The 72,089-nt window shown below is 41.8% G+C and overlaps 1 protein-coding gene across 1 annotated transcript; it reads left to right on the top strand.

Annotated features, from left to right (window-relative positions):
- The first annotated feature begins 35,137 nt into the window (after window positions 1–35,137).
- NAMPT (nicotinamide phosphoribosyltransferase) lies at window positions 35,138–64,883 on the top strand. The gene is made up of 11 exons (XM_080638962.1): window positions 35,138–35,270; window positions 47,009–47,165; window positions 48,456–48,559; window positions 51,466–51,594; window positions 52,054–52,212; window positions 52,578–52,714; window positions 54,736–54,961; window positions 56,064–56,183; window positions 61,516–61,656; window positions 61,811–61,945; window positions 63,670–64,883. Exons 1-11 carry the CDS (start codon window positions 35,211–35,213, stop codon window positions 63,781–63,783), a joined length of 1,482 nt encoding a protein of 493 aa, XP_080495088.1. The 5' UTR covers window positions 35,138–35,210; the 3' UTR covers window positions 63,784–64,883.
- Window positions 64,884–72,089: the final 7,206 nt, after the last annotated feature.

The raw sequence follows: 72,089 nt of genomic DNA, 5'->3' as shown, positions 1-72,089 counted from the left end.
ACTCAGCCTTGAGCAGCTTGTTGTAAGTGATGCCGCTCTGATCAGCGGGGCTGGACTAGATGATCTCATGGGGTACCTTCAAACATCAACCATACTGTGACTCTGCGTTCCTCTGGTATCTCTTGTAGGTGCCTGCTCTGATCCTCAGCTGCTGGTCTACGGCACAGGCAGTCAAAGAGTATAGCCTGTCCCCTCTTCAATTAATCTGAACTGTCATCAGTGCCAGTGGCACCACCCACACTAATACAGATAGAATGGCTGAGAAGCTCAATGCGCAACTGCTGCTGCTGCCCCTACTCAGCGACAGGAATGCCCACAGTCCCAGAGCATTAACCCTCTGAATCACTACATCTCAAATGCTCAAAAGTATTTGAAATGTCAGAGTGTTTATCTGTTTTGGACTGACGCAAAGAGAATGGCTTAATACATTGATAGGAGGGAAAAAAAGAAAAAAGAAATAAAAGTTGTTTTTTATTCTTTTACCCAAGCTCTTTTCAGCTGCTGAGATAAGATGGAGTAAATCCAGAGGAACTGTGAGTTTTATTAGTGATAAAATCTAAGCTATTGTTAGAAACATCAGGGGGATTTAACAGGCTTAACAGAGACTCCTAAATTCCTCAGGAGTCCTGTGAATTTGGAGTCCAGATCTGTGAGAGCTAGAAAGTGCTTGGCACCTTATCAGCAGTCAGCTCTGCAGCCTTTGGAGAATGAAAATCACCTTTTTGTTCAACTTCCCTTGGTAGCTTGCCAACCTTCTTGCTGCTCACTAAGTCAACTGTCTGTAGAAAATATCCTGTCTGGTCTGAGCGACAGGATTCAAATACAGCTTAATAAGTAAGCAGCAAGTCAATGGGAATTATAACATCTCAACAGGCTCCTTGGCTGCACGATATCCTAACTAGTCATAGAGTTTTGCTTGGCGGTGCCATTACCTTGCAGGCACTGTCCTCCCCATGGAGCAGTCTGGCCTCTTTCCTTCTGTGAAGCAGTGGCAGGCAGAGACACAGGGAAGTAGTATAGAGGAAAGGACTGAGAAGAGAAAAGCCAAATAACAGGAGTAGGTCGATGAGCAGCTGCCAAACAACACTAGAAACAATAAGTTTCCTTATGAGTCTCTCAGGGCCGTTGAAGCACCCACACATTAACCTCATTGTGATCCTGAGTGTTTCTGTTTGCATGCCTGAAACTTGCTGAAGGTGCTTATCCCATAAATAAACACGAATAGACCGTGTGCAACGCTACAACTAGTACCATGTAACACAGGATAAAATGCTCTTGCACCAGCAACTAGGAAGACTGAATTATAATCAGAGTTATGACTACTCTCCCTCCTTCCCCTTCAAAAAATCCCAAATTTACATTTATCCTATTGGCATCCATGCCCATCACTGTACCATAATCAGAGCTGGGAGAGCAATGGACAAGGCACAGCCAGAGACTCCCGCGGCATATAGCACAAGGGATGGGAGAAAAAAGAAATACAAGGGCAAGGGAAGGGACGTTCCCAAGTACATCGCTTGCTCTGAAACATTAAATATTTTGCAGTTGCCTTGACCATTTGTGGAGTGCCCTCCACTAAACATTCCTCATTTGCTATCCCATTAATCATGGCAAGTGAATCAGTAAATAGCTGTGATGAATGTAAGATGTGTCATCAAACACTGATAATTTTGTTCTAAACAAAACTCTGTCTAGCTCTAGAGGAAATGCTCAAAAAAGAAAGTCTGCTTGCTCAGAGCTGTAACTAAAATGTGCACGAGAATCCAGGACTTGGCTGGCTCTCCCATGTCTAGGAATTCGGGTGATTTGTGATGCTTCGCTCTTTTAATTTCAAGTAGCAATGTGATTTTGCTGGTTCTGCAGCAAAGAGTGCATTGGTGGCGTCATTTCCCTCGGATGGCCTTTCGTCTGAAAGGCAGCTCATGTTCCCTTCAGCTTGACAAATAACACACTTCATCTACCCCTGGAGCCTGGAAAATCTGGGATGAGACTGGAACTCAATATAAAGAGAGATACCTTCGAAAGAGAGGCAGTGGTGGCAAAACCATTTCGTCTGAGTAGAAATAACCACTGGCATTTCCAGCCACAAACAGTTCTCTGATTTCAAGCTGTATTTCAATGTAAAATGGCTTTCTCTCATCTTGTCTGTACAGCACCTAGCACAACTGCATCCTGCTTTCAGTGCAGTAAAACAAACATGGAGCTTATAAATATACAATCAATCGCATGCATTCTTGCCTGAGCCACCCATGGCCTCAGCATGAATTAAATCCGGGCATGGGTCTTTGTACAACTTCAACTTTGGACATTGAAAACATGACCCATTGTGGCCAGAAGAAAACTTTCCACAACTAATCCTGCATCTCAGAGTCAGCCATGTTGGGAGTTTCTTTTTAAAAGATAAAACACACAGGTGGTCTGCCATTGCTATGGGTACATAAAAGGAGTATTACACAGATAGCAAAGGAGAAGTGGATGGATCTGGCAGATGGCATCATGTTCAGGGTTAGCCAAATCCCCTCTCAGGCACAGAAGCCCAGATGGCCAAGCAGAAACACTTTCTGCCACAAACCCTTTGCGTGTCTTTGGGATGCCTCTGTGCTGAGAGGGGAAGTTATGTTGATTCACAATCTTGCTGCAGTAAAAAAACCCTGGATGTATTTTGGCAAATATGTTCATTTTCAGTTCCCCACCCCCGGCCCCAAAACTTCCCTCGTCTGAGCGTCTATTGTTTGGGGTGCTAATCCTAGGTCCTGTACACTGTAAAAGGTGGTTACCACTGCTTTTGAAAGCTGGGTTTGCAAAAAAGGGTGACAAACCCCTCCTGGCAGGTTTCTGCCCATGCACCTATAAAATCAATAAGGTCTCTTTGGGAAGCTGGAAGAGTATTCCTGCTCCGGCAGGGGGATTGGACTAGATGATCTTTTGAGGTCCCTTCCAATCTCTAGCATACTGTGTGAGTGTGGACTGGTTGGATGCAGCCACTGAAGGAACCCAGCAAGGATGACCGAGCATCTTCTTTCAGAGCATTGTGGTGTCATGCCCACCATGCTGGCACATGCACTGGCCACAATTAGTCCAACAGTGAAATAAGGCTTGGGAGGAGTTTAGTGAGAGTCACAGACCCCAGTCTCACCAATGTATCCCCAAGCTGCCCCTCCCTGAGCATGTTGTAGATGCTCAATGCATGCAGGGGGAGTGCACAGGGAATGGAGGGAGGAAGGAAGAAAAGGAAGAAAAGTCAAAAGTAGGAGAAAGAAGTGGGACAGGAAGGTGAGGGGAGAAGCAGGGCTTGACTCAGAGATAATGAGAGGAAACGTCATATAGCTTTGATGGGGAAGAGGATGAATTAGTAATTATCTTTATTCTCCCTTCTCTTTTGCTTTTCCTGAAACTTGACATGTCCTCCATTCCATCCTGTCCTGCTCCAGACTCATTTACAGACACCCTCAACACCTGGCATAAGCCTGGTTCCTCACACAGGCTTTCCTTTTCTCCTCCTCTCATCTCTCATCTTCCCCTCCCTAGCCAGAGCCTGTGGCTGCTCCTGTTGTAGCTGTTCAGTCCCCAGCGGAAGGAGCCTGGCTGTGCAGTCACTTGAGGTGGGAGATTGCCATCATTGTACCCTCTTCTTCACACATGTCCTCTTGTGATTCTCTAAATGCCTGTAAAAACCCAACAGTTCCTGTTCAGGACAATTCCTCTTTTATCAGAAAAGCCCTCAGCTCCAGCACATCCTTCCTCTGCCTCCCTGAAAAACCTCTCCTATCATAAATCGTTTGTCCTGTGCACACATATATGCCAGGAAACAGCCCCTTAACCGTCCCTGCTGTGGTTTATGGCAGCGATGATGCTCCTAAGCCAGCTGGGCCATCAGGTGCCCACATGCTGAGTACAGGGGGCAGCCCGCCCTCTGGGACACCAGCACTCAAGCCAGAGAAGGCTTCTCCATGTGACATGTGAGGCTTTAGACTACAGCAAAGAGCAAAATGGAGCCAGAACTCAGGCCTGAGCACCACTCATGATCAGCAACCAAATCATCAGAGAGGTCATTGGCATGGGAGAGGTCTGGGCAGCCCACACCATGTCTGGCCAAGGTGAGGGCTGGCATGAGCCTGGGTCCTTGCAGGCTGTCTGGATGCAGCCATCTGTTTCAGTGATGAGAGTCTGGCTGTGTGAACGCAAGCGGAACCATGCCAGGGGGCCTCCAGGTTTTATTTCTTAGCACAAATGCAGCCTCAGAGTCAGGGAAGCCTTCAGTGTAGTCTGCAAATACTGAGAAGCAAGACACACACAACAGCCTCTGCAGTGAAGTGCAATGGATATGGTATGACATTACTTTTTGAAGATTACAAGCAACTTTATTCCAGGATTGAGTCAAGGTAGTTCAAATACTCTCCCAAAAACTCAGTGGGTGATTACTGCATCTCTAGGTTTCATATTCAGGATTTTACTACTATGGGGTAAGGACCTTCTATACCATGGAAGGGAATTATGCATCTCCATAATGCCAAGCAATGACATTGCTCACAACATCTGTCAAACTACTGCTGCTTCTTCTACCACCTCCATTTCTGCACCTCTTCCCATCTCACACACAGTCCCAGGTCAGACTGGCAGACTCTAGCAGATCATAACAGATCCTGATTGCAGACATGCCAGGATTAAATGTAGGGTTTAGGTCACCGAGACAGTAAAATGCTAAATGGGAAGTTCATTGTGTCTCTGAGAGGGTGGACTTTAAAGAGGCATCTCTCAGGACATGCAGTGAAAGCCAGCTGGATTCCTGCTGATGTGCTGAGCTCAGCACGGGAGGATTTCTTCAATTACAGGAGGCACTCAGAAACAGTGAGGCTAATCCCAATCCTGCACTTGAAATGCAACCCTGACAAGGAAAGAGGATTAATTAACTCCATTTTTCCCGTATATCAGCTGGAGGCTAGTGTTCATTCTCACCTTAACGTTGTCTGCATATGTGTAGACAGTGCAGAAAAGAATAGTACTGGACCACAGGCAGGAACATCACTCTTTGTATGACATTTGTTCTGCCATAACAAGCTTATCTTCCCCTCTCTGAGCACAGCCGGCTGTGTCTGAGCTGGGCTACAAGGCAGGGAACACCCTTCCTCCTCACATCCCCTCTCCCTTCCCAGTTGGAACTTGCGTCCGTTTCACCACTTCACCTCGGTTTGGTGGAGGAGACTGGAAAAGTGGCAAAGGCTGCTCATGGCCAGGGGCTCCATGGATGCTTAGTTCAGGCAACCAGAAGTGCATGTGGGGAAGGACAGCAGATCCCACCTGTTTCCTAGCTGATGGGAGGAGCTGTGTTAGTTTGAGGACTTCTTATCTCGGAGAGTCAAGGAACAAGTCTGGAGCTTGCTCTTGTGCAAGAATATGTATTAAAAAGAGGTGACCCATTTTGCTCTTGAAGTACCTTACTGAGCAAGTGGAGCATGAACCTCAATGGGGTGCTGAGAAACACCAAGTTGCTGTAAAGGAGAAGTAGCAAGTGTTCACTAACTTGATGGGATGAATAAAACCAGTTCTTATCCCTATCTTTGAGACTCAAGGGCCTGCTAAGTTGGGCATAACCTTTACGAGCTTTTCAAACTGTGCTTTCCCAGGGCTGCAGGAGAAGACACAGTGTTGCTCACTGGCAATACTATCAAGCAGCTATGAAACACCACCCGCATGGTGCCTCACTGCTCGCCCCAAGCCCTTTGTGGCCCTGCTGCCCACTAGGGCAGGCCGGCCCATGATGAGCTCCGTATTGCCCATGTCCACTGATCACAGGCAATGCCTCAGCACAGCACTGCCACCATCACTTCTGTGCTGCTGCAGCACAGGTTGGCCCTGCCTTCTGTTTACTGGTAAGCACAAGCAAGGGAGAGGGTACTGCTATAATTGAAATATAAGAAATTGGTTTCTTTCACACCATTTCATTGTTCCAGATCCTGATTCGGTTCCAGAAGCTTGTCACTCCTCAGCAGGGATGGCTGTGTGGCAGAAACAAAGTCTCATTGTTTGCTGTGGGTCCCAGGGCCCTTCTGGGACCCATCTCATATTGAACTGCCTCAAAAGCTTTTTCCTGCAGTAAGCATTGTGATGGTTCCATTTCTTCCTCAGGGAGTTATCCTGCATAAAAATGCTGTAGCTCTTTCCCTGACAGGTCCTTAAGATATATTATCACTATATTTCATGCAGATGCAAAGAGGCTGGCAGCATTAAATTCAGATGGAGCCGTTCGTCACCAGAGGTTAGCGAGGATGAACATAATTTAATGGCATGATGAAATTCTTGTTCTGTTTTTGCTGAAACTCCAAAGCTGTGGGTGAGAACCTTTCGGGCCTGAGATCCAGACCTTGTCACTTGTGAGTAACAGTGGGTACCACCCTGGGGGCATTGCTGTAAAGAAAGACTGATATACGATGTTAGTCTGACAAGCTGGGGGTAGCTATTGGTTTGCGAGATTTTTGCATCTATGCTATTTTATGCTGATCAGGAAAGCTCTGAGCTGAGACCAGCTGGTACTGATTTGCTTGGGGTTATTTCTGGTAAAAATTAAACAGTGCTGCACTCCATTCCCACAGACAGCTATTAAACTGGAGATGATCATTTATTCATCGGTATTTCAGTGCTGTTCAGTTGGGAGCGAAGCCACACTCAGCTGGGCACTATTCACTTACACACACAGGGAGTTAGGGTTCTTCATCCCCAGAAACCTAAACCTGAAGTGAAAGCCCCAGATGCAGAATGCGCTGACCTGGGGCTTCTATCAAATACTTCTCTCTCTTATTTCAAAACCCATTTCTCAGCAATATGGTTTCTTTTTTCCTCCCCAACTCAAGGAGACGAGATGTCCTATTACAACAATAACTGCTGACTGGATTGGCGGAGAAGGCACTCTTCGAGGCACTGCTGAGGCTGTGCAGCTCCACTGCTGGGGTTGCTGGCAGCGGCTGCTTCTGTTTTCTACATCAAATCATCTTCTGCCACGTTATCATCCAGTCTAGGCCTCTGCACCCGTTTGAGAGCTGTTTGACTTGGTAAAACATAGGCTAAACCGTCTGTGGACACTCTCTTGGAGATGTGGCCCTTGGGCAGCTTTTTTCTCCTTATTGAGGGAAAGGGAGACTGCACGAGGTAGTGTGGGTAATAGAAACATTTCTCTGAAGCAATTCTTAACAAGCCCACTACTCTTTTCAAAGTCTGTATTCGAACTATTCATTGTGGATACTATGGTCAAGCAGAGCTCAGAGAACCTCAGCAGCTCAGCATTCCATGGGGCAGGTCTGGGGCAGGCCTGGACAGTTACTGGGGATGGGATAAAACAGCATTTCAGAAAGGCAAAGTGTCTCTGGGGACCTGCAGAGTAGAAGAAACAGCCACAATGCAACCCCCTGTTACCTTTGCAAAAGAAATCAGCAGAGCATAATCACAAGAGGTTTTGTGGGGCCACCTTGCTTTCTCTGTCAGCCTTGGCTGCTTGGTGAATTTACCTATTGTCCTCCAGTCCATGACAACATGCAAATAGTGAAATCCATGGATAGCAAATATCAGGATGAAGAAAAGCTTAAAGTTAATGTAATGGTTGCTGTTATAATTTAAACGAAATTACAACTCATTATAAGGTTCCCTTGCTATGAATGTGTCGGGGCCATTGATTCCCTTAAAATGATAAATCATAGGTTTCACTATATAAAAGCTTACCTGCAACACAGATTTATTGCTTTGGACAATACTACAATTTTTTCCTGGGAAGTTTTATGAACCAGAATAAATTTGAAGTGTGTTCAATTTGAATAAATTCTTTCAATCGGCAATCCAAGAACAGAGACTTCCAAATGTTAAAACCAGGAAAACGTCTTAGATTGTCAGGAGCTGACAGACTTGAATGCTAACTCAAGCTGAAACACAAGTCTGTCCCATAGTTACTGTGGCAAAGCTGGCTGTCAGAGCTGTGCCTCTCTGCACACTCAAGTGCATTCAAAGGCATTAATCCTCTGGTGGTCCAGGAACATTGCAGCTTGTCATCTGCACATACGGGACAGTAGAGCTGGTTTGGGACAGCAGACTGCCTTGGTAGCAGATCTGAATGTCTTGCCACCTCCATGTTAGACTGATAACACAGGAGCTCTCCAGATGGGAATACTGGACAGTTCTACACATTCCCCCATGTAGCTCCTGCTGTAGCTCATCTCCTTTGTGTGTCTAAACGTGTGTGTGTTGATTAACATCTGGGGTGGAGCGTCCCTGAGGTTCTCATGCCGCTCTGCTCCTTCAGCAGTTGCAGAAGGAATCAAGTTGCACATGGATGTTTGCAGCCAGAACAAACTGCTCCTGCAGATGCAAAAATACTCATGTAGGACAGTATTTTGTACACAATTATTTAAACCAGATTTGTATGTAGCTGTCATGGACATGAAAGTCCAGAGCTGGGAAATTTATTTTGAGCTAATTTCTTGCCAGGCCACACAAGTTTCTGATCGCTGATTTGGCTGCCACAGGAAAGAACGCAAACAGCTAGACTAACACTTACGTGAAACTTCATCCTCCCTCTTTCCCGGACTCAACTTCCCTTATTTTTGCTGCAGTTACCAGTCCATCAAAACTCCCATGGCAATGGGTGGGTGACGTAGGAAGTGGAAGTGATGCATGTGATGGCTTAATGCTGCCCCGCAGACAACCTTTTCTGCTGAGCTGTACTTTGTGATTCCGGACACCCCTTGTGTAATGGCTTCCATCTCACTGCACGTCATGCAGGACAGTGGGACAGCTTGCAACTGATAACTTGTATGACCATTGCAGTGGGGACTCCAGTTGGCACAGGACAGTGAGCAACCATTCGGAGAGATCTGATTCCCCATGTGAGAGATACCTTATGGTAAGATTAAAAAAAAAGGAAAAAGTTTTTATTTTTTAAAAAAAAGGAAAAAGTTTTTATTTTAAAGAAACACTCTGTCATTGAGTGTCTATGGTGTCTATGCAACATTGGGCTGCATGAGAAATGGTTATTAAAATAACTTTCTAGTACTTCCTCTGATAGATGCACAGCTCAGCAGCTCAGTGTATCCCCAAAAGGGTGAACATGAAGCTATCTGCCTATCAACAGATGGATCACTTCAATTAGAAACTGTAGTAACCATCTTAGACCCAAAGATTATCAGAGCTGAGTTTTTTGTTTATGCTGGCAAATGAAGGTAGTCTGAAAAGCGGCTGTCTGTCCATCTCTCATAAAGCACTGTAAAGAGGAAACCTGACAGCCTGATGTTTGCCAAGTACCATTCCTACTTTAGGATGAGTCTCAGTCCTGTAATTGCCATGTGTGTCTGTGTGTGCGTGCGTGGAGTCTGCTGAGATTGCAAAATGGGAGTCAAATCCCTACCCACAGGCAGGCTGCATGTAGCTACCACCCCCTGTACACTTTAAATAGAGATCTGGGACCACTGAGGCTTACATAAAGTGTCTCAAACAATCCCTCTGTGTTGTTATAATCTGAGCTGGGAAAACAGTCTCCTCACATCATGTAAAGAGCTGTTACAGGCCTGCTCCAGCTGTGCCCACTTTGGGAGAGGATTAAGAGCAGTTTAAGCATGTGGGGGCAGCGTGTGGAGCTGCTGCATTATGGTGGACTCCATCCTTCCGCTTCTGCTGACTTGGAGCTTTCACACTTAGTTTTAATTCACACCAGTGCTGCTATATCTGAAGGTACAATGATTGCTGTAATTCAATCACTTCATTGACATAAATAATTTCTGTCAGTTTTAGCTGTACTTATCTACATTTATGGAGAACAGTATCAACTCTGGTAGCAGTTATAAAGTCCTCAAATACCCTCAGAAATAGCTGTCCATAACAAGTGCACTGTGAAGTCTAAAGATTCTTTTCATAATATGCTTTTAAGCGCAAAAATCCATGGCAGCTTCTCAGGGAATGTTGTTTGCAGCGGCCAGGCACTTGATTTTAATGCTGATCCCTAATCCTACTTTGAGTAAAGCAAAACTGGAAGTAAAATTGTACTATTACACAATTGCCAGGGCAGTCAATTCTGCTGTCAGCAGCTGCGGTGGCTAAAAATCCCCTTAATCACAGACACAGGATGTCTGAGTGATACACACCCGGTTACAAGAACAAATACCAATGAGAAAGTGAAACATTGGCAAACATTTCACGGAAAACCTGAGTTACGTGGTGTGCAAGAGGGTCTGAGTCATGGTTACAGTACACTGGCATATTAGATGTTGCAGACTGTGAAACTGTGACCATTAGTACACGTTCTGCCCTTCTCATCAGGCAGAAATAATACACACAAGTGAGTTAACCTGCCACATTAAGACAATAGTATCTCCATTGAATTCTTACGTGTAATTTACCTCAGGAATAGATACATGACTAAGTATATATTTATTTTAATATATATTTAAAAATCTGTTTAAAATATGTATTTTCTATATGGATACCTCTACTCTGGACAGTTGCAAACTTCAATCACACCACAAAGGTTTCTCAGAGGAACTCACAAATTATTGGTGCAGGGTACTTACTGTCACTCCATGTGTATCTTTCATCTGTCAGATACAGTAAATTGAGATACAGTCTGCCCAATGATGACTGCCAGTTTTCCCAAATTCCTTTAAAAATGCTCAGACTTTAACTGTTCCTTTCAGACACCAGATGAAAGCAGCATTCAGCCATTCAACAACTGAGTTTTGCTGATTATATCCTCCCAAGGCCAAGAGAATGGAGATTCCTCAAGGACATAGGAAGGTGCTGTCTGATGGCACGCTCTTAGCTGGCAGGTACTCCAGCACATAAGGAATAACTGGAATGAATCCAACTATTTTGGGGGGACTCGTATAAAGACGAATCCAATTCAGAATTCCTGTGCAAATGCTGATAGGTAAAATGACATGATTTTAAATACAGGCTGTCTTCCTTGTTCCTGTTGTACTCCCTTGGATTTTTTTCTTTAAAATTCCATTTGGCTTTGAAGTCCCTGATCATATTTTCATTGCACATAACTATATATGTAAAAACCTGGAAACTGAAGGGTTGTTTGATTTCAGTGTATGCATATGGGCTATGCTAAAGTCCATATGAGTTACTATATTTCTCCTGAAAGCCTTGGAAACAGCAAAGGGCAATGTGTTACTGCAACTTGTGAAAGGCTGCAGCTGTCTATTTAATTAGTCTGAGATTGCATTCTTCCAGAGTCAGTTGAGTTAAGAAGCTGTGAGCTGTGGACTGCTGTTGATGAAGCTGTCACACTATGGCTTCAAGGGATTTGAACCTCTGCATTCACAGAGGAAGCAAAGTATCTTCAAGGCAGCATATAAGCCATGCCCTGTTATAAAACAACACTAGTATAGGTGGAGCCCTTATCTCCACCACCTCCAATAAAGCATAATCTTAAGAGACTGAGTGTCCAACCCTATGTAGATACTTCTCTGCTTAGTACATGATGATTACAAGGACAAAAGATCTGGCTCAGATATTGCTTGTTGTCTAATTTCCCCACTACAGAGTTGTTTGTAGTTCAAAGTAGGTTTCAGGGAATGTCAGATCTCTCAGTGTTACAGAAAGCAAATGTTCAGCTAAACATACATTCCTCTCTGGGTATGTCTGTAGTATGTGTTTACTACATATTCTGGTGTGAACTACTGGGTCCAAATTTCTGCTGTCAAATTGCTGTGCCTCACTCAAAGTTAGTGGGAGATTTAGATTCTTATTTTGGTCTGGAACACTATCTAGATCAGGCATGTCTCCTGAACAGTGGCTCGAGAGCCCTTCCTTGAGCACTGCAGCCAAATGGCATGGGCGCCTCTAACGTTCACCAGAGATCTCATGCATCTGCTGCACACAATTCTTACCGAGGACTGTAATGGCATAGGACCTAGAAGTTACAATGGGTCCCTATGGAATAAATGACTTCTCCGAGGCAAAAAGTGACACTGGTGTCTCTGGAGCATAAGTGTGAGGAAAGTGTTCTTCTAATGGCAGAGAACTCATTGGCTTTGACGATTACTTCACAGAAAAAGGAAACTCTGGGGATGGAGGCTCAGAAACCATGTTCTTGAATGGTCTTAAAGTATTTATCAATCCTGTGCCCTCTCTTTGGACTGCTGGTGCTACACCACTAGGAGTGGTTGATCTGCTACCCAGTTCCAACAGGGTCAACAGGTACACTGTTAGTGGAAGTGGTGTTCCCACTGCAGACCAGGTGTGAGTCAACAGACCAGTTCTGATTCACAGTCCCTGATTGGATAGCACCACCAGTCTCCATTTATCTCTAGGTCCTGGGCAGAAGGCCTGGTCATGCCAGCATGGCAGCAGCCAGTGTCTCTCCACCTGAGACCCTTGCGGAGAGAATACGTGTATCAATTCCAGCATGGTTCTGAAAACACACACAATACAATGAATGCACTGCTCACCTCTGCTCCCTACAGTGCCCTCAAGGTCTGCATTTTCAGCATTGAAGTGACAACCTCAGAGATCTGTTCATTTGTTGCCTGTGTTGTAAGAGGATTAGGCCACTGAGTGGCAAGGCTCTTTCAACATGTTCAGCTCAGCAGCAGTCTATGCTTCAGATCGCAGAGAGAGGCGTTGGGCAAGCATAGGCAAGGGAAGGAAAGAGTCAGTTGATGCACACTATATGAAGGACACCACGGTAAACACCCTCTCTGTTGGGACTTAACAACCAACTCTTAGTGAGTGAACTGAGCACCTCTTGCTAATTCAGGTAGTTCTCTAGGAAAGTGGATGATGCCTTTGAGCACAAAGGCAAAACGCCTCCCACACTTACCGTTCACCTGCCGTACGCTATGCTGTGACCCATCCACACCAAGTAGTGGTCTGGTCCAGTATTTGTGAACTCTTTAACCAGCCATTATTGGCAGGATGTTATCTGAGGATTGAAGACTGCTGGGGAGTGACAGAATACACCTGATGAAGTCAGGCAAGAGCATCTTTGTCAAAAGTCTGGCCATCATTTTAAGAAGGGCTTTAAACCACGAAGACTGGAAACTGGAAGTTATGATCCACAGTGAGGTGAGGAAACACAGATTGGTAGTGGAAAGCAAATGATGCAAGTGTATGGGAACAAGAGAGATGTCAAGAATGATAAGACACGGCAAAAAGACACACATCTCAAATGAACATCCACAGCCTGAAAAACAAGCAGGAAGACCTAGAGCACTACACACAGAACTGCAGCATCACTGGGACAACTGAGATGTGGTGGGACAGCAGTAACGTGAGGGATGGATAGAAACTCTTCAAGAACGACAGGAGAGATCCCACTTGGGATGAATATAAGACTGTTGTCAGAGGATGAAGGAAGGCAGCTAGGATGGCTAAGGCCTCCTTAGAATTAAACCTGGCGAGAGGAGTCAAGGACAACAGAAAGAGTTTTTTCAAATACATGGCAGATAAAACCAACACCAGAGGCAATGTAGGCCCACTGGTGAACGGCATGGGTGCCCTGGAGACAGAAGATACTGAGATGGCAGAGTTATTGAATGCCTTCTTTGTCTCTGTCTACTCTGCTGGAGGCTGTCCTGAGGAGCCCCGTACCCCTGAGGACTCAGAGGAAGTCGGGAAATTGGAGGAGTTTGCCTTAGTTGATGAGCACTGGGTTAGGGAGCAATTAAACAATCTGGACATCCATAAATCCATGGGTCCAGATGGGATGCACCCACGGGTGCTGAGGGAACTGGCAGAAGTCATTGCTAGACCACTCTCCACCATCTTTGCCAAGTCTTGGGAAACGGGAGAGGTGCCTGAGGACTGGAGGAAAGCAAATGTCACTCCAGTCTTCAAAAAGGGCAAGAAGGAGGACCCGAGTAAACCACAGACCGGTCAGCCTCACCTCCATCCCTGGGAAACTGATGGAACACCTTATCCTTGGTGCCATCTTAAGGCATATCAAGGATAAGAGGGTCATTAGGGGTAGTCAACTTGGCTTCACCAAGGGGAAGTCGTGCTTGACCAACCTCATAGCCTTTTATGAAGACATAACATGGTGGATGGATAATGGCAGAGCAGTGGATGTGGTCTACCTTGACTTCAGTAAAGCATTTGACACAGTCTCCCACAGCATCCTCACAGCTAAACTAAGGAAGTGTGGTCTGGATGATCAGGTAGTGAGGTGGACTTCGAACTGGCTGAAGGAGAGAAGCCAGAGAGTTGTAGTCTATGGGGCGGAGTCTAGTTGGAGGCCTGTATCTAGTGGAGTGCCTCAAGGGTCAGTACTGGGACCAGTATTATTCAATATCTTCATCAATGACCTGAATGAGGGAATTGAGTGTACTATCAGCAAGTTTGCTGATGACACTAAGCTGGGAGGAGTGGCTGACACGCCAGAAGGCTGTGCTGCCATCCAGCGGGACCTGGACAGGCTGGAGAGTTGGGCAGGGAGAAATGTGATGAAATATAACAAGGGGAAGTATAGAGTGTTATATCTGGGTAGGAACAACCCTAGGTTCCAGTACAGGTTGGGGAATAACCTGTTAGAGAGCAGTGTAGGGGAAAGGGACTTGGGGGTCCTGGTGGATAGGAGGATGACCATGAGCCATCACTGTGCCCTTGTGGCCCAGAAGGCCAATGGCATCCTGGGGTGTATTAGAAGGGGGTTGGTCAGTAGGTCGAGAGAGGTCCTCCTTCCCCTCTACTCTGCCCTGGGGAGACCGCATCTGGAATATTGTGTCCAGTTCTGGGCCCCTCAGTTCAAGAAGGACAGGGACCTGCTGCAGAGAGTCCAGCGCAGGGCAACTAAGATGATTAAGGGAGTGGAGCATCTCCCTTATGAGGAAAGGCTGAGGGAGCTGGGTCTCTATAGTTTGGAGAAGAGGAGACTGAGGGGTGACCTCATTAGTGTATATAAATATATAAAGGGGGAGTGTCACGAGGATGGAGCCAGGTTCTTCTCAGTGGCAAACAATGATAGGACAAGGGGTAATGGGTACAAACTGGAACACAAGAGGTTCCACTTAAACTTGAGAAGAAACTTCTTCTCAGTGAGGGTGACGGAACACTGGAACAGGCTGCCCAGGGGGGTTGTGGAGTCTCCTTCTCTGGAGACATTCAAAACCCGCCTGGACACATTCCTGTGTAACCTCATCTAGGTGTTCCTGCTCCGGCAGGGGGATTGGACTAGATGGTCTTTTGAGGTCCCTTCCAATTCCTAATGTTCTGTGATTCTGTGATTCTGTGAGAGGATGAATAAGTTGTCCTCTATGTGAAAAGGCAGCTTGGATGTATGGAGCTCTCTTATGGGATAAACGACATACCAGGTGAGAGCTTGTGGGTCAGGATCAGAAGACAGTCCAATAAAGATCATATTGTGGTGACTGTTACAGATTACCTGATCAAGGTGAGAAAGTGGATGAAGCCTTCCTCTAACATGGAGGTCTTTTGATCACAGACTTGTCAATACGTTGGTGGGGGTTCAGCCTCTCCAGCATCTGCTGGAAGGGCACACAGTGAGATGTAATCAGTGCAGGAGAATTTAAGACAATGCTAGGGATAAGTTTTTTACGCAGGAAATGAATGGGCCAAACAAGGAGGACATACAGCTGGATCTGATATTCACAAAGAAGGAAGAATTAGCTATGGATTGTCAGTGGCAGCATTGGCTGTAGTGACCATGAAATAGGGTTCAAGATCCCAAGAGAAGGATGGTAAGTAGGACAGTACAAATCCTGGCCTTTAAGAGACCAAATTTGACTTTTTCAGGCAACTGACAGGTAGAATCCCATGGGAAACAGCTCTGAAGTGTAAAGTAGCTCAAGGAAAGCTGCCAAGGACTTAAGTACAGCATCCTCCAAGCAAAGTGCAATATGCAGGATGTCAAGTAGATTTACCAGGAGATTGGACAGTGTAAATAAGGAACTTGTGACTGAGCCCCAGCGCAATCAAATAGCATACAGGAGGTTGAAGCAGGGATAGGCAACAAATAAGGAATTTCAAAAGATTGCTCAGGCACACAGGGTTAGGAAAGCCAAGTTCCAGAAGAACTGAAATTTGCAAGAGCTGTGAAGGGTAAGAAGAAGAGCTTCTACCCCTCTGTTAGTAGTAAAAGGATGAACAAAGAAAATAGAGGATCATTGCTGAATGGGGTAGGCTATTTAGTAACAATGGACGCACAAAAAGCTGAGGTACATATAGTGCCTTCTTTGCCTCAGCCTTCACTTGCAAGGTCTCTTGGGCATCTGAGCTGAAAAGCAGGGTTCAAGGAGAAATATCAGCAATCAAGTCAGGGATGATTTGCTTGATTTCAATCCATCAAATCCATGGGACCAGACAGGCTCCATCCAACAATGCTGAGAGAACTGGCCCATGTTGTCATGAGGCCACTGTAATTTTGAAAGGTTGGGGAAAGGCTCCAAAGGGTGGAGAAAGGCAAATGTTACAACCATCTTCAAAAAGGGCATGGTCAGCCTCACTACAATCCCTTCAGAAGTTATGGAGCAAGGCCTCTTGGAGCACATCTTGGGCACATGGAGGAGAAGATGGTGATTTGGAACAGTCAGCATGATTTTTACAAAGTGAAAATCATAACTAATCATCTGATTGCCTTCTATGATAAAACTCCTAGATTTGGGGTGAGGAGAGAGAAGTCATTGGATAGCTCAGCTTAATGGTTAACGGTTGGTATTCTACCTGGAGGCAAGTAGTAAGTGGAATACTGCAGTGGTCTATCATTGGCCCTTCCCTGTTCATTAACTTCACCAGTCACCTGGAGGATGCACTATCACAGAGTCTGAAGGTGAGACCAAATTGACAGGGCAGGAGGGAGAACCAGACAGTATGCTCAAGGGCATAGCAGCTATTCAGAGGGATACAGGCAGCTTAAAGGAATGGACTAGCAAGAGCCTTCTGGAAATCCACAAGGACAAATGAAAAGTCGTCCAGGGAGAGGCCCCTGCAACTATACAGCTTGGGCACTGCTTTGGTGGAGAGCAGCTTTGCTGAGCAAGATCTGGAGGTCTTGGCAGACAGCAAGCTAAACATAAGCCAACGGTGTGCCCCAGCAGCAGACGCTGAAAGCCTCCTGGGGCGTATTAAGAGGAGCACTGCAAGCAGAATGAGCAAAGTGATTATCTCACTTGGCATTCCTTAGACCACGTCTGAAATACATTCAATTTGGGGCCCTCGAATACAAGAGATGTTCATCAACTGGAATAAGTTTAGCGGAGGTTCAGGATGACCAAGAGGCTGCCGCACATGCCCCACGAGGAGAGGCGGGGCTTCTATAGGCTGGAGAAGAGAAGGTTTTAAGCGATCCGTAGCAGAAGAGCAAAAGATAACAGGCATAAATTGAAATAAGAGAGCTTGTACCAGACTAGATATTGTGAAAAACTTGTTCACCATGAGAACAATGGAGCATTGGAACAGATTGCCCAGAGAAGTTGCGGAGCCTCCATCCTCTAAGGATTTCAAGAGCCAACTGGATAAAGCCCTGAGCAACACAGTAATCCCATAGACGACTCTGAGACCTTCTGAGATCCCTTCTACCCTGAATTATTCCATAAAATTCATGGAGTTCTCATTGCTGTTGGAGTTTGCCTCTGTGCCCCTTTCCCAGTGGGCCTGGTGGCAGACACACCATGGATTCTGTGTTCAGGTAGACACTGGAAGAGTACGTTCTAATGGTTTTTAGTGGAAGTTATCTTCAACGTACGCTTGTCTCATGCTGAGTTACAATTGTCTGTGCATCCTGGGGCTTGTCTATGTGAAGAGTAAAGAGATTTCTATCTTGCTTTACCAGAAAGTACCTATTTCTTTGAGCTTCCCCCCCTTCTTTTATCATGTCACTGGAATGGTTCTGCTGATGACTGCTGGACTTTTGGGAATGCCAGTGTGGCCTGGCAACAGAAGGACTTTTTCCAAGGCTAGTGGAAGATGAAGAAAAGACACTGTTGCTCAGGAAGTCCTGGAACAGGAAAAAAGGGGGCATGTGGAAGACTGTGCTGCACTGATTTTTCCCATGTAAGGAGAATAAATTTAACTGCAATAGCAGTTTGACAGTAACACCATGACACCAGGCCAGTGCCAGGAAATGAAAGTGGATGCTGTTCAGAGCAATTCTTCCTCATAGAACTGCAATCACAATGTACACAACCAACACAATTACTGCAGCATGGCCTTAACCAGAGTTATTGATGTGATATGATGGCTTCTGCACAGGAGTCCTCTCCCGCTGATGCCAAACAAGGGAAAATCCTGTTTAACAAACCCAGTACACTCTACCATCTGTAAGCTGCCTACAGCACTGAGAATGGCTGGAACAGCTTTAGAAAATGCTTGCTTCTTGTCTGTTGCACTCACGTTCGCTTCTCCCTTCTCTTTCGGTTGAAGCAACTGTACAAAGCAAAGCAGTCACCAGTGATAGGCTTCTGGGTAGCCAAGAACCATGGCATGAAGACTGAGAACTGTGGTGATAGAGAAAGGAAGCCGTTTCCTAATTCCATGGGATGGATTTGTTATAGATCATTGTTCTTGACCTTGCACGGGAATGACAAGCTAGTGTCTCAGGTTTCCTATACCATGACATGCCTCATATGAATGTCAAACTACATGTGGCATCATGATGAGCTCTTAGTCAAAGCTTTCATCCTGATCACCTTGTGAGATCATTTTTTTACAAGCCCTTGACTGTAGAGCTTCTGCCCTAAATCTTGAACCAATATGCTGCTCATAAGCATCCCTTTCCAGCACTACTGCTAAGAAGCCTTCCTGGCAGCAAAACCTGACACCATTCTTCCAGCATAGTCTTACATGAACAATGGCATTTCCAGGCCCATGTCTTTCTTCTGTAGGAGGACAAAGTCTGGGACATCTAACTTTGTTTGAGGAGAAGGAAGAAGCAAAAAGCAAAAAGTAAACCCCTAAATTTAAACTGGATACTAAATAAGAATAAGGATAGCAAAAAGAACAGAAAAAAAACCCAAACCAAAACAAACCAACCAAAGAAAAACCCTGAAGCAACACATGGAAGGAATAATAGCAAAGAACAGCAAAATGCAGTACCCATGCCAAAAGGCCCTGGCAGCAAGCTGCTCAGTGAAGGACCTCTTGAGTACAGGTTGTGGAGAAACACAAACAAAGGGGAGTGATCAGAGAATGAGGTACACATAGTCATAAAGGCACCATTAAAATGCTAACTCTTCCACATGACTATATGGAATCAAAAAATTCAAGGGCTAAACACAATTAAATGCTGTTCTGAACCCAGAGCCTGGGACAAAGTCTTTGCCCCAAAAAAAAAGCCAGAGGACATTTAAAAAGTGGTTACAAATTTGTATGCCTTCATTTCCCAATATATTAAATTAAAATATTAAGTTACCTACATGATACACTTTATAGTCTTCACTCCTTCAGTGTTCAAAGGGCTCTAAGATCTTCGGAGGGTAGACTGATACAGGAGAACAAAATATATTCTTTCTGATTAGCATCTTATTGATCAAAATTTCTCATGTATTTGGAAATTCTCCCTGAACTGACTTTTCAAACCCACATAGCAGAGTTTGAATACATATGAAAAATAACCCGGAGACCTTTGTTCCAATTAAGCTGAAGAGATGGAAAATTTATTCAGAATGCTAGATGAATATTCTTACTTTAAAAAAATCTGTAAGGCTCTGTAAGATAACAAGAACGCGAAACCCACAGAGTATAAATTCTTCTCATGTCAAATCTCTTTGGGCTTCTGATCTGGCTACAGCAGGAGACGGAAAAACGTACAATTTCAGTTCTTAGAGAGATAACCTATAAAAATATCTGTGTGAGGTATGTAAAAAGCCATTTACCAAGGAATGTATGTAATCAACATCCCATTAAAGAAAGGTATGTTTTCAAAATCCAACTGCATTGAGAGCATTAGCAAACCTTCCGAGAATTTGAACATGGCAATGTACTGATGTGGACAGTTTTCATTTCATTCTGTAATACAAGACCCTCTAATAATGGCATAAATAGTCATTGACTGATACTTGCAAAGTAAAAACGCAGTCCACTTCATAATAGAACATACCTTTCATCTTGTCCACTGGCTAGTCCATAGAAGATAAGAATCTACAACTGCTCCTCATAGTGTTTCTAATACTAAGAAACTTAGTCCTTGTGAGCGTAATCAGATTAAATGTGATAGGCTTGATATTGATACGATATGCAGTCGCACTAATGTGATATACAGTAGCTTTATTCATTATTTGAAAATCTGGTTTTATCCAGTTTCTTAAAAGAAATTTGTCAGTGGTACAGGTTTTACTTATCTTTGAAGGATTTAATTGTTGTGATTTAACCAAACTGGACATGGATCAGAAACAAGAACATGTTGAAGTGATGTGCTAATGAAGTCTTCTGCCTTGGGTGAATCAGAGTTCATATCTTAATAATCCATTTTAGTTAAACCAGAAGAGGGAAAAATTTCAGCTTAAATTTGCCTAAGTCTGTAATCACTACACCTGTTTTACAAAGCAGTGACTACTACTGACTTCAGTATGTTTCTGCCTATTTTACAACAGTGTAACAGAGAACGAAACAAGGCCCAAGTGTTTTAACTCTACTCTTCTTAGCCTTCCCTATTCACACAGCTAAGTTGTATATAATTGGTATGTAAGAAACGAGAACAGTTTATGCTCCAGCAGTGTCCTTAGAAATTGGAGCATCTGTCCTTGTATGATTGCCACTGAGTGCCAGGTAGAGCCACACAGACCTGAGCTGTAGAAGATTAAAGCACTTCAATCATGCTGCTTCTATGTTAAGTGCTAGGTGTTGCTCAGAAAATATTAAGTCCATGTTTTCCCTGGGCACTTATAATCAAGAGTATTAAATCTATGCAGGAATTCACTATGATTTTCTAGATAGTTGAAGAACAGAAATTTCACAGAAGATAAAATAAAACATAGTATTTTATACATTAATAAATCACAGTAGTATTTGCAGAATTATTCACAGGAGTACTGGAAGTTCCTGGCTTTTTATGATGAATTTACAGACTTTAAAATCTTCCTCAAAAGGAATACCGATATATCGATATGGAGAAAGATTTCAGTATGTGTTACTTACACAGTCCCACCATCACGAGCTCACTTCCCGAACCAGAACTGCTCTGAATTACTTTCACCTGTTCACAGTCAGAGGAAATAGCGACTACAGCAATTGTTCAGAGGTATTTGCATTGCTCGTAGCGGCCTTCAAGGGGGATACCTGCAGTTGCAGTCTTTCAACTGGCTTACTTGACAAAGAGAGTCATCAAGAGTCAGATATCTTCATGAAGAGGTTACTGCCTGTCATAGCAAAAGATGAACAGCTGGTTCACATAGTGCATTTTAGACACCTTCCTTCACTGTTGGCGTAACATTCAAGGCATTCCATAATCTCTGGTTGTGACAATGGAGACAACCATTTCCTGGGTTCCCAATGGCTTGCGTTATCTGAGCAACAGCGCTGCATACATAATGCAGCAATTGGGCAATTTTCTGATTTAACAGGTAGGGAAGACTGAGTAGCTAGAACAAACACATCTCATGAATACATATAGGCTTTAAAGAGTTTCTTATTAAAAAGAGAAGTTCAAATAAAACCTTATCTTGCTTATTTCAACACTTTTATTAGGCTAGATCAGGCTTCCAGGAAACCCCAAAGGTATGGATAACCCAGGCAAAGCTAATAAATTTAGTGCTTTGATGGACAATGAGGAGCTCAGAAACCCTGAAACCATTGGTTCCAAAGCTTCCAGGTTCATTCACTCTTCCCAGGACTTCCAGTCTCCCAGTTCCGTTCATCCTTCCTGAGCTCCAAGCAGAGCACCTAAGCTGTGCACTGCAGTTGAGGCAGGTGTCTTGAAGCCGAACTCTCTGCCTCAGTTTCAACATTTTTGAAGACTGTTTATAATAAAATATTTGTATTTATCTTAAAATATTTATCAATAAATCTTTCCACATCAAATATGACATTTCCACGTTTTTTTCTAACATAATTTTCATCGCACACACAAGCTTCCCACAAGGGAGGTATTTCTCTTTTCAATCAGTTCTGCTCCCAGTTATTTCGTGTATTTATCATTATGATATGCTGGTAAGACAGAAAAGTACAACCCTCCTCATGTTACAGGGAAGGAACAGGCAGCAGACTTACTAACTGGTAAAGAGGACTTGAAACAAGACACACCATCACAAGTTTGCAGATAAGCAAGGGAGGTCTAGGTGGTAAGCATGTGAGACAAAGTGATGGGAGCAGGAGAGCCCTTGGGAAGGATTAAATAGGTGTAAAGGGGCCACCCCAAATGCCCATACATAAACACGGGCAGCCAGAGACATGGGATCAGCTAGAGTTCTGCATCCGGATACACTATGGCATCACCGAAATCACTGAGACATTAAGAGATGGACAGATGGATGGACGGATGGATGGATGGATGGACAGACAGATGGACGGATGGATGGATGGATGAGACAGAGGCTCACAGAGGAAATATTAAAACATTGCTCAGGCACTGAGGGATGATGCCAGGAAACCCAAAGCTCAGGTAGAGTTTAAACTTGCAAAGGGCACTGGGGACAAGAAGAGCTTCTACTACTACATTAGCATTAAAAGAATAAATAAATGTGGGCCTGATGCTGAATGGAGTTGGTGATTTAGTGACAGTGGTCATAGATAAGGTTGAGGTACCCAATGCTTCCTTTGCCTCAGTCTTCACCAGCAAGGTCTCCTGTGCTGTTGTGCCTAGAGAGGGGAGAAAAGGAAACTATCTTCCCCTCAGGAGAGTATCAAGGCAAGAATTTCTTGAAAAAACTTGACTCATCTAATGTGATCAGATCACACATGTCCTAATGTCCTATGAGGTGAGGTTGAGCTTATTCAGCCTGGAAAGGGTTTCAGGGGCACCTAATAGCAACTTTTCAGTGCCTACAAGGAGGTTGAAACATGGAAGGTTCCAGCTGAACACGAAGCACGGAGTGTGTGCGTGCTTGTGTGTGTGTATCACTAGGAGGATAATTAAGCATTGGAACAAACTGCCCAGAGACACTGGAGAACTTCTGTCCTTGGAAATTTACAGGATGTGACACATCTTGTGTCACACTGAACAATGCACTGAACAATGTGTTCTGAATTCCTTGTTGACCTGCTTTGAGCAGTAGGCCAGACTAGAACTCTTCCAAGATCTCTTCCAACCTGAATAACTCTATCAGTTGTTACAGACCGTTTGACCTTCCTGAGATGCAAAAACAAACGGTGGGAAAAGAAATGGACTCAGTATTTGCCAAGACTTTAGCTCATCTCTTCCCCTTCCTGACACATCTCCTTTCTCATGAGCTCAAAATAGCACAGTTTTCAGAGACTACAAATACACCATTGCATCCAGGAATTCCCTCTAATTCCCAGGTCTGGATCTGGAACCCTACCACCTCCTGAATGCATCTGGAGCTCTTGTATCACCTTTATGAGACTCCATAGCCATCCTGACTGACCTAACCCTGCCTTGCGCATCATACTAAGGCACGTCTTGGAAAACTGATATGCTGGAAGAGATGATAAACCGGAGAACCAGCAGCGAGAACACTGCTGTATCACAGTGTGATTCAACACATAAATTAGGACACAACTCCTCTGCTGGTTTCCTGATCTAGTGAAACTTGTGAGAACCCCCACCTGAGGGGGGGGGCAAGATTCCTCCAACACTGTCTGCATAACCAAGGATGACTGACCGTTTCTTATATATTGTCACTGTTGTCTACTGGACTGTTCATTTTCAGTCTTCTGGATTTTCAGTCTTTTCATTTCACCCCCCCCACAATATTTCCCATAGGGAGGAAAAGTATCTTTAGTAGTATTATATTATTATTATTATATAGATATAAAATATATATAATATATATAATATATAATATTATATAAAATAATATATATTATATATTATATTATATTATTATATTATATATTAATTATATTATTATTATATTATAATATTTAGTATAAAAGAATCTTTAGTATTTCAGCACCAAATAGTACATTGCTTCTTGAACTACACACTCAGACACTCCCGCCTCAAACTGCCAGTGCTGCGTTTCCATTCTCTCTGTAAAAGAGACCTTTGGGATTAACAAATATTGCACGACATTTATGAGTTAATTTTTATTTAAATCTTAAAAGTCTTCTTGATTTGAATCTTCTAATTGGAACTCAGTAATTATCAAATGGCAGATCTTTATGAAGTATAAGTTAAGTGACTGGATAATACATAAACACTAATAAATATACAGTGACACAGAAATAAGTCCTCTTAACAGTAATATGGATTAATTTCCACTTCTATGGCCAGTTTATATAAGAGAAAAACATTACTATATAAACCATAGAAGGATGTATCTGCAGAGAAAAAAATACATCAGATACCTTCTGCTTCCCCAGCAAAAAGAAAGAAATTCCTGCCAGAAGCAGCAAAATGGGTGTTTTAGATAGAAAGACAAAGTGAATGAGAAAATGAAAATGTAAGGAAGGGACTGGTTCAATACAGTAAAACAAATAAAGGCCATGGAAAGCTTTACCAAAGATTGTCACAAGCCAATTATTCACTTTATTGGGTTCACTGGACCACAAACTTCCCAAAATATTTGTGGAATGATTATTTGTTGCTACCTGATAAGCTAAATGCCAGGGTTTTTTCTTCTTTTTTGCTAAAGATTACTTCATTTTCACATTTCTAAAGTAATATTGCTGGAGATCTGATTATTGCTTCATCCCAACCTCGGTGTTGTTTTGACATAAAAACACCTCTAAAAACCAGCAATCTAAAATCTCACACCTGCTTCCTCTAACTTTGGGATCTCAGGATCAAATTTACAGAGAGGCAAATGTAAAAGACACCTTGCTAATGATCCCAGAGGAAGGACTAGCTACAAACAAGTGTGGATTTCAGGGGTATGTTTTAATTATTTGGTTCATTTCTTGAGAGTACTGGGGAAGAAATGAGACGACAAGCACAAACTGAATTCAGGGAGCTCGGCAAACCAGGAGAAGAGAAGCTGGCAAGCACAGACTGCGTGCAGGGGGCCACGCTGTAATTCAGTTCAGTGCAACTTACCAGACTGCCAAACTCTCCAAATGTCACCAAAGTGAAAGAGTAAAGCCAGACCTACAGGTATCTGTTAAGTAGGTGCAATCCAAATCAAATAGCTCAAACTAGGATCCCACATCAGTTCTGGATGCAGCACAAGCTGTTACATAGTATGTCTGCCATCTCTCTTCTTACTAGGCTCAGTCAGCCTTTCCACTCTTGTAGCACCTCATAATTTGAAGTAATGTGCTTTTTTAATCTATGCATCAGTCTGATCTGTATTGAAATTGATGCATGAAGTTCATCCCTGCCTCCTCTTCTCCTGTCACAGTAGGCTCCGATTTCCAGGTTTTATTTCATGTTTAATTACAAAGCACTAAATTAAAATTAAGACAAAGGTGAGTAGAATTTAATAGAGACAAAAAAAAACCAAACCCTAAATATATCATTCATAGAAAACTCTGTATAAAATAGTAGGAGCCTATTCATTTAGCCCAAAAACCTTCTTGATGCCTATCAGCTTGCTCTGCTCATGCCCACAGCATGACTGCTTAGGTGTCCACCTCTCTTCAGCCTGTCAGCATCTGCAGCTATCATCCCTCTGCTTACATCCCTAGAGCATTTCTAGGCCATGCTTCGTGCACACTAATGGGATTAACCTCTTTGCAAATGCAGCTGCAATCTTTCTCCCTGTGGAGAGTGAGGGCAGGAAACTGCCCATGCCTTTAAACAGCAGCACTGCAGAAAGCGGCTGTGCGGATGCTCCCAGCCTGTGCCCTTCACCCTGACCCCCCAGCTACAGGCAAGTCCAGGCTGTGTGCCAGCCTACCGAGGGTGATGTACTGCTGGAAGAATCAAAGATGGATTGGGTCTGACAGACAGCAGAAGAAACCTACATCTCATCTATGCTGTAAGGATTGTGGGGCACAGCTCCAGGAGGGTGTCTGGTGCTCCAGTGACTCTGCGTTCCACATGAATCGGTCCACAGAGATCTCGGGAAGCCTGGTGCACAGTGCAAACACTGTGTAAGACCAGTTGTTTTAAAAACAAAACACTTCAGAGACCATTTCTGTTTGAGACATCGAAAGGATCACCAGCTCTGCAAATGAGGGCGCACACACTGCTTCATCATTAGATATTAGGAAAATATTTTCTTCCCTATGAGGGTGGTGAGGCCCTTGCACAGGTTGCCCAGAGAGGCTGTGGCTGCCCCATCCCTGGCAGTGTTCGAGACCAGGCTGGACAGGGCTTTGAGCAACCTGCTCTAGTGGAAAGTGTTCCTGCCCGTGGCAAGGGGTTAGAATTAGATGATCTTTAAGGTCCCTTCCAACCCAAACCATTCTGTGATTCTATGATCTCTTCTGCAATTATTTACCAAAAGTGCTGATTTTAATCCTGCTCAAATCAACTGCTAACATCCTAAATTCTAGCACCTGACACAGTTTTTGCTGGTTATGGGCTTAGGCTGATACTCTAAACTCTTTTCCCTTTATTGTTACTGTAAGAAGCAACAAAATACAGACCTAAATATAAATTTCCATGAGGATTTCCCTGGTTTCTCTGCACAGGAGAAGCCCGAGCTGTGGCACAGTCCAGCAGTAGTTTGCATGAACCAGCACTGAGTGAGCAGAAATGATCCTGCATCTGTATGCCTGGTTTTCTCACCTACAGCTAGGATGACTTAGCAGAACAGCCCTGCATCCTTATGGAGTATCACAGGTCCAGCCACAGTTACAAACACCCTTGCTGACTGACTGAAAGGGTCTTAATTTGTCTCCTAATCAAACTATAATCTGTTATGAACTGTTATAAAAATGGACAAACCTTGGTGCTCTGTCCTGATCCCCTTATAATCTAAATATTTGCACTCCTCAGGAGCAGCAGGAGCAAGGTATTTGCCTGATAAACCTCCCAGGTCCCTTTTAGAAAGGGTGCAAGGAGAAAAACAAATCACAAATCTGTTATGCGACGGATTTTGTAACCTTGTGATATTTTTTTGCCAGAAAACTGTCTGTTCAGTACAGCCTGCCCTCCATAATTCTTGCAGAGGACATAAATAAATTATTCCCTTTTTTTTCTCTCTTTAAAGAAACAGCATACAAGATCCTGAGCGTACTAAAGTCAGTGGCAGCTCAGGGTGCTCGCTGGAGAAGCAGTGCATGTTAGGGGATCAAGCCTAAGTAGAAAGTGTCTGAGTATGTTAACATGACTGCAGAGAAAAGACAGTTCAAGGCTGAAGTTCATGTGAGGAGACTGGTTGATGTCACAAACTGTGAAACTGCATCTCCTCTAACTGATGGGTTGTAGCAAAATGCTGAATGCCTGTCCTCTACGGCTCTTCACGAATGTGTTCTCTTGTTCTGCTTCACGTGTTCTCCTGCAAAACCAGCATAAATAGTACAGAAACTGGGCAATCACTAAATCTGTAGTCTTTCGTGTTATCTACACAGCGAAAACAGAAATTCTGGGCAATCAGTGTTTTTAGGGGGCTCCAGGTTTTTTTCTTCCTGGGTATGTAGAAATCAAATTAAGAGAAATTGAACCCTCAGCTTGCTAGAATAAACAAGGAGACCTGGATCATTAGAAAGTCAGCTTCTGTCTTTCCAAACTGGACAACTGTCATTTGGTCCTCAGACACAACTGTGGCACTGAGGTTGAACTTTTCATGTTCTGCTAACTCAGCTGTGTAGCCGCTGCTGTCAATCTTGTATTTCTACCTAGACACACAACTGTACATCTGTCTCTCACATTAATACATACTGTGTTTGTATACAATGTATGTATATGTATACACAATGTATGTAATGTATGTATGTATGTGTACGTATACACAACAAAAATCCATCAGTTTAGCTTCAGGTCTCATCTCTCCACCATACAAAGCTCAATCGTGTCCCACAGACACTGCTGTTGCTGTTGTTACTGTGTTAGTGCAGAGGCCCTGGTTTGAATCAGTCCTCACCATGTCAGGTGATAAACAAACACAGAGCTAGAAATAGTCACAGCTCCAGAGGACTCACTATTTATTGTTTTACTCTGGAGCAGTAAAAACTGCTTAAATTACAAATGTTATTCTAGACAAATGGTAGTACAATCTTCACACCATGTCATAACATCGCAAATTCCCCCAGCCAAACACTGCTGAAGAAGCTATTTAGAAGTACTTCTGAATCCTGAAACATATTTATTCAAAATATTTCATTCCTCTTCCTGTAAAAGCCAAATGCATTCATTATGACGAACTCTATTTGCCCAAGCTGAGCCTCAGGGCACTGTAATGAAGTAGAGGAAATTTGATTTGAGAAGCAAAGAAAATACTTTGTGCTTACTTGATTTAAAAGAAAAATAAACCCAGCTGTTTGGGTGCTTGGAAAATCTGATGTGTGGGCAAAGCACAGGTGATCCAGTCTAATATTCGTGTCAGTTCCCTTCTTGCACTGCATCCCACACCCCATCACCATCACTTAACTGGCTGTAGAGGGTTATTTCAGTTGTACATGAATTGTGTCATGGACACATTCTGTATAGCCCAGAGGTTATTAACACAAAGTTTATTGGCTCAGGTGCCACGCTGCATAAACAAAGTTAAACAGCTTTCAGTGTTGGTTCGGATTTGGAAGCAGTTTAGCCACTTTTACATGATCTGGAACATGAAGAATAAGCTCTACTGATCCAAGCCAGCTCCATAGACTGTATATATGGACCACGGTACAAACCCAGGAAAACTCAGAAGTGCAACATCAGCACCTCCAACTTCATGGAGCCATGCTGGATTCAGCAAGCTCTTCATCAGGAAGGTCTTTCTTAATCTAATCTGGTGACACAGAGATGCACTCAAATGTCCAAGTGCAACACTTACTTGCCATACAGCTCACAAGGAATCCTAAGCGCACTGGAAAAAAGCAGAGCAGATCCACCTGAGTGGCTCTTTGAGAAGGAAGCCTCAGGACTCAGCCAACGCTGGTAAACTGTGCTGGATCCACAGTGATTATGCAGAATCAGCCAGGCACCTCTGGAACACAAGAAGCCTCAGAGCGCCCTGTGGCACTCTCCCACCTGCGTGACAGCATTTCAAGTTATCTCAGCTTCACATTACTCTGAACAATGAAGCAACTGAACTGCTGTTGTTGTTGAAGAAAATACGAAAACCTCAGTACTGTTTATGCAATGAACATCAAGAAATAAAAATTCACGTGCTGTGATACAAAATCATGATCATAATCTGAAATTCACCTCTTCCAAAAACCAAGGCAAGAAGTCTCACAGCATGTCTGGAAAGCTAGCAATCCAGCTCTCAGAAGAAACACATGCATTGCCTTCTAAAGATAAGACCAAATGGCAAGACACAGTTCTTCAGAAGGTATAAAGAAAAACTGACTTGCTGTGACTCACACTCAGGAGCACGAAGTCTGACAAACATTTGAAGGTTAGCTGCGCTGAGGTGTGAATCTTGCTGACCCAGGTCCTGCAGTCACACAAACACCTCTTGGTAGCTGAAGTTCAGAGAAGAGATGCTATGCCATGGACTGAAAAGGAACTTCAGTAGACAGACCATCAAGCAGCAGTATTTCAACAGAATATTAGGGGGGGTTATAACTATATACACATGCACAGGCAAAAGATCTATATATCAAATTACATATAATCTAATGTGACCACTCACCAGAAGAATGCCATCTCCTGTAAACCAGATCTTGCACTGGATTTAACCTTGTCCTACATACTGCATAGATAAAGCAATTCCTCTTATTTTTAATACATATTCTAGTCAGTTATTTATGCAATCTGCATAGCACGTAATTTTTAAAGAGAGGCCTTTGGATCAACTGGAAGGCAGAAATACTAGGCTTGCTTCATTCACTGAATATGATTTAAAATGATGTGTCAGGATTTTTTTATTGACTTCTATTCAAAATGATCTACCTCTTCATGATTCCCTGTGATTGAGATACTGTTTAACAGGACTATTGGTGGATACTGTTTAGCAATGAGAATTAAATTCTCAAGCCAACTAAAATCTACTTAGACATTCTTAACCAATTATGCACTGATTAACTCTGGAGCCCCAGCCAGGTATCCAAGGTGACAGAACACTACAAGAGCACAGAGGAAACACTGCTGAGATGCTGAAGAATGAAGTAGGCTGGGATGCTTTAGGAATGATGAAAGGAGATAAAGGAGACTTAGTCTTGAAAAACATCTACAGGCTCCACTCTGTTTTCCTCATAGCTCTACAGCAAAGAATTGTAGGCACTGAGGTGGAGAGTGACAGATGTCTGACAAACTCCAGCAATGACAGCCTGGCTGTCAGGCACCAAGGGACTTGTTGCCAACCATTATAAGCTTAAACACCACTATAAGTACTAGTTGCACCAAACCTAAGGCCCAAAGGAGCACAGCTAAAATTCTGCTCTTGTGCCAACATATCTGAACAAAAAAATATTAAGACAATATTAGGAGGTAATGTTGATATTTAATCTGTCAATATACCTTGGAATTATCACACAAATAAAGGGAGCACAGGGGATTGGTTCGGCTCAGAATTAACGACCAAAAGAACTAGGAACAGTTTAGAAGGGAAAAACTCATACTCTGTGAATAACCATGGTGTGTGCAGATATTTCAGTCACATAGATCTTCTGTGCAACTGTGATGGGACTTTCACAGCTAGATGAAAGAAATACCAAGTTTTGCAACAGTGATCAAAGAAGGGATATAATGTAATATCCATCTTCATTTGTCCCTGTATACTTCCCAAGACATCAACCCGAGGACGTATTTGCAGGATAGTTTTCCTTCAAATACAGCAGCAGACTACATTATAGGCTTTATATACATAAAATGCTGACTGGAAACTTCTGCTACAAAGAATATCATTTATTATCAGAAAGCCCTGGGGAACAAAGCACGTCCCTTGATTAATATGTATTTCTTAGAGCTACCATTAGAGCTTTGTTAAAAATAACTAAATTAGTATCTCTAAAAACCTCTCAAATGCCAAACGTTAGAAGGTAATGATTGAAGAACTCTGACTCTATCAGGAAGCTAAATGGTATCAGAAACAATTTAGCTGAACTTGCATTTAAATGGAAGAACATGATTTCTTGGTGTGATTCCACCTGAAAGAGAAGTTAAGCCTCACATACATGACAAATGCTGATTTCAATAAGCCAGATGAACAGTTCAAAGACAGTTTCATAGTAATAAACGGCAAATACAGCACAGAAATTGAGTATTGAAGTTCCTAGGATAATTTCTCTTCTGCCGTTGTAACTATACTCCTACTATCTACTGATTGCTGCAAGAGTTGTATTTAATTTTTTCAAACTTATAATATGATCCCTTTACCAGAAACCTGTGATTTAATATAGTTCTGTTTAGCATAATACCATTTTCTTCTAACACTCTGAAGTGTCCTAACTTCACAATATTTCATTGCAGATACAGCTTTAGATGTGTTCATGTGAGCTAAATTAAACCATTATTCTAGCTCTGGCACGTTGTAAGATACAACAAAGAGCCAGCAGGAGGAGGAGGAAGATGCTGACAAAAAATACCTGTCTAAGCAAATCATTACTAATTATTCTATTGAAGACCTGAAGATCAATCAGCACAATTCAGTAGCAAGAAACGTCTTTTTTTTAATTGAAAAGAAAAAAAACCCTGTAGTATTTCTCTGCCATTTCTAATATCTTGCAACAGTTAAGATAAAAGATTGATCTGATCAAATTCACTTATCTTTTTCTTTTTACTAATCTACTTTACATTAAAATAGACTTTCCAAGCTAAAATTGAGAATTGTCTTTTGCGGCAGAGAAATTTTGCCATGAAAAATGCACAGATAAAGGACGTGGCAAAGAGGGAAAATTCCCATATAAATGACATCACAGAAGAAAGTCTGGGGGCAAAACAAGGGAGATATGTATATAGAGATAGTTTCAAATTACCCTATCATCTTCTTGTCACTTTGATGGGACACTCCACAAAAGGAATCAACGAGGAGGCAAGTGCAGATAACTTCAGGAAAAAAACATTCTATATTTAATGAAAATCATAGAATCATAGAATAGTTAGGGTTGGAAAAGACCTTAAGATCATCTAGTTCCAACCCCCCTGCCATGGGCAGGGACACCCCACACTAAACCATGTCACCCAAGGCTCTGTCCAACCTGGCCTTGAACACCGCCAGGGATGGAGCATTCACAACTTCCCTGGGCAACCCATTCCAGTGCCTCACCACCCTAACAGTAAAGAACTTCCTCCTTATATCCTATCTAAACTTCCCCTGTTTCAGTTTGAACCCGTTACCCCTTGTCCTGTCACTACAGTCCCTGAAGAAGAGTCCATCCCCAGCATCCTTATAGGACCCCTTCCAATACTGGAGGGCTGCTATGAGGTCTCCACGCAGCTTTCTCTTCTCCAGGCTGAACAGCCCCAACTTTCTCAGCCTATCTTCATACAGGAGGTGCTCCAGTCCCCTGATCATCCTCGTAGCCCTCCTCTGGACTTGTTCAAACAGTTCAACGTCCCCAGAGCAGCTTGCCAGCCTAGCAAATAAACAGCACTTTCAGTTTACCTAATGGAAGAGAGTAGACTGGTTTGGCTATGCAACAACAAACAAGACAAAGAGATAAGAAGGGGAAGAGCTACTGAGAGCTCCAAGAAAGCAAATGGAAATTTCAACCCTTTTTTTTCCTGTGTTGGGGTAGCAAGGAGATAACTTCGTGTCCATGGGACTGAACAAGTGGAAAAATTAAGGCAAGGAGATGGTTAGTTGCAATTTCATGGTGGGTTATAGCAATAATAGCAACTGCCCTTCCTGCTACTGAGTTTTATTGCATAGACAATCTGGCAGGGGGAAGCATACAGTAAACTCCTAATATACACATTCCTTTAACATTTCCAACTGCTTCAGTGACTTTTTCCTATCTATGGGAACCCTTTCCCTCCTGAGAAAACTAATGAAAGTGGTTCCATACAGCTTGCTTATTGTTAGCAGCTGTCACTGTTTACCTTCCTTTTTTCTTTTCCAAACAGTGAGTAAATAGTCATAATTAAACAAAAGACCTGGTGCATAAAGCAGGAGAATGCTGAAGTCAACAGGGACACAAAAAAGTAATCAAAAAAATGTGGCTCACAGTGCAATTATGGAACCACCAGGACTGATGTAGAGCAAGGTCCAAAATATCTGGATCCCATTCCTGATCTTATTATTTGTAATTCTCTTAGATATTAATATTTTTACGAAAATCTGGTGAAACTCCATCTTTTCTAAATCATCTTAATAAACAGTTATTAGTTACTCAGTTTGGGGGGTTTATATCACCAAATATCAACCTAAGTGTTAATTCACTAATGGTTTTACAGAAAAAGCTAATTAAGCGGCTTTTCTAATGCATTACTGGTCAGTAGTATTGCTGGTATTTAATGTTAGTTCGCCATACATCTGATTAGTAGTAAGCAAGAAAACCATCTCCCTATCATGGACAAGCCAATGATTGTGCCAGACACAATGTTTGCTACCTGTTCCAAAAGCCATGTTTTATTGTCACAGAACAATTCAAATAGCTAAATATGATCCAAAAAACTCAGGTGTTTACAGAGATTAGAAGACCAAATACAGTTATAAAATAATGCTTTTCTAAGGCACGGTTATATTCTGATCAACACGGGCAAGAAAGTATCTTTCTATTGAAATTTATCATATTCTCCCACTGAAGCAACTAGTACCAAGTGTGCTGGAGGTAGAAATGGAGATTTTGATACTCTAGAAGGCCAGGGAGTCCTCCACCCGCAATTCCAGCACCCTGGTAACAGGAGACCTGACAGGGACAGCAGCTGTTGTCATTCTCCATAGAACCGCAGCTTTTTCAAGCATGCACACATGCCTTCTGCCTTCATAAAACAACAGAATGGCTCGGGTTGAAAGTGACCTTAAAGCTCATCCAGGTATAACCCCTTTGCCATGGGCAGGGACACCTTCCCCTAGTGCAGGTTGCTCAAAGCCCCCTTGAACCTGGCCTTGAACACTGCCAGGGCTGGGACAACTTTTTGCAAGTTCTCCACCTTCTTACTCCATCTCTTTCACGAAGCTCATGTGCTCATCTCCTTCCCTCGTCATCACACCGGCCAAAGAGCCCTGACCCGAGCACAGCTACTGCACGCCCCACGGCTGCCGCAGCTGTCCATTCCGGCACAAGCGCAGTGGCAGGCACCCTGTCAGCGGTGTCTGTATCACTCCTGAGGGGCTCGCCCCCGAGCACCCTCATTCTTAGGGCTCCCTCACCGGAGAGAGGCCTTTTCACCCCACGGGCACACGAGGCCAGGCTGCATTCCGGACAGCCAGCCGTCCCCTCTCACCCAGCCCTGCCTTCAGAAGCTGTTCGCCTCAGTGCAGCTGAGGGCACCGTCCCGTCACCGGCGGGCACAGGGCCCTGGGCTTCCCGCACTCGGCAGGCGCGGGAAGGCGGACGGGGAGCCGGCCCTCCCTTACGGGCACCGCGTTCCCGGCAGAGCAGCTGACCCCGGTCACGACACCCGAGGTCCGTCCAGCCAGAGTCAGCCCCCACCTCTTCCCGTAATCGCGGCCCGGAGACGGTTGCCGCAGACAACCGATACCACTACCCCACACATGCGCAGACCACTCACGGTCCCGCGCCAAGCAGCCCACCCCCCTCCCACCCCGCGCGCTCTGCCGAGCACGTCGCAGAAGCGCCTGCCAATAGAGAGAGAGCGCGCACCGGCCGCGCAGTGACGTCACAGCGGCGAACCCGGCCCTCCAGCCCTGCGCCCGGAATCCAATGAAAGGGAACGTGCATCGGGAGGCTCTTCCCCGCCTTCCGTGACGTCAGAGCCACCGCCTCCCTCCCCTGCACCGACCAGGCCGCGGGGCCAATCAGAGCCCGCCTGCTACCCTAGTCCCGCCCCGCCAGCGCAGTGACCTCACGGTATCTCCTCCGGCGGCGGAGACGTGCAGCCAATCCGCGGCGAGGGAGGCTGCGCGAGGTCCCCGCCCCCTGGCCGTAATCCCCTCCCGTCCCCGTCCCCTTTTCTCCTCTCTCCCCCCCGCACCGAGCGCCTGGCGGCGGCGGGCAGCGGCGCAGCCCAGTCGTGTCCGTGCGGGCGGCGGCGCCTCCGCGGGTTCGGCGACATGGAGTGCGCTGCGGCGGGGACCGAGTTCAACATCCTTCTCGCCACCGACTCCTACAAGGTGGGCGCGGGCACGGGCACGGCGGCGGGCAGGAGCGAGTCACCTCTGCGGGCGCTCTGGTGCCGCCGCACCGGACCTGCCGGGCCTGGCGACGGGTGCTCCACACGCAGGGCACCGAGCCGGGCCCGCCCCGCCGCTACCGGCTCGTTCCATCTGCCCACCTGGCCGGAGCTGGGAGCCCTGCAGCCCTCGAGGTGTGAGAGGGGGTGCCTGGCCTCGGGGCGGCGCGGGGGGCGCGGAGGCCTGGCCGGAGGCTGACCCGGCGGCCCCTCGCCGCGGAGCGTGCGGCCGATGCCACTTCCCCGCCCGGGTGCCTGGGGCCGCGCTACCGGGGGGTGCTGGCGGCGGCCGGGCGAGAAAAGAAAGTGAAAGCAGGCGGGGCCGGTGCGGAGCGGGGCGGGCAGGGCGCGAGGGGCGGCCATGGCGGGGGGCGGGGTGCCCGCCCCGCCGAGCATCACTTGGCGGCCGCCGCGCTGCCCTCCCGCCCTCGCCGGGGCCCGGGGTGGGTGCACGTGTTGCCGCGGTGGGACGGTAAAGGCGAGTGGAGCTGTTACTCTTCTGTGTCTTGTTTCTCCCGCTCTGCCCGCTCGGGGGGTGGGACGCTGTGCGGGCTGCCCACTGCCCGCGGTCCTGTGTCGCGTTGTGATGCAGAATGCTCCGAGCAACCGGCTGACTTAAAGCGTGTATTTCCTAATCGTCTGCTTAGTTTGTGGTCATTGCAGTGTCACACTTGCGAGGCAAGGTTTTAGTTCAGAGTAGGGAATTGCACTTCACAATCCTCCCTGCTTTCCATGGGGTGATTTGAAAACAGTGGTGCTTGATAGCAAAGGCCGAGTGCAGGCGCGCTGTCCGTGTTCCGATCCGGTGATTTCTGACCCAGGAGCTCTTGATGTGCCTCACAACACGAGTATGGCCAGGCCCAAGTCCTCCTCCTATGCAGCGTTGCGTTAGTGTATATATAGACACTGGGCAGAGCCAGTGGGTGACTCCAGAAGTCTGGTTGTACGGATGTGCCCTGTGTCTCCTAGGCTAGAAGACTTTTTCCTTTAGGAGCTGCATTGCCATGTCAAAGAGGTTGTTGGTGCCCTAAACGAAGCTACAGTGACAGTCCTGATTATCATTATAAAGCATTTATTATGTTACAGGTCTTTAAAGATTTGATCACTCGGATGGATGCTGGAGAGGGATTCTTCATCAGGGACTGTAGTGATAGAACAGGAAGTGATGGGTTCAAATTTAAACGGGAGATTTAGGTTAGATACTAGGAAGTTGTTCTTTACTGTGAGAGTGGTGAGGCACTGGGACAGGCTGCCCAAGGAAGTTGTGAATGCTCCATCCCTGAAGTGTTCGATGCCAGGTTGCACAGGGCCTTGAGCAACCTGGTGCAGTACCTGGACCATGGCAAGGGGGTGGAACTAGATGATCTTAAGATTTTATTCCAACCCAAACCATTCTATGAATCTATGGATTGCTGGGAGGAGGGTACTTCTAGATAGAAGAGTTGAAAAAGCAAATACACTGTTACAGCCAGGTCTTGTTACTGGCTAATGACTGAAGTACAAGCTTCAGTTTGTACTCCCATTGCTGACTTGTGGTGTTGTACCTTTCCCAGCTCCTTTGTCATATTATTATGATTATTATGTGATGCTACATAAAGGTGCTCTTTTTGTAAAGAAGTTAGTAGCATTTATTATTGCTGTTAGTGGGAAGGTGTGTTGGAAGACACTGATAAATCTTAGAGCAGCTCAGTCAGAGCATCGTAATGCTGCTGTTGAGGGCTCCCAAAACTGCTTTCATTAAGGGCTTAAGTGATCATTATCAAACTTACTCAAATATGGAATATCCACTTCCATGTCTGAGACTAATCACATTAAATACTGTAGGCCTGCATTTAAATGATATCTGTTTAAATCTAATTTGCGTACTACTTCTTCTAAATGCACTGGATCTGCTCTAGGATTACTGATGGTGAGGAGCACTGGAGTGGCAGATGACCAGTTTGCTTCTGGTTTGCTTTGCTCTTTCATGGGAAAGATGATTTAGTAACACTGCAGGAGTGGTAGAAATCTTAAAGAGGTCATGTAAAGGCCTCAGGTAGGGTTGGGTTTTTTGCAGTGTAAAACTGAATTTGGATGAGGTTTTCTGTGGCAGCTAGGAGCATTTTGTGTTATACTGAAAACAGTTGGAATTATCTACTCTGCTTCGTCAGGACTATTCAAATTGTCTCTTCCTATAAGCTTTTTTCCCAAGTCTTAGGAACTCCAGCTTCTTTGAACAATGCTTAAACAAGTAGCTTCTTTTATCTTGTTAGGTAGCATGAGCAAACATCACTTATCTTCTCCCTGGATGATACTGTCATTTCCTAATCAATGAAACCCCCTTAGCGAGAGCACTTTCACTAACAATTGCTCTGAAATATCTGGTAGTTGCAGCATCAAGCTTTTCACAGGAATTACCAAACACTCTTACTAGCAGTTAAACGTGAGAATTGATCTTGTGTCGTTTTGTTTCTTTAGATGCTTCTGCACTATCCATAATTGTAGCAGCATCTGCTTGTGTGCAGTGCTGTCCACAAATACCATTTCAGACTCTGTGAAAAACCTGTGTCAGTTCAGAAGCTTACTTGGTGATCCTATTGCAGTAGACACCGATCCATATAAACTAATGTTGGTGACAAAAGTCGTGTGGAAATAAACAGCTCGGGGTAGGGGAATATGAATGTGCGGACTGCTGTAACCAGTACAATCCTAGCTCCTCGCTTAGGCAGCTGTCTGTGGGTAAAAAGTTGTGATATCTTGGGGTCGTATCTGTCACAATTTGTTAGTTAGAGCATTAGCTCCAGCGTCCCATTTTTTTTGCTACAGTTGGAAATTTGAGGCACAGAGAAAATTGGTTAATGGCTCAGTGCCCATAAAAATTCAGAAACAAGGTAATTTGGTAGGCAGGGATTTGTCTGTAGACAGTTAATCCAGCCTCCCCTCCCTCTAAACTATTTTCCTGTCTGTGTGTGTCACAGGACGTTTCCTCTGAAGTCATAGAAGATTATCAAATACTCAGTTTCAAAATCTTAAAAGCTGTTCTTGGAAAAACAACTGAGTATCATGCTAATTTCTAGTATACTTGATATTTATATATAGAAACACTTGTTACGCTCTGGCTGCATTACTGAGCTTCTGTTACTTACTCAGTTGTACAAGTGCTCCAGGATTTTGAGGCCAGGCATCTAATGGTGCAGTTTATCTCCAACTTCCATGACAAGATAAAATGTTTTTACATCAGTTACAGGTTTTTTTTCTTCTTTTTCATTTTGTTGCATATTCTTAAGCATCTCCAAATCCCCCAACAGTATAATTCCTCTTGTGTGCTGGGTAATTATATCCCATCCCCTCAGAGTCTCAGCATGGGCATATGGTAGAGTGTGTGTGCATCTTGCTGATAAATAACAGTAGTCTTTTTAATTCTTTGAATCCTAAGACTTTTGGGAGATTCATCAATGTAATGTTATCTAGGAAACTTAATTGTGTGAATGTCCACTATAGCAATGACGCTTTAATAGTAAGAGTTTTCTGCTAGTGACTCAGTATTACCGAAAATTACTTGAAGTCAAAATCCTTGTTTCTAAAGAGCTGCAAGAGGGGGTCTCAGCAGGCTCATTGAAGCTCACTGTTCATGCTGCATGATGTTTTACTTTTCTGTCTGTACCAAGCAGTCCCCGCAATCTTGCTCCTCTGTGACAGCAAAGGTTCTGTTCACTCATTGTACTTCCCAAGCAAAAGGGTCCATGCCCTTCAGTTCCTCGTTAGTCTGGTGTTGGTGACCCACCAGCTCTCCGTTTTCTTTCTTTCTGATTCCCAATGCTCTGTTTATCCCATATTTATTTATTTCTGCCCAAGCAGGGTATATGCAAGTCTGAAACTCTGTTGAAAGGATCAGTATAGCAGAGCTGTGTAGTTCAGTTGCAAGATACCCGTGACTGGAGTATACCAGTCCTGGGTTGGATGGACCATGAACTGCATGTGAGTAAAGGCTATCAAAACGAGGACTGAACCTTGTTCTCTAAAGCAGTAATAGCTTATTTTGCTTTTACCAATGAAATGTATTATTGTGCTTGGAATGTTTTGTAATTAAGCTGGTAGCTGTAATAAGCTGCCATGCAATTACCCCTAGGAGGAGCTGACTTGCTATCTAGACTATAAATGAGATCTCTTTCAGAATTCAGTTCTTTCTGGACCCTTCAAGGAAGCCTAAAAGATACGTTTTAACTCTGTATGCCTTGCATGTTGAATTTTAAGTATTTGTCACTTTGAATTACTTCTTTTACTACGCACGCATGGAGGAGAGCACTTACTTCTGAAGCACTTCTCGTGAGTGTGTGATTCCAGGATCTGACAGCCTCTATATTCTTTATTTAGAAGGCTAGAGGTATGCAAGGGAGACTCATCTATAATCTTAACTTACTTGTTTTGACTAGTATTTAATGACTACAAACTATTCTTTGCAGCAGCCCATATATATATTATTTTTTAATTAAAACGTTGTGGTGGTGTGTGAATGTGATCTCTTGCCTCCTGTAATTCTGTCAACGGAAAAGCATCTGGCTCGATGCTCCTCATAAGAAGCAATCTTCGCTCTATCTAGATTCTCTATCTTCCACGTTTTGATTTGCAGTCGCATGGTCCTGTTACAAACCCCGAGTCATCGTTGCTCTAAAGGAACACTGCAACTGTACTGCCAATTTTTAAATTAATGGAAAGTAACCCCTTCCAGAATCATTGCAGCTTTTGTTGTTGAAAAGGTAAATGTTTTACTTTTTTCATGAAGGAACAGGACGTGAAGTAGTACAGCTGACTACTCACTAATGTGTAAACAGTAAACAATAAGGCATTTTGTCACTTTTTTTGATAATCTTGGATGCAAAACTGTGCTGGTTTGGGCTGAGGTAGAGTTAATTTTCTCCACAGTAGCTAGTATGGGGCTATGGTCTGGATTTATGCTGGAAACAGTGCTGATAACACAGGGATGTTTTAGCTAATGCTGAGCAGTGCTTACACAGAGCCAAGGCCTTTTCTGCTCCTCACAGCACCCCACCAGCGAGCAGGCTGGGGGTGCACAAGGAGCTGGGAGGGGACACAGCCAGAGCAGCTGACCCCAACTGACACCAGGGATATCCCACACCATATGGAGTCATGCTCAGCATGTAAAGGTGGGGAAGAAGAAGGAAGGGGGAACATATGTAGTGATGGTGTTTGTCTTCCCAATTAACCATTGCACATGATGGAGTCCTGCTGTCCTGGAGATGGCTGAACACCTTGCCTGCCCATGGGAAGTGGTGACTGAATTCCTGGTTTTGCTTTGCTTGTGCAGCTTTCTCTTTACCTGTTAAACTGCCTTTACCTCAACCCACGAGTTTTCTCACTTTTACACTTCTGTCTACCCCATCCCACTGGGTGAGAGGCTGCATGGGGCTGAGCTGCTGGCTGGGCTTAAACCCTGGCAAGAACACACAGAAATCTTTAGTGGTAAAAAAATCCATTGTAAAGCATTACCTTTTGTATTTTCTCTGAGCAATTTAGAATACATTCCATTCTAACGCTTACACCTGACCCTGGGTTTTTAAATGAATGTGGATGTGGTCACTTAAAGCATCTCTGTTGATAATGTGCAGCTTCCATAGGAATTCAGTTGCTTGTGTGCTCTCTCCATAGGTTTCTTATTACTGACTGTTCTCTTACCTTTTTTTTTTTTTTCATTTGCTCACCTCTATTCCTCTTATTTTTCAATCCACGTAAGAGATGATGAATGAATTAGAATACAGAGGTATTAAAAGTAGTAAAAGATCAACCTTCAGGCATAACCTGCATTAGTTTATCCCTCTCATCTCATGAGAGCAGATACCTCCCAATATTCTCACTTTAGTTCTTAAACATTATCTTAATTGCATTTGCTTCACTTATGCATGTTTAATAAGGGGTTTGAAGTCTCTCTAAGGCTACTTTCCTATGGCAATTTGAAGGTCTCATAATCAAATAGAATCATAGAATAGTTAGGGTTGGAAATGACTCTTAAGATCATCAAGTTCTGACCCCCCTTCCATGGGCAGGGACGCCTCACCCTAGACCGTATCTCCTAAGGATCTGTCCAACCTGGCCTTGAACACCGCCAGGGATGCAGCATTTACCACTTCTTTGTGCAGCCTGTTCCAGTGCCTCACCACCCCTACAGTAAAGAACTTTCTTATATCTAACCTGAACTTCCCCTATCACTGAACTTTCCTATCACTACAGTCCTTGGTGAAGAGTAAGAGTACTGATTCTCAGCTTTGGGTTATTTTTACTTTTCCATTTTTTACTCGCTTGAAGTGTCTTGCACTTTACCTGCTGCTGTTGATGTTCCTTTTGTTGAGTTACTGAAGACTGATTCTTCTGAATTTTCCTCTTTTGTTCAAAGAAGCTTATCATTTTTAACCACCCCAATTTTTTGTTTGGTTTTAATTTCCACTTTTGTTTGTGATGTGCATTCCCTGTGTGATTGCTTTGAAAGTTACAAAAGCATCCTTGTTAAATATGACTGCTATTCACAGTTGTGGGGGTTTGTTGGTTATTGGTTTTTTTTCCTGAAAGGGGTCAGTGCTACCTAATTACTGTTAGTTATGTGTGTGTAATGAGGTATATCTAATAAAGCATTTCCTTTGTTCCTAAGTACTAGTTCATAGAATCATAGAATCGTTGAGGCTGGAAAGATCATCATAGAATCATAGAATAGTTAGGGTTGGAAAGGACCTTAAGATCATCTAGTTCCAACCCCCCTGCCATGGGCAGGGACACCTCACACTAAACCATGTCACCCAAGGCTCTGTCCAACCTGGCCTTGAACACCGCCAGGGATGGAGCATTCACAGCTTCCCTGGGCAACCCATTCCAGTGCCTCACCACCCTCTCAGTAAAGAACTTCCTCCTTAGATCCAATATAAACTTCCCCTGTTTCAGTTTGAACCCATTACCCCTTGTCCTGTCACTACAGTCCCTAATGAAGAGTCCATCCCCAGCATCCTTGTAGGCCCCCTTCAGATACTGGAAGGCTGCTGTGAGGTCTCCACGCAGCCTTCTCTTCTCCAGGCTGAACAGCCCCAACTTTCTCAGCCTGTCTTCATACGGGAGGTGCTCCAGTCCCCTGATCATCCTCGTGGCCCTCCTCTGGACTTGTTCCAACAGCTCCATGTCCTTTTTATGTTGAGGACACCAGAACTGCACACAATACTCCAAGTGAGGTCTCACGAGAGCAGAGGAGAGGGGCAGGATCACCTCTTTCGACCTGCTGGTCACGCTCCTTTTGATGCAGCCCAGGATACGGTTGGCTTTCTGGGCTGCGAGCGCACACTGAAGCCGGCTCATGTTCATTTTCTCATCGACCAACACCCCCAAGTCCTTCTCCGCAGGGCTGCTCTGAATCTCTTCTCTGCCCAACCTGTAGCTGTGCCTGGGATTGCTCCCACCCAGGTGTAGGACCTTGCAAGCCCAACTGTTGCCTCAGGACTGCCAAGTCCACCACTAAACCATCTCTTTTGTCCACCACCTAAATTATTGTTGCAAACAATGTTGTTTTCAATATGGGTTATTTGCAACCTTTGCTTTTAACCGCTCCATTGGCTAAACTTTGTAAAGGTTTTGGTAAAGCAACCATTCAAATCACAGCCTCTTTTGACAGTGTTTTCCAATAACATGTAATACCATGACTGGTGGCAATTCAGAGGTGCTTCATCAAAGTCTCCCTGGTGTAAATGCCAGAAGCACCACTGCAGTAGAATCGTCTTAACTTTGCAAGTTGTACAAGGGAGTGAGGATCCTCAGGCCTGAACACCTTTTGCCCCAGCCAAGTGCCCCAGCCTCTAGCTTCCAGGAACAGGCTTCTGGCTCATCTTCTACCTGTCCCTCCAGTTCTTCATGTTTGCAGCTGTACAGTGCCATGGGTTTGTTAGCTGGGTTGTTCTGTACACATTTTGCACTATAGACTTCTCAAAATGACTCTAGAATGTTTGAATACCCTCTTAGTTGAACTGGTATCATCTTATCTCTTGTACAGTTATGGTGCAGGAAAGATCCTACTGGCTAGATATTTGGCGTTTTGTTTTCCTCACTGTAGACAGGGCTTAGAAGCATCTTTCTGTTGCTTCATGTCCGCAGTCATCTGACCTAGGTGAGCACTAGGAGTATACCAACAACAGGGGAATTTGGCCATGCCTGACTTCTCATGTCAGACTGTTTCTCATGTTTTCAAACAGTTGAATTTTATAGATTTAAATGACTTTTTAAAGTCATTGCACTGCAATCTGTTGTCCAGAAAAGCCTGCAGACTATAAGATTATCAGCTTTTATGCCAAAGGTCTTATTACTTAGCATATAAAAATGTAGCTTTCATCTCAGCCATCCCTGTTTTGTGATGAAACCTGTTAATTTCCTTCTCTTATAATTTAACTCTAAATGTTTGGAGTGGGGTTTTTGGATGGCTGATCTAAATGCAGTTTGCACCTTATGGTTTTTCTCAAATGGCTGAATTGATTTAGTTAAGTAGATGTAGTCTTTGTGGAGGTAATCCTTCTCCTGAATATACCTTTATTTGGATTAAATTCAATAAGGAGCTATCACAACTGGAATAAAAGTGTTCTGTTTCAGTCATAGTACATAACCTTGTAGGTGGTTGTTCAAAGGTTGTCATACTTTTTGCAGACAAAGCCTAAACCACAGCCTTTGAACTAAATATCAAAAGGCCTTTGAAGATATTTTGGGGGTTTTGTTTTCTCATAAGGGTCTCTTCATCGCAGTAGGGGCTTTTGTTTGTGGGTCTTCCATTGGGTTGGTTTGTTTGTTTGTTTTCTGTAGAGACTGCTTTCCTATCGACTTTATAGGCACTCCTACTTATCAAGAGCACGTCCGTACAAGTCCTGTTTCTGTCATCCCCTACCTGAAAGCCTAGATTTATCAATACTGTCTCGATCTGTAAGTCACATAAAATACATTTCAAAATTGTGTTGCCACTGGTTTGTTCTTTCCACTTTTCTTTAGAATACAGAAAGATGCAAAACTTTGTCTGACAGCAAGGAAAACTTAGGCATTTTTTTGAGCATAGTTCTCATTGCCCAAGTGCCTTGTGGTGGTGTGCTGTTCTGGGGTTCTTTGATTGTTTTTTTTGTTTTCAGTGACATTCTTTGTGTCTCTTGTGAGCTGTTCCCACTCCCTAGAGCATCGTCTTTTGGGAATTTCGTTACGTGCCAAACCTCCTGAGCATCACTGTGGTGAATGGGTATTACTTCCCCATGTCTTAGTAGTCCAGAAATGCCAGCTAACAGTTAGAGCAGCCTTGATGTTTCATGGGCAGATGCGCCTGCTAGGAGAGAGCTTGGAAGCAAAGCAGATGGCCAGGCAAGTGAAAGGGGATGTAGGTCTTCTGGTTACCTTCTCACGTACCTACACCACATGACTGGAGCACGCAGTGCTTGAAAAGCGTGGTACTTCAAGTTTTGATCATGTCTTTAAATACTGAGTAGTTTGTGGGAAGCCTTGCAGACACCCAAAGAGTATTTCAGCTTTACAGGTAAAGCTAAGAGCATTGTGGAATATAAAAAGAAGCACAAATTGTTTAAAATTACAGATGTAAAGTCTGCTTAGATGTAAACATCTTAATTGCCATGAATGTGCATTTTTCACTGTTTAAATAGATTCTAATATGTGAAGAATATAATTGAATCATACGCATATAACTTGTAAAATTAGTTCATTATCTCTTTCAAGGGCTTGAAGCAATTTAATTGATCAAATGACATTTCATTTTATTGTTTTTCATTATTATTTGTGCTTGATGTTGTCATGCACAAAATTTTTCTTTATGTTTCAATCCCTAGAAATAACTTTTCTGGACACTATCTAGAATATATTTTCAGGTTAAGATCTAATCTAAAGTCAAAAGAATTAGCTAAACCTGTGATTGAATGTTTGAAGAACTTGAGTGGTGTTTTTTTTAGGTTGAAACTGACAGCAAGGTGGTCTGGAGGACCTGTTTCCCAGGTATGCTACATAAAGGAAAAATCAGGCATTCCAGCCTGGTTTCAGACCTCCAGTTCTGACTTGCAGCTAGAGCACGGTGTTTTGTGATCATGTTTCAAAGCAGAGCTAGAATGGGAACCTGTCTTTAAAAACCTGTATTTAAATGCTGTAGGAAAAGGTGCCACCAGCTCAAATGTGTGCACAGTATAAGTACACCTTAATCTAATTTGGATCAGTACCCATTGGACAGAGAGAAGCATTTAGCTGGAGAAATGTCTTTGAGCTGCAGAAGTCAAACTTTCTTTTAGAGATGATAGTCTAAGATAATGCATATGTTCATTATAATATAGGTGTTGGCTTCAGCAACGTGCCCAAAGTTAGTAAGTTGGATAATTAAACTTTTTGAAAGAAACCCTAGTAGGCAGTGACACACAGATGTGTTTTCTTTGTTTTGCTTGAACTATTGAGGTGGGAACAGCAGCGTTACATTGGTTTGCTGTATAGCTTGACACAAGGAATTTGGGTACTGGTTTGGGGTATTGTTCCTGGGATGTCTGCTATGTACACTTCAAGCTGGTGGGCTCCGTGTTGAGTGTTTACTCTGAAATCATGTAAGATGTAGCATCCCGGTAGGATGAAAAATGGAAATAAGCAGAGTTCCCAGGTGGTACTCTCAAATCCTGATAAGCACCAGTGAAAGTCCAGTCCCAGTCCTAAAAAGGAACATGATTTTTCACACTGCTGCTATAACTTCCTGAAGTTGCAACGGTGCAAACAAAATGTGGTTTCTTCTCCCTGTGCCTTACTGTGAATGAACCTTCTAATGTTTTGTTACATGTTCTTTTTCTGGGAGTCCATGTAATGATAGTTTTTGTAAGGGCATTGTGTGTGTGGTCCTGTTCCTATTAGAAAGACATGTAAAGCTGTATTCTTGACTGCTCCACAGTAAGGGGGGTGAAGGGAATTTGGGTGGGGGTGTGTTTTGTTTGAGTTTTATTGGTGTTTTTTCCCTTTAAACATGATGATATCCTCAAGAGAGTTTACTGTGAGCTGGCAGTGTGATTTACTGCTTTGGAAGCTTTGTGTAGAACTAGGAAAGGATATGTTATAATTTGTGGAGTGAGACGTTTATTAATAACTAGAACTAAATCTAAAAGCCAGGGTTTGCCTTTGGGTCTAACAGTGCTACTCTTAAGCATTCTGCTTTTGAATGGCAGTGAAATTGGAACAGAACAGGTTTGTGCTCCATTAAGTGCCTGCGTTGCAGTGCTTAGCCTGAAGTAAAAGCAGAAAACTTGCAATGACAATGGGTTTTCTTTGATTGGTATGGAAAACCTCATATAAATAAAGACAATGGAAGGATCAGTGCTCAGTGCTGCTCCTAAAATCCTAGCCAGTGTCTTTTCCGGTTAATCAAAGCCAAGTTATCAGGGGAGTGGAAGAGCTGACCGTGAAGATTACTCTAGGGGGAAAGGTTTGACAGAAGCAAAGCATAAGGTAGGGAAATCAGTCTTTGGAACTGAAAATTGAAGGCAGCTAAAAAAGGGGGAAATCCTCTAAATACTGTGTACAATGTGCATGGATAAATAGTAACAGTCCAGAAGAGCTGGGAATTACTCTTAAGCTTTAAGGTACAAATATAATTTCTCTTGTGCTTTGTAGTGATGTTTTGAGCTCTTACTGAAGTTTTTCTTAATATAGGTTACACACTACAAGCAATATCCACCTAATACAAGCAAAGTATATTCCTACTTTGAATGTCGTGAGAAGAAGACTGAAAATTCCAAGTTGAGGAAAGTGAAATATGAAGAAACTGTGTTTTATGGTTTGCAATACATTCTGAATAAATACTTAAAAGGTAACTGTGTCAAATTCCAGTAAAACTTTACATGTAAATAAATACCTGAATTTTTCCTCAAGCCTGGAGGCTTATAGATGAAGCAATTCCAGATTATCTTGGTACAGTGTAGGTAGTGACATGTGTAAGATCTGATTTATGACTGTGAGAATTATATGTCCACCCTCATAAAATGGTATTGACTTCTTAATTTAGACACCTCTTAACTAGGTTTGTTTATGCCAGTGGTTTATTAAAAACGGAGAGGTGTTCATATCCATCCGACCGTCAGTGGGCTAAGGTGAAATGAATGGAAGTAGAGCAAGACTGTGCATAGAATCACATGGAGATAGAAATATTCAAGGAAAAATACATTTTGTATTTTAAACATAAATTTCAGTCTGTATTTGCAGGTTCATTTACTGTGTAACTAATAATGGGTTTAATTTCCCTTAAATTTTGATTGCCCCTCTGCTTAGATCATTGAATACGGCAGGTACGTTTCAAAGTGTTTTCAATATTGACAGTTTTAAGAGTAACATCTGAAAATTCCTTGGGGCCATTTAAGATTTTGTCTGCTTTTTTTGCATTATGTGCAAATATCACCTGTTCTGACCTAAATACAAGTTGCCTTCTGCCAAGCTTCAGAAGGAAAACTTTAGTCATATGGTTTAATATCATTGTCTTGATCCAGAATCTATAAACAACTCTGCCAGTTCCACCAAAGATTGGAATCCCATTGAAATCGAAACACTCAGTAATCTTGGTTTGTTTCTCTAAGGATTATTTTCTGATGTATGCAGTAGATGATTGGTCCTATAGTAGTAGCGATGCTCATTCAAATCGTGTGGTTAATCTGGCGGTTCCTGTTGCAAGGTGGTTACCACCAAAGACTGGTTCTAAGGCCTCCCATGGGTGTTCTCCCTGGAGCAGCGTAGCTTAACCCTTGTATTAGTCTGGTTATGTCTTGTTGCATGTGCCAGCTTGCACAGTCATCACATTCCTCTTGGAAAAACACTGCTACTGAAACTCATGGCAGGTGTTTAACCATCATAAAAAAGTAATAGCCTCAAATTGTTCCTGAGTCACCTGCAAGCCACGAGTGTACTTTATCCTGTTGGTTTCTTGAGCATCCTGATCTATATAATAAAGTAAAATGTGGTTTTAACATAGTAAACTGCATTTGATGTGTTTTTCATGTCTTTGTTTGAGGCAAAGTGACTTTTCTGTGTCTGCCTTTTTTTGTTACTTAGTTTATAAATTGATGGATATCATAAGTTTCTAAGGTTTTGTCTGTTTCTAAAACTACAGGTAAAGTGGTGACCAAAGAGAAAATCAAGGAAGCCAAAGAAGTATATAGGGAGCATTTTCAAGATGATGTCTTCAACGAAAAGGGATGGAACTATATTCTGGAGGTAAAAATGGATATAAGGAAGAAATTCTTTACTGAGAGGGTGGTGAGGCACTGGAATGGGTTGCCCAAGGAAGTTGTGAATGCTCCATCCTTGGCGGTGTTCAAGGCCAGGTTGGATGAGGCCTTGAGTGGCATGGTTTAGTGTGGGGTGTCCCTGCCCGTGGCAGGGGGGTTGGAACTGGATGGTCTTAAGGTCCTTTCCAACCTTAACTATTCTATTCTATGATTCTATGAAAATAGTATGAGATCACTATGAAGGATTTATGAATCAACTGTAGAGCAGTCTCTCATTTTAATGATAGTAACAACTGGATAAATTTAGCTTTTTATGTTTAGTGTACAGGGAGTAGCAGCTGTCAAAGAATAATCATGTAACTGTAATTCCTTGGAGAAAAGTAATTTTCATCCTTTCAGATGCCAAATATGGCTTTGTAGGTAATAAGGATTTATGGTTGCCGTCAGCCAGCTAGTAGAAGAGAGGGCTTGTTGCCAAGTCTCTGTATGTAATACAGTGCTTAGCGGTTGCTTGCATCATTTACATTACTTTCTGTACCTAATTATAAGTGTTTTTATTCTAATGCAGAAAACATTACAACTTCTTGCATGTGTAAATACTTCCAGAAAATGGATATTTTGTTCAGTTGTTTCCTAAATTTTTCAAATACTTAAGTTGAACTTTATTATGAAGTACAATGCTTGAGCACTTCTGACACGAAAATCATTCAAATTAAGTCTTTCCACAATTACCGTCTTTCCCTTTTGTTTCAAAAAGTGTCAACCTTCAAGTAATTGCAAACATCTCTTCTCTGCAAAAGCAGCAGATTCAGGCTAATAGCATTCATTGGAGCTGTTCTAATCTCTGCAGATTAATTAGATGCTAAGTTTCATTGTAAATTCTAGTGCATGAATATTTTTGGCATTTGAAAACACATTTTTTTTTAGTTATTTGCATGTATTTTTTTCCCTGGATGATCTGACTGCAACTATTTTATGGTGGCATCTGTCTGATAACATCTGGATGTCATCTTGCAACCAGGGTGGACCATAAAGTGTGCAAGAGAAAAGTGAATTTCAGCTAAATGTTGCAAATGGCAGCAAGGTAAATAAGCCCACTGTTTTCTAAGAGGGAGCTATGGAGAGGTTTGTAGAGGACTTGCATCCATTTCAAGTAACTACAGATGTGAATTCAATCTGTATTCCCTTTTAGGCTGTGTTATGCGGTGTGAACTGCTCTCATCTGCATTTAAAGTAATCTTGATCCCTCTTTGACCAAACTGAATTAATACACTTTTAATGCTGCATGTCTGTCCACACTGAGTTTTAACTAATTCTGATCAACTTTTGGTTTAGTTAAAAGAAGCCTTCCTGCATACCCCCTGTATAGATTGCTTATTCCTTTGTCAAGTTTTCTTGTTAAAACTGTGTATGTATGTATGTGTGTATATATATGTATATATATATATATAAAAATAAATATGATTTCTACTTCTTGATCTTAGATGCTGGTGGGTCTCAAACAGGAAGTGTATGTATCCTTTGGGCCTTTATATGCCCTTATATGCACACACAGACCCTGCTTCTGCTTGCTGAATTCCTGTGTAATTCACATACCTACCACAGTTTTCACTCCGGCTGTGTTACCTAAGCTGTAGCATTGGTGAAGTGGAGGGAGCAGTGGCTGTATGAGTGAAGTGTCAAAATGAATTTGAAATGTACATGTGTTCATTTGTACTGAGAGTAAATACTGATAGGGTGAAGGGCTGAAAGAGAGGAATTGACTGCCTGGAGAGCAAGGGGGTAGTGTGAAGCCTGGAAGTTGGCAGGAATTGATCCAACTGATTGAGATGTAAGCCCTGAATTTTACAAGTTGATTCTACCTAACAGTTTTGAAAAGGGCTATAACACAGTGCTATGGAATGACCATGTTGCTTTTTTTTCCATGGACAAAATCAACACCAACAAATCAGCAACTTTGAAGTGCTTTGTCCTTTCACTTAACTATACTTTTGTCTTCAATGAATCACTAATAAATTATTTTGAGCCATTTTGAAGAGTTCATTGTCCTTTGATAATCCAGAACAGACGTCTCCCAGTCTGACAACTAAACCCTGTGTGGTATATAAACACAATGTGGTTCAGCATATTATACTTTCAAAGAAACTTCTAAACTGCAATGTAGAAGACATTTCTGATGTGTTTGGGGCACTGGAGAATAAGCTTAGATGCTACTTATGAATCAGTGTCATTACTCTGAAGTAATGCAATTTTTATTGCCTTTAAAGAATAGTTTCTGTCAACAAATATTAATATACGAAATATCAGTTTGGCTTGCAGAGCTCTTTCAGAAAGTTAAAACTACCTTTTTGAGGTTGCTGTTTGCAACTTAATTCTTTTTCAAAAGGCATATTTCACACAATGTTTAGTCGTTCAGGGATGAAAGGCTGAATTTGACAAAATAATGACACTTCAAGATTAGATCTCATGTTTAGAGGATAATTGAAATGATAAAATAGTCTTTAAAATAGATATTAAATGGATCCTGCTGTAATAAAATAACAAAGCATGCATCTATACTAAGCAAAAGGAGAGATTTCTTTTGAAACCCTAGATAATACCAATTTGCACGAGGAGTACAACTGATAACCAGTATTTCACTTGATAAATAGACTATTTTTAAGTTACAGGATTTTCCTCCCAATTTTGATAAATGTGGATTTTTATGTATTTATTTGGGCTGATGTTTATGCAAACAAATCAAGTTATTTTTAGGGCTGAAAGAAATGAATAAGAAAAAGTCTTTATAAATAAACTCATAGCCTGACTTTTATATGTGTGTAGTTATGTAGAATGTGAGAGGTAAGTCCTAATCTTTCCTGTTGTCTAACAGTAATACTGTTTCTTACACAGAAATATGATGGCCATCTTCCTATAGAAATAAAGGCTGTTCCTGAGGGCTCTGTAATTCCCAGAGGAAATGTTCTTTTCACAGTAGAAAACACAGATCCAGAGTGCTACTGGCTCACAAATTGGATTGAGGTCAGTTTTGGAAAGTTTGCATATTTTTTCGAAGTAAATATTAATGCACTTAAATTAAAGGCTGAATCACACTGGTTTAAGGGGAAATCTCTGGCAGCTTTCATTTTCTGCTTAAATAAGCCTGGATTCTTTATTTAGGGCTCCTACAGAGACTTTTTTCCCCTACCTGGCAAGAGATTGTGACAAATTTAAAGGAAAATCTTACAGTGCTTTTATCCACAAGGAAAGGAGGATGGGGGAATTGTGTGGCTGTAGCTTGGGAGTGATAACTCCAGAGATGGTCAATAACTGGCCTGCCTTATAAAGGTATTATAAAGGCTAATTACTTTAGCCCTAAAGCAAACTGTTGGAGGCATGGGTGATGAAAATAATTAGACCCTTTTGTGCCTGATTAAATGCCAAGTGGGGATTTTTCGAGTCCTAAGCAAACCTACACCTAATAAATGGGTTTTGTTTTAGACCATTCTTGTTCAGTCATGGTATCCAATCACGGTTGCTACGAACTCTAGAGAGCAGAAAAAGATTTTGGCCAAATATTTGCTAGAGACATCTGGCAGCTTAGATGGACTGGAGTATAAACTGCATGATTTTGGCTACAGAGGAGTTTCTTCACAAGAGGTAATATGACTTGTCTAATAATTTGAAGAGTCTAATGGTTCTTAACTATAAAGAATTGCAGCATGTATCTGTTACCAGTTGTGTCCTTGTTGAGCAGTGAAACTGCAAATGCATAGAGTGCTGTGTTTGGACTTACTGTGGAGAGGGGAGATCTGGGGTGTGGGGATAGGTATGTGTCAAAACTGTAACATTAGACTGGGAGAGCTTTATTCTATATGGAAGATGTCTTTACTGTGTAAATGCATGAAAGGGTTATTGGTTAAACAGGAACCGAGTCAGTTTTGCTGTTGCAAACTAGTGCTAGGCGGTGACTGGATTTAGTTATCTATATTTGGCATGGCAGCTGAAAGTTATGTCTTTTTCAGACTGCAGGGATAGGAGCTTCAGCTCATTTGGTGAACTTCAAAGGAACAGACACTGTAGCAGGAATTGCATTAATTAAAAAGTACTACGGTACAAAAGATCCGGTTCCAGGGTATTCCGTTCCAGCTGCTGAACACAGGTAGGGCTGTGAATGTCTTTTTAATATAGCTTAACAAAATGTAATTCTTTCCTATCCATCTTTGTATCCAAAAGTATTAAGCTGTTTCACTTATATCATACACTATTAGCCATGACTGATCCAGCTGTTGAGGCTGAAGTTCAATACGGATGCCTCTGTATGTTCTAGGGGCACAACTGTGGCATGGTTGCTCTTAACTATGATGTGTTCAAATGTTTTTAACTAAAATCTTATTATCAATGTCTAAGTAAATTTGGATGATTCTTTTTAGAATGGACTTGAAAGCTTACAGGTTAAAGTAGATATTGAGGATTCACATTATGAACTTTGAATTTTGTTTTGAACATAAAATCCTGAAATGCGAAACCATATAAGTTCCAATTCTGGACTCTTCCACATAATGTCCTCCTCCCAGAAGAGGCAGTTGGTCTGAAGACTCCTATTAGCATAACTAATTTAGCAAACGGTAAATCCTTGATCTCTCACTAGGAATTGTGAATGAGTTTTTGAGAGTAAAGAATTGAGACATTTGAGATTAAAAGCTCTGATTTTTTTTTTTATATCCAGATCCTGTAGAAGTTCAGAAGTGAATACAGATCCTTGGATTTTACTTGCATGTCTGCAAACTGAAATGGGCAGACTATAAAGGAAAGGATTGTTGGGTTTTTCCGATCAAGTAAAAATCTAGTGCTTTTAAATAGTGAATATTTTCACTTAGAATTGCAAGACAGATAATAGAAATGCTTACACGAACAACCTGTGTAGGGTAGTAGGCATCTTTAAAGGAACACATAACTTTCTAGACCATTGCTGTAGTGCTGTTCTAGACCTCCTGCTTGATCAGTAGAAGTGATAAATTTTGTCTGAAACTCTTAGCTTAATACTACGGTCAAGTCCAAAAATGATGGGCCAAGCAACTATAAAATTCTTTGTAATGAAAGCAAGCCCGTGGAGCCAAGAGAGCAAGCGTGTTTTGCGCAGCATATTGAAGTGGTAGTATGAGAGCTTATACTGCCCTAGTTAAAGTTCACATTGCCAAAGGCAGACTGCAGTCACCCTTTCCAAGTTAATACATAAAAAGCCTCTCGTGCTAAAGACTTGAATTTTTCCAGAGCTGATCTACTGTTACACAACCTCCAGCGTGAGGTTGTGTTGTGAGAGTAGTGCTTACCTCTGGCATGCCACCAGGGTGGTTCCTTGGGCTGCCTCAGTCTCTTTGAAACACATTTTGCTTTGTCTCTTCGCTACTGTGATCTGGGGCTTCTCCACACAGTAGTTAATGGTGGCATTTCATGGTAAAACTTCAATGCCCTCTAGCTCTTACTGCACACATGCGCTTTGCATGAGAGCATTTGTAGGTGTTCACACACAAGTTACTAAAGTCAGTTGATCGGTACAGTCTGATCTGTGACAGCCCCATACAGAACAGCTACTGCAGGTCAGCTGGTATTCAGTAACTTACTACCTCTCTTAGCAGCGTTGTTTTATGTGCTTGCCTGTACACTTGTACCAAGGGTAATGCCCTGAGGTTCCTTTAGAAAAATGCTTGTATGGGTGAGCATAATGGTTTTATATCACTATTAAAAAAGAAAATAAATAGTGTTTTCTTCTGAGATTTTCTTAACACATGCTGTTAGTGCTCTGCTTCTCTCTTTGTAGTCTGAAGTTGCCAGGGCAGATGTTCTGTTTTTGCATCTGTAGTTCCCCAACTGCCTGAATTTCAGATTTAAGAATAACTCACAAATGCTAAATAAATAAAGAAAAAAAAATCACATTTACATGTGAAAGAGGTTTCATGTGTCAAGTGCTTGTCTGACTTGTCAAAGATAACAGGGTGCTGTTTACTCAGTATATAGTGTATTTACTGTCCATGCAACACAGAGCTGATAAGCACATAATTTATGCTGTCTTGTAATCATCTTGCCTAGTGTTATCTTGAAGTGCTGCTGGTAGGAAACACAGAATGTGTGGGTTTACATATTAATGCTGCTCTAATACAGATTTTTCAATTGACTTTACAGTACCATAACGGCTTGGGGGAAAGATCATGAAAAAGATGCTTTTGAACACATAGTGACACAGTTTTCTTCAGTGCCTGTATCTGTGGTTAGTGACAGCTATGACATTTACAATGCTTGTGAAAAAATATGGGGTGATGACTTGAGGCATATAATTGAAGACCGAAGTCCAGAGGCACCACTTATTATTAGACCAGATTCTGGGAATCCCCTTGACACTGTTTTAAAGGTAATCAATACTTTCTTGAAGTCATTGATATCCACTGTTGGGAAGGGTAATTGTTTTGTAAGGGCTGGCTAATAAACATGGGGAATATAATGCTCTAACTTGGTATGTGTAGTATGTCTGCAGTCTGAATAGTTTAATCTTTTTCATCATCAAACCCATTCTTGCATACCATTCTTGAAGCTTTTACAACAGTTACCAGTTTTACCAGGTCTAATGATGCTGAAATGGTTCTATAAGGAGAAACTTTTCATCACTTCATGACAAATAAAATGGGAAAGAACTTGAGTATTAGTAAATGCCAGGCCAATAGAACTTCTTACCACCAAGGTTAGTTGTGTATTAATGTAATTTGCTGGTTTATGCTACAAAGACAAGTTTAGCACTCTTCTCTCTTGAGTAAGACATGCATTTAAGTCAGTGGCACGTCCAAGTTAAAAAATGATTCTTGCCTCGTAGTTCTTTAGGGAGCACAATCATTGTTGCAGTTCTATAGTAAAAGCTGTTGATATATCTGAATCTGAGTAGTTGCCAGCCCTGCTTTATTAAGAAAGTAGGGGAGATTTTAGTTACGTTGATTCTGTATCAAATCAGATACATACAGCTTTATCGCTTTTCTTTTGGGACAAATGACATCACACATGAACTTTGAATAATCTTTATCAGAGCTGATAAGAAAAACTCCAAACTGAAGTGTTTCATTTTAATTATTAGTGGCTACCAGAATCTCAGAAAACTGAAAGCTTCATCCACCATCTTAAGGAAGGTCAAAAGAAGAGCAGAATCTTCAGTTGACACATTTAATAGCAAAAACTGACAGCAGCCAAAGACAGAAAGGAGGGAAGCAGGTTCTGATTAGCTCTTGGGTAGAAGTTCATAAAGGCTGTATGGTCTGTGACTGTTTTAATCAATTGGCTTCCATCGCAATGGCTGGCATGCTTTTTGTTTCTGAGCCTATGTGGGTAGATTTAGAGTTGGATATGTGGGCATACTTACGGATTTTTCTTTTTTTGAGAGAGCGTGACTCAAATGTGGAAGTTGTTTCTTTATTGGAATGGCAGGCTTATATTCTAATTTTGAACAGTCTCTCTTCTCTTTTCAATAGGTCTTGGAGATCTTAGGGAAGAAGTTTCCCATTACAGAGAACTCAAAAGGCTACAAGTTGCTGCCGCCGTATCTCAGAGTTATTCAAGGGGATGGTGTGGATATCAACACGTTGCAAGAGGTGGGAGATCCTGTTCATGTGTCAGGGTGACACTGGCAATCTTGATACTTAATCTGGACTCAGTTATGACTAGTCAGATGTTGCAGCAGAGACTGCTGACCCCCCCCGCCCTTCATTCGACACTGGCAGGATATCCTAATGCATAAACCAAATTCATTATAACTCCACAGGGAATTATTAAGATGCATAAAAAAAACTAAAAAGCATTTCCTAATCCCTCTGTTGTAACCTTCTGCTGCTGCTGTCTCTCCTTTTGTTTGCTTTCATCCTACTTGTCAAGTCTAATTCAGGTCAAAGTCTGGCAGTGTTTAGTCCTTTCATGGATACCTAAGGCACACTGCAAGATTGCTGTGCCATAGGAATAGTAGTAAGTAACTGGTTTGGCTCATTAGTTACATACCATCTGAAGTGTTCAGATATTGAAGGTGTAGATTTGAAGGAGACTTTTTTTTAAAAAAACAAGGGAGGCAAGTTCATTGATACAGCAAGTATTGGAATATGCATTGTTGAAGATTAGACTGTAGTCTGAGTCAAAAGTGCAATTCATCCAGACAAAAATTAGTTATTTAGTAGATGCTGAATGCTTGAAACTACTTATTCACCACTATTGACTAGATGGAGATACTAGGTAATACAATGTGATCACAAAGGTACAAACTGCAATAACTACAAATGAGAGGTGTATGAAAGGAGGACTTGACTTTATCAGGTTTTTTCTGTGATCATTCATTGTCAGCTGAATTAGAGTTGAAAACCAAAAATAAGTTGGATAAATTTAAGATTAGTTTTACTTGATTTTTATTGACACTTGTCTTAGCTTTCTAGATTGACGCATCCTTAGTGGCTTCCTAACAAAGTTGATTTTCGACGCTTTTCAAGAGAGACATCAGTCTTAGGTTTTAGTTAGTCTGAAACTATCTGCACATCTCAAATGGACACATAATGTGAACCTCAATGGTGGAAATCAAGTTTGTCACTCAGATCCTTAGAGAGCAGTTAATATTGAGATTGTTACTGGTATGCCAGCTGTAGTGCAGTCATGCAGTATGCTTTGTTCCTCCTCCAATAGCCTTAAAGTTAACTTTATTTCTTTGTCCCATGTGGCTATTGAGAATATACAACTGTGTTGATGTGCTTAACAGAGCACAGGCATGAGAGGTTAATAGCTGGAAAGAAACTTATCATTAAATACCAGGGGAAGAGTCTTTTAAATAAACTTCTGCATGTTCTCAATGGCTGCTTAACAAGACTGATGCCCGTGTTAGGCAAAGTATGTTGTGGTTGAGATTTTCATGAGTTGTGACAGAAAAGAAACTGGACTATAAATCCTTTTTTGTAAGGAACTCAAAGGTTGCTTTCTATAAGTTATATACTTACAGAAGTAACTGGACAAAATTCAAGGATGCTCACATAGTATCAATTTTAATACAAAATTGAAACTAATATTTAAAATCTTGACATTAAAGATAAAAATGCATTGCTCTCTAAGTAGAGCAGGAAAATCATCCCGGCAGCTAATGGGAGAGGATGAGAGACAGAAGGAACAAATCTTTGTTCAGATGATCTGCCTGTTTACACATTTTCCTTCTCAAACTGTAACTGATTATGAGGAAAAGTCTACCTGCAATACATAGTAGAAGAAGTTGAAGATCCAGTTCCACAAGTTGTAAAGAGCAGATATAACTCACTCCTGCCTAGGGGCCACCTTATCTCTTCCTGACTCTCTCATCTTGCTGTGCACCTCATGTCAGCTTTGGTCATTGAACCACTCACTGGTCATTAAACTAATGTAGCCCACACATGTAGCAGCAAACCAACTAGGCCAGAAATGATCAATTCTGTGGTTCAGTGAATTAAATTGACCCTCAAAATGGGCCAGCTTTCACTAGGACAATACAGGAGAGAACATAAACTGTTGTCTTGAGCTTGGAGAAGCAGGCAGGAAGGAAAGAGACACTTCTCACTGGACAGCAGCAAGTTATGTTGGAGCAAAAAGACCCATGATCTTGCAGCCTAATGTTAGTCATGCTTAAATTTAATTTTTAATTTTTTAATTTTTTTAAATTTAATTAAATTTAATTAATTTTAAATTTTTAAATTTAATTTTTTAATTTTTATTAAACTTTATCCTTTCATGTCAACAAACCCAAGGTTATGATGCTGACTTCTGAAAGACTGGGTAATAGCTTGCTATTTAAAAAAATAATGAACAAACCACCCAAACCCAACCCAACTCTGAAGTATAATTCATTGCTTTCACAAAGGAGTTTACATGAATGAATTATATGAATGTATTGTTTTCCCGTCTTTCTCCTCCCTCCCCCCCTCTTATAGCCTATGCAAGTGATTATTCTCATTACTTCCTATCAGTCTTAGTTTCTAGGCATGACTTATTGTTACGGGTCAGATGAGAGGTAATGGGTACAATAGGAAAAACTAGAATGAGTAATGACAGATCAGTCTCATTTGACTATATCCAAACTAGCTGTTTGCTAGTTTGATAGTTAGAAACAACAATATAGAAAACAACTCTATGTCAGTATAAACTGGATTTTAAAATTCTTTGTTTTAATAGGGGATGCTGGTAGAACAGGTAAGGAACCTTTTCTGACTTTCTTGTAGCGTTTTCACTTTTAAAAATCATTCCAATCTGCTAACTCCACAATGTACTACACTTTCAAAGGATTTTCTTTGAACATTCAATTTCCAGATGTCTTTAAATTTTTATACAAAGAAAATCCTCTAATCTGGAGTCACAGTAGATACATTAATCATGTTCATAATGGTCAGAGGAAGCTGGTCAGAACCTTGACACCTGAACTGTTCTCCCTGTATATGTTTGAAAGTGTAAGATAAGAAATTTTTCTGAATTGTTTTCCTTTGGTGGAAGCTTCAGTTATTTCAGATCTCCCTCTTTTCTTCCCTATTACTGCTGCTGTTTGCCATCATACCTAAGGAAGCTGTTATCTGGGCCTCTGCTGTGAGTCACTGGTAAAGTTAGAATTGTCTTTCAACTTAGTCTCGGTTTCCCTTCCTCGCTCCTCACCAGCCAAAGGTCAGTCTGAGTAAGGAAACCCCTTGGGAGAGGAAAGGTGGAAGCCAGTTCCTCAGCCAGGGTAAGTGAGGAGTTGTGCCTGTGGCACAAGATGAGCAAACTGTCTGCAAATGAGATCAGGAACAGTAGCTGAAAGGGATTTCACATTTCCTCTCACCCAGGCAAGAAGGTTAAGCAGCCATGGCTGAACTATGCTATACTTGTACTAGCGTCTGTTAACCTACAAGTATCAGTGAACATGAAGTCTAAGCCTTGGTAGGATATTGTCTATACCAGGTGTTTGTGCTACATCATGCAGGCATGTTGAAGTGAGTTCAGTGTCAGACCTGATTGATAAAACTGGATAAGGAAAGGAGTAGAATACATTGCTCAAGCTTGGCCAACAGTTCACATGGCTTCAGGCTAGGTCAGCAGCTGGACAAAACTTGATCAGAGTCCAGGTGGGGTTTACTTACATTTGCCTTCTGAAAGTATGGTGTAGATAAACAGAGCCCATATCCAGGCCCAGTCAAGTCTGGTTTTTTACAGTAGTATTGGCCTTATGCTTAGGTAGAGGGTATACAAAATCCCTTTTCTTACCCTTCGTTTGTTATCTTCTGCTTATTCTGAGATGCTTAAGGCAGAATTTAATTCATTTCAGTCCTGTATTCTCCCTGAGTACCCCTTTCAACTGCTTCTGGGAGAACCTAATCACCTGAAAATACGGATTCCTTTTGTGCTTGGTCACCGTTTGAAAAGGCATGACTACTGCTAAAATTCACAGGTTTCTCACGTGGTGAAGGGGTATTTCTTCAGGATACAAAGCTTCCAAAGTGAAAGTCATGGCGGTAGTGCCCAAGACTCATTTCCCTTGGCTTCTTAGATGAAGCTGAGTAAGCTGGTACCATTAGAAGGATAGAAACATACTGATGAGATCTCTACTGGGGAAATCCCTGCTAAAAATGTAGTGGAGATGTGTTTAGACCATACCTTCAAAAGGTCGTAGCTCTGCAGTCCACCTCTCCCATTGGCTGGCCTCTCTCAGGTGTTCAAACTGAGAGTATCTGTGAAGAGAGAGTCTGCATGTGATTAAATGAGTAAGCAGACTACTCTTCTGTTCTCAATAGTATGCCCTTCTGTTTACATTAGTCACTGGTTTGCCACTGTCTGAAGTTGGAATTGCCTTTTTTTTTTTTTCCCTTATGAATGAAACTTTAGTTTTGCCTTAGCTGTCCCTTAAAAAAAGTGGTTTGACATCAGTAGCTCATGAAATCACTCTGCTTAGTGCTACTCTGACATTTCTGTTTGATGCAGGAGACTGAGACTGCACAGAATGAAGATTACCAGATTTCTGATGTTGATTTCTGAAACTGTACTGTTCCCCGTAGATTATGTCATTCCATTCTGTTTCTCACCTTCCTTTTTTCTGGATGGATGGGATTTTTGCTGTTTCACCCACTATGAAGTTTTCTCACACACTTTTTTTAGTAAAATGGTTAGGAGATTGTTCAGACACTCTTGTGTTGAGGCTGTGAGCATCATTTCACACTGTGGTAAGGGTAACAGGTCAGGGAAACAAATCTGGGCCATTTATGAGCATGACTGAACTAGCACCCATTACTCCAGGTTAGAGGATGTCATGTTTGTCTGAATAGAATGAAGGTAGGAGGAAACAATATAGTAAGTTTTAACTGACTGCTGATAGAAGTGAAGTTCACATTGATCTATACCTGCCTGAGAAGATGGCAAAGCAAACTTTTTGAGCAGCTTTATGTATTTCCATTTCCCATCTTCAGAATTGCTAATCTAATTCTAGTCAATGTGATTTTTAGGAGAACTGCTCTGTTGAAGTTGTTGCTCAAGCGGGTAATAACTTTCTGGAGTTGCTGAGCAAGATGACTGCTTTGTTTCAGGATACATGCTATGCTTTGAAGTCTTCCCATAATTCTGAGTAATTGGAAGGCTCTGAAATACTCCCTTAAAGTCTTTCTTTTTCTTTAGAGTTCTGATTGTTTGGGCACTGCATTACTGTACTACCCCTATTTTGGGAAGTAGATATGCTGGCATAATAAATAGTTTTAGGACAAAAGCTTTCTACAATTATGCCATGCTGGAATCACAATTAAAAATGCAAACCCGGTGCCAAGTATTGACAGAATTGTTACGTACATCTCCTGGAAACTGAATGTTAGTTGGTTTAATTGTCTGTAAAAGCATCTTGTTTAAGTAGTGTAATATTTTAATGGAAAAATGCCATCACCTGAAAGTATGCTCCATCATAATTTTCTTTCTCTTTAGATTGTGGAGGGAATGAAGAAGAATAAATGGAGTATTGAGAATATTGCCTTTGGATCTGGTGGAGCTTTGTTGCAGAAACTAACCAGAGACCTCTTAAATTGTTCCTTTAAGTGTAGTTACGTGGTGACCAATGGTCTCGGGGTAAGTCTTAGTAGAATTTCTACCATTGTGTTTTCAATAGAGGCCTCTCCACTTGAAAACCCTTGACATTTCCCATTACACTTCCACCACCTGCACTGGTACATGAGCTCCACAAAGCCCTTTGCTTTAAAATAAAGTACTGTTTGCACTTTAGGTAAATGTCTTCAAGGATCCAGTTGCCGACCCGAACAAAAGGTCAAAGAAAGGACGACTATCATTGCATAGGACACCTGCTGGCGATTATGTGACGCTTGAAGAAGGCAAGGGAGACCTTGAAGAGTATGGGCAGGTACGGATTTCCAAAGTGTATTACGTCATTCCTCATGCAAAAGTAGGCTGAGAAAAAGCAAGTTTTGGTTAAAAGCTTAATTTCAGAATTTATTTTTCATTATCTTTGTTCAACTCCCTTCTTATTACCTCGAATGTCCCATGTGCCAGATTCAGTAACAGCAGAAAGTTAGGATGCCAGTTGAATGTTCAGGCTTTACATTTAGAAATCTGTCTTTTGTTTATCTCTCAGAAAGTAGAGAACATTGTTGCTTTTTCCCCACACTAATGTTGCAGGTTATATGCTAACAAATAGTTTTGTATGGGCTATGCTGCACAATTTGAGTAGTGATCCAAGTTGGAGGTGGGAGAGGGACAGCCATAACTAAAATTTGTTTCTACTTAACCACTGGGATTTTTAAATAGTTCCTTCAGGTGTTAATGCTCTGTACATGGAGTAGTTACCCAGTGTTCAAAGATGTAAATTTAAAATGGGAATTCAGTTTCCCTGTTAATTCTTTAGAACTGCAAGATGAAGTGCTATTTCATTAAAATAGGCACAAACTTATGCCATTGTCAGGCTTTCAGTTTTATATCTTCTATGTTTTCAATGTGCAAGCAATGAAATGCTTAACTTTAGAGCATGTTGAGTCTCCCTGAATTGAGAGGACTGCAAATAAGTCATCAGCTTGCACTTCAGCCTTTAGAAGCTGGAAGTTTTCATTTTCTGATATATAGAAGCACATTTCTGTGCTGCTAGGCAGAGGGGTACTAACAGGTGTGCTACTTTATGCAACAGTAAGCATAAAACTGAGATCTGAGAGATTTCAAGACAGAAAACAATACATTGTAGATAATGTGTTCTGGAAAACACATCTAGGAGAAAGTATTTTTCAAAGTCATGTATACAAATATGCATGTATATGTTTGTGATTAATATTCATCACATATTTATATGTATAGAGGGAGGCACCTAATGGTGAGAAATCGAAACAAATCACAAGTCTTTGGCTCTCAAATTAGGCAATATATATATAGCTTCCTTAATTTTTGACAGGTGAAATAATTGATTAAAAGAAATTGTTCTGGGACATTAGAAGGGTCTATTTGTTGTACAGGTTCTGGGGCTTTCTGGGAAATTACAGGGAAATCTATTCTTGTGGTCCCATTGCCCTAATGCCACATCCTTGCAATAGGTCATCAGGCACAGTGACTGCTCAGTGTTACTGCTGTGCTAACACACAACAGCACAGCTTCTGTACAAAGTTGTGCTTGTTGCTGTTTCAGTGTGCTGGTTGCGAGCACTTCTTGAGGCACTGTTCTACAAAATGTTTGTGCAGAGGGGACTCTGAAGAAAGATTTTGATTTTTCTTTTCTCATAGTTTCTGTGGAGGAAATCACAGAGGTTTACATGAAATCTTTAATTGAATTGTATTTAATTGGTTGAGTGTCACCTTAATAGCTGTTAGCTAGTAAGGTGTATTTAGCATGTATATTTGGCTTTGGCCAGATGTGGACAGCTCGCTTTAGGGCCTATTCAACACAAAGCTTCTGTCTGTGCACAGAGTGGCCTAAAGCTTTTGTTCTGCCTAGCCGTTAGTGAAAGGTGTCAGAGGAAGCTTTAAAGATTTAGTGTAAAGCTCTAGTCTTACCAGGGGTAAGGGTTTGGGTGCTCACTTTTGAGTTTGTATAACCTATGTTGTTGTTGCCAAATCACTCTTGCTGAAGCAGTGGTGTTTCTTACAGGATCTCCTTCATACAGTATTTAAGAATGGAAAGGTAACGAAGTCATATTCGTTTGATGAAGTAAGACAAAATGCCAGGCTGAAGAACAGTGAACTAGAAATGGCGTCTCACTAAGTTTCATTCCATGTCTGTGTATGTGTGTGTGTAACAAGTACGTACTGCATAGCTACTGGGTTTATTGTGCAGATTTGTGTGTTTGTGTTTTATGACATCGTAGCCAAATTATTTGTTGGTTTATGGACATACTGCCCTATCTTTTGCCAGTCTTTAGAAAAGATGAAATCAGGAAATGGTACTTACATTGTAAAACATATTTAATGCTAAAGTGTGCTTTTTAGGGCCCTTTGCCAGGGGTGATTCAATCTGGTATTGATCTTTTCACAAATGAGACAGAGCTGAGAAACTTTTTTATATATAACAGAATATCACAAAATGGATTTACATAAAATTATCATGATTGCTTTATGTTTATATTTAACTTGTATTTTTGTACAAACAAGATTGTGTAAAATATATTTAAAGTTTCAATAATTAAGTCTTTCCAACTTTTCATGATTTTTATGAGCACAGACTTTCAAGAAAATATTTGGTGGGGAGGAAATCCATTGCCTTTTGTCCATTAATCAGCAAATAAAACATGGCCTTAAAGTTTGTTGTGACATTGTACCATTTGACAACTAAATCAGGATTCATATCTCCTTAAGATCCCATAGAATTGCTGACCTCACCATTTCTTGTAGTTGTCTGTATTAGTAAATCTGCATTAAAGCAAATTGCTGTTCTTACTAGAAGGTTTAGGTACTACAGACCTTACTAGCACAGTAAGGTCTGTAAATGAAATGCCAAATCTGAACGGATTCTCTACTGCGACTTAACTTGCCAAGTCTATTCCACTTGGCATATGCACCTCAATATTTTAAGAGTAAAGTTTTTAAGAGATCTCCTCTTCCACTATAGAATATATGTGTAAAATACTGAAATATGGAAGCGGTGTATTTTAAAGTAATTACACTTCTGGGTTTATTTTTCATATGCTGTAAGTGACATGACTTTAAAGCAAAATACTGGACTGGGTAGTGCACTTTTTTACTTTTTTGTATTTTTTTCATTGATTTGCCTTTTGTCAGACTGGATGTTAAATTGTAAAAATGTTTAACTATTTTTGTTAACAACTTTAATAAAACTTTATGCTAGCCAAACTCCTACATGAATGGCAGACCTGCTTCCCCTTCTTGCCCTGTCTCATTGGGGTGAGGAGGGGCTTTTGTTTTGCAGAGGGTAAATTAATAAAACTATGTAAAATAGTGTGTTTGAGAGATACTTTGGAACTGTCTGCACTCGATTGTATTTGCTCTCTGCATCTGCTTGATTTGAGTATCTGCTGGAAAATGAAACTGATGAGGATTTTATTTGAGAAGCTATGTAGTAACCTCTGAGATGTTCGATAGTACCGTAGGATGGCTCTCACTAGACAAGTACCTCCCTTAAAAACAAAACCCAACAGCAAACGGTTCCTCCTTATGCTGGTGATCAACTATCGGCCAATAGCTTAATCTAGTGATGTAATTAATGCTTTTAATTAGTAAATGATGTTACAGACAAATTTTAGGGGTCCTCTAAAATAATTTAAGCTACAGAATTTTATAAAATGTGCTTTTAAAGGAAGATTGAAAAGCCATACTTCATTGTTCTTATTCTCTTGCCAAAAAGGGCCACATCAAAACACCCGTAATGTTTCCAGGGTTTGTGGTTAAGACGTTTATGCCCAGTCTCAATAGTTCTTATTAATAAAAACTTGTTTTCCGCTTGTAGTGTATGTAATTATACATTGAAGTGATGTATTGTTTTAAAAATAGTGCTTTAGCAAGTCTCTAAATGCTGACCTTTCACACTGAGGAACTGCCTTCCCTTTGCTGTTAATGATACTGTTTGTATTTGCCGGGAAAGATTTTAAATCTGGACCTAGGATCAGTAGCAGGTAAATAGTACAGAGCCTATTTCACTCCTCCCCATGTGTACTAGGGAATTTTATGATGTATGGTTTAAAAAACAATAAAGTAAATGCTGCTTTCACTCTGTACCAATAAAGATTTTGATAACTATTGACTACCCATAACTGATATTTTTGTACTTAAGAACTGAGGATATACTGTGGAAGCACTGTTTTCTTGTGTACCGTAAAATACATTAGTAGCTGTTCAGTATTGTCTAAAACTTTTACCTTATTAGTTGGAGACTTGAAGCAAATTGTCTACTTGTGCATGTCACTTTCAAGAAGTTGTCACATCACTTATTTTATTAAGTGTTAATAACTTTAAAAGGGGAAAACCACCTGGTGCTATTCAGACCTGAATTCATGTGTATCTGTGTTTGGCAGTTTGACATTCTGGGCATCAAGTTGTTGACAAATGACTGCAGTGCTTGAACCATACAATATCCTAATTCTTCCAAGTGAAAGCAAACAGCATGTTTGTTTGCTTGAAATTACTAGATTTGTAGTCATGGATATATTTTAACTATGCCCATTTCATAATATAATACAGTATTTGTATGTAAACATAGGAATTGGGAGTTTTGTGTTTAATACTTTTATTTGTAACCATACTTAGCATAAGAAATAGATTTTATAGGACTTTTTTTTTTTTTTTCTTCAGCTGCATGATTATGAAAAGATGCTTTTTTGGTACTTTGAAAGGTCTGAGGAGAGAACAGGAGAGTGCTTAATTGTTTGTTTTGCCAAAATCAAAACAAAGCTTAAAACGGGTTTTATTTCTTACAGGTTTTTACATTCCTTCTTAACCTGTTTAGTGAAGAATAAATATTCCTCACTTAAATCCTCTGTTAAAGTAATTTTAATGTACTTGGCGTCAAACACCAGTATGTAATACACATGGTAATAAAGTTTAGTTCTGGCAGTGAAAATAATAGCCATCTGACTGTGTCTCGAAGTCGTGATGTTGGGCATCGGATGTCATTCCTGTGCTCTTTGTTGCCAAACACAGACCAGAGCAGAGCTGTGCTGTCATTACAGCCCTCTGCAGGGGAGCTGCTCAGCTGGCTGGCATGCAGTTTGTGGTTAAGGGATTGAGTTTCAGTCAGCTCAGTCCTAGAGAAAGGGAGACTGACATCTTTTTTTACCCTTCTTTTTTGGGGGAGGAGGGTGCATCTTCCCTGTTTGTACACAAAAATGAAGCACTTGTAAATGAATTTGATATAAGAAACTATCCTCTATTTATATTTGATATAATCCTTTCTCAAATAAAGATTCAGTATTCAAATTTTACTTCTAAAGCTACTACAAATCCTTGTTTAAAAGCAAATTAACCAAAGACATTGCAGCCTTCTGTTCATTTCAATATCTTTCAGAAAATAATGTCAGCTCTTCAGCTGAGAGAATGTCTACTGCTAGGACATGGGTTTTGTTATTAGTTACACTTCTGACTCCTACATAACTTGCAGAGGGTACATTGCCAGCACGGATGCTGTTACTATGGGTGTATAAGGCACCTAGTGTAAAGGATATTATCATCACTAGTCGCTGGTCCCTTTTGGTCATATTGTAATGTAAAAAGGGATCTCTGTCAATGGTCTTTTTTTAGCACCTGAATTTAAAGTCTCTGTTATGTTCTCTTTACAAAGAACATGCACCGCTTAAGTGGCAGGCAGGCCTCTTCCTCCTCCGTTCTGTGCTGGTAAAAACCTCCAGCTACTCCAGCTTCTTCCCTTCTAATCAGCCTTTGTGTAAGTTCAAGGTGGTTACCAATGGTGAGTGTGTGGTGATGAGCTCCCAGGTCATCACACAAAGGAGTCTGCAAGGAAATTCCAGGCCTTGGACTGCACAGGAGAAGGCGGTGGACTCATAAATGTGTCTCTTCCTATGTCCTCTGATTCTACAGTAGTCAATAACATAGTACCTGTGCTGAGCTGCTCAAGGCAGGAGCTGTGAGGATGGATGCATTTGAGTGATGGTTTTGCTAGTAGCACAGCTGGCCTTGTTAATGATTTTAAAACACCCTTCAGAGTTATCTAAAACTTCAGTTTTAATTCAGGGTATGAAGGTATGAAAAAGTATAAGGTATGAAAAGCACTGAGCAATAGAGCATTTCCAAAAAGTATTTTCCTGTGGCACAGTATATTGAAGAGTACCCTGATTGCTGCTGCAACATAATCCAGAGCTATTCAAAGGAAAAGGGAGCAAAGTCAGCAGGATTCTGCTTAAGTAACATACTTTGTTCCATACCATTTTCTTACTAATCTTCATCTGCCTACTCCTAACTGCTTTCTGAGTAGAGCTTCTAGAATTTTCAATTTATGGTGAGATTTCCTGGAACCAATTGCAGCCTCTCCTATTCCTGGCTAGAGGAGAGAGGTCCTTTAAGGACGGCTAGAGAGCCATCATGCCTCTACCAATGATTTTAATTCCCTTTTATACAACTCTTCTGAGTAGAAAGGCAAGTTTATGGCTTGCTTACCTTAGAGCCAAAAAATCAGAAAATTTGAGTTGTATAACTCCTTTTTTTCCCAGAAATTTCAATTGTGTCCAACTTAATTCAGGCTGTTTCTAGATCTCTACTTACACAAGCATATTCTATTAAAACATATGACTACATTTACTTATGCTTCAGTGATTAACATTGGTCTATGACATCTGAGGATCTGATTGTTAGTAGTTGTTCCAACGTACACATTGCATGTAGCCAGGTGATCATAAATTATTGAAAACGGCTTCAGAATTATCTATACTTACAGTACTTAAGAAATTCAAGTGGGTAGATAAATAATGCATGAAAGGATCTGGGGGCTGGAGGTTTTTTCTTCTTTGTCACTAGTTTAGGTTATTACTGTGGCTATTTAAAGCTCTTTTATACAAAAGGAAATGAGGAAACTTCTTTTCTAATGGCTGAGTATTTGTATCACCAAATATTAATGAAAGTAATACACATGTCAGGCCAACTGAAGGGACTCTAAACCTTTGTATCTTCTAAGGTAAAGCGAAGAACATCAGTATCAGAAGTATGATATACCCTAGCAATTTAAGAGGACAATCTCTGGGTGAAATGGCATTGGGTAGAGATATGCCTGTAGGTCGCAGAAAGGTCAGAGCATGATGACTAATCTGCCTCTGCCTCCCATGATTTCTGTCTCAGCTGAGCAGGTTCGAGTCAATGCCATAATCTGCTGTGAAAGCATTAAGGCTGTTCAACCAAAGCAGAGTGTTGGTGTCATCGTGATAACAAAGCATTGGTCTGGTAATGTGCCCCAGTCTAACCTTAATCCATTTTTCAAGGCTTGTAGCTACTTGTTAAGCCAAATGCCAGTGCCAAACTTCATCAAAGCTACTGTTCTTCCCACACACTGTGGTTTTCACAGCCTCACCCCCAGCACTATTGCTTGAAGACCATTAGTTGTTTTTATTGCGACTATAAATCTCTAGAAGATAAAAAGGAAGATTTCACCTCTCTACAAGGTTTTGCAATCTTTACAACTTCAGACAAAAGCAAATAGATTCACACACTAAAACCAGAGGAGAAAGCTGTTCCTTTGCTGCCTTTCGTGTCCTGAGTTGTGACTGTGAAAATGTTAAGACGTGAGAACCTGGTAGAATTAAGAATTCATTCTCTTACAAATTGGTTTCTTTAGAAAAGCCATATGCTGAAGTGTACACTTATGATCTTTATAGTAATAAAACATAGCTGAATACTCAAACACTTCTGTTTGGTTTCTGCAGGTGCTTCCTAACTCACCAGTCTCAGCCGCATTCCAAAAGGTTTACACACAGTTAGTCCCATCAAGACAGAGAGGTGACACCTTCTCAGATGCTGTTCTGAACCCCAGAGATAAAAAAAGCATTTTTGGTGGGTTTTGGAGCCTAATTCAGCTGGGGCTCTGCTTATAGCTGTGGAAACTGTTCTTTGGCTGCTTTCCTGTAGGAAAGTATGTATGTGTTTAATCCCTGGTCTACCTTTCACAGCCCATACTGAGCTAGGCAAGACCTGGAAAAAGTTTAATTAAATTAGTTTCTTCCCTGTTACCATGGGGTCCTGCCCAAAGGCATTCTGAGAGAAGAACCCGTATGGTTGTTGAGTATGTGGTGTGCTGTAACCCAGCATGAGACAAGGGAGTGACTGCAGGTTGTGATAGGACTGTAAATAATAATTCTTTCCCAAGTCAATTGATTAGATGTAAATGCTGTCACTGATGTGGTTGTTGTAGCACTGCAGCAAAGGCTATTGCAGAGTATCAAGGTGTGTGTTGGCTGCCTCTGGTTCTTTTCCAGCTGACTTTATTGACTGCTCTTTTAAAACACTCAGAATTGGAAAGTACCGCTCTCACCAAGCAGCCATGTGTAATTTTCCTACAATGGAATGAAACTCTGTGTAACAATCTCTGTTCTTGCCTAACATCTAAACTGCCTGGGTTTCTGTGTGTTTGGGTTTAGTGCTATTGAGCTTTGTACTGACATTTTTACAAAACTATTTTTTGTAACCCCAGGATTTTGTATTTAAGTGGTAGTAGATGAATTATAACACATCACATGAGGTTAGGATTATTTTTACCTGTACACATCAGTTTATGTTTATGCTGAATCTCATCTCCCATTTTAACTTGCAGCCACTGTTTCATAAGGTCTTTTTGCAATTCTTCACAATCACCTCCAATCTTTTTTACCCTGAATAACTCAGCATCTCCAGCAAACTGTCACCTACTTACCCATCCTTCTCTAGATTGTTTCAGAACATGTTGAGAAGTGTTAGTTGCAGCACAGATCACTAAGTAGTTTCACACTCTCTGGAAAGCTGAATATTTTTCCTGCTGTTTTCTATCCTTTGATCAATGTTGTATCCATGTAAGGACTTCCCCTCATGTCTCAAAACTTCTTAGTTTCCTTCAAGACTTGATTAGAAACCTTGTTGAATGCCTTTTTGAAATTAAATTAGGTGATATTAAAAGGGTCTCCCTTATCCTTTGACTCCTTCAAAGGACTTCAAAGAAAGTGATTTTCTCTTGCACAGTTCATGCAGAGTCTTCCCCAGTAGCTTAAATTTACTCCTTCCACTGTAGTTTCAAAGCTAAGCTTGTTCACCTTCAGCATCTGGCCCCTTGGTCTTTCTGTGCCTTTGTCCACAAGACCAAATGTATTTTGAAAATTTGGAAGATCTGACTCCAGACAACTCAGGGAATTTGTGAAACCAATCCTTGTTCTCTTGCTGCCTTTGCCATGTTGCCTTACAGCTCTTGGTGGCGAATGGCACAGTGCTAACAAGATTCTGCAGTCTTATTCATGTGTGGACAGTCACCTGCTTCAGTGGAGTCCTTGAGATAAGAAAAGCGTTTAGCTATTGGGGCGAAGCAGTTCTTGAGGTTTGAATTAAAGATGTACTGTTACCAAGTGACAGACCAACTTGTGGGAGGCTTCTCAGGGGCATGCATGAACAGGAAAGCTGGGAATTATAAAAGGGACAGTCTCACCAGCCACTTCACAAGACATTTGGTGTGGACTAGAGGCAGAAAGAACTTAGTTTGCACAGTACTTATACTTGGACTCCAAAACAGTTCTTGTATTCAGCAAGGGACTCTGGACTAAACCAGACTCCACAATACTTCCGTGTAAAGGGCCGTTTGTTTTAGAACCTCATCCAAGGCTCTGTGGACATGTCCCATGTCTGAATAAAACAGGTATATAAACCTGGTATATTGAATCCACTGAGATGCCTCTGGCATATTTGCTGGGCTTGAAGTGAGCACTGGCAATTTTACATGTACTGACTGTACAGGGATCACATGTATATAAGTATATGCACATGTATATATGTACATTTTACACCCACATAGATGCAAATTATCTATACATAAATAGATGTGTATATATTCTATCTAGAAAAGGAAATATCCATAAAGACTAAAGACATTCTAATAATGGTGATCTTTCATGGGCTATGATCTTTCACAATCTCTGCATACCAGGATCCTTGCCCTACTTCTTCCTGGTGATAGCTTCATTTATACATAAAAGGGTTGTGTAAGCAGCCTTTTCAGCTATCACCTGACTGGCAGCTTATGCTGAAATGATCATCTATGATTACTCCTAAATCTGTCTCTGAATTACTGCTTGCCAAGACAGTCTGCATGTCTTTCTCTGGTGTTGTGTAAGTTGGTATTTAGCTACCTGCCAGTGAGTGTCATGGGACCATGACCAGGCGAATCAGGTTTGCGTAACAGCAACCTGCCTTTGTCCCTCTTTATACGTATTCCACAGGCTTCAGCAGCAGAAGTTTTATGTCACTGTGTTCACCAATGAACACACTGACCCCAGACCCCTGCCCTTTGGCATCGCTGCTAAACGTGGTTGTGCTTATTGATGACTCCCAATGATCCATATTTTGAGATTAATTAGTCAGGTTTTAATCCATGTAGTTAAT

This window comes from Psittacula echo, assembly GCF_963264785.1.
Source record: "Psittacula echo genome assembly, chromosome: 1".
In the NCBI taxonomy this organism is placed as follows: Eukaryota; Metazoa; Chordata; class Aves; order Psittaciformes; family Psittacidae; genus Psittacula; species Psittacula echo.
The sequence above is the reverse complement of the archived record's forward strand: the minus strand, read 5'-3'. Positions and strand labels throughout refer to the sequence as shown.

What these genes read in the sequence shown, in the direction of transcription:
- NAMPT (XM_080638962.1), top strand. Translation starts at nt 35,211, where the DNA reads ATGGAGTGCGCTGCGGCGGGGACCGAGTTCAACATCCTTCTCGCCACC. An exon ending in TCGCCACCGACTCCTACAAG is followed by an intron (nt 35,271 to 47,008) that starts GTGGGCGCGGGC and finishes TTCTTAATATAG; the next exon opens with GTTACACACTACAAGCAATA. An exon ending in CCCTTGACACTGTTTTAAAG is followed by an intron (nt 54,962 to 56,063) that starts GTAATCAATACT and finishes TCTTTTCAATAG; the next exon opens with GTCTTGGAGATCTTAGGGAA.